Source organism: Saccoglossus kowalevskii, chromosome 21, assembly GCF_978046115.1.
Source record: "Saccoglossus kowalevskii chromosome 21, keSacKowa6.1, whole genome shotgun sequence".
Taxonomy (NCBI): domain Eukaryota; kingdom Metazoa; phylum Hemichordata; class Enteropneusta; family Harrimaniidae; genus Saccoglossus; species Saccoglossus kowalevskii.
In genome coordinates, this window is record NC_140661.1 from 5109738 (window position 1) to 5181826 (window position 72089).

The following is a 72089-nucleotide window of genomic DNA, read 5'->3' on the forward strand; positions in this document are numbered from 1 at the left end:
TATGTGAAGACACTATATAACTACGCAAGACGGTACTGTGATGAGAAAATTGATGAGAAGGAAGCGCTAATCCAAATTAACGCTACTGTAATGAGTAAATCAATTGTAGCACTTGGATGGTAGCTGTGGAATGCCATTACACTCTGTGGGGGTGTGCCTTTTCAGAAAAGTGAATTGGTGATGGACAAGAACCATACTGATTCACGTTGACCGAATCAAGTTGACCCCGTGTTTCCAGTCCTGTTATCATTATCCCATACACGCAGGTATAGGGGTAATGCTTTCAACTTGAAACCCTATCCCTCAGGCTGTTTGCGAGTGTTCATGTTTTAGATAACATAAATATACAAATACACCAACATCTGTTGTTTATCATCTACGTGGGAGGTCTATTTCACATTAGGAACATTTATGACGAACGATTTATAAATAATCCTATGCACTCACACTTAATCTTGTGATTGAGTTCAAACTGGCATTCACGGACAGTGCTTCGGAATAATACACATCGCTCGTATCAAACACCGTTGATATTCGCGGGTGGAACGCATTGGGCCACTTTCTGTCTGAAATACCTTACCACGAAGACTATTTTGACTCGTACGGTAGTCATGTCACAGAATTTAAGAGATTTCTCGTACGTGGATCTACAATCATCAAATACTTTGATTTCAAGCAATGTGTAGCCAATACGTCGTGTATGACTCGTTGTGTAGATATCCATGAGATGACCTTTCACAGAAGGTCAAACTTGGTTTACCGCCTTTGAATCTTCGGCAAGAAGGCGAGGACATATCTTCTTCGCCAAGGGAAAAACGAAAATCGCTACGTTACACCGTAAACTCATTCCGTGTGATGATTATGTATGTCAAAAGTTATTCTGTGAAACGATCAGGTAATTATATATTTTAACTCATCGTACCGTAGTCCACCATTTTTGAAAAAACAAACTGTACGTCGACCAACCGATTTTGCATACTTTGCATTTTAGCGGGGTTTATTACCGCAGTTTTACGGAGTGACTATTGGTTTTTAATATTATTCTCTCTCTCTCTTTTTTCTTCTACGACAGATGAGCGATTCTGATTGGAGCGATGGAATAAAAAAAATGTACAGACTGCTTGACTCATTGAAAGGATGTAAGAAATGTAAAAATGAACATGTATATATAGAATGAATTATTATTTATTGTTCACTGTTTACTATTATTGACGTTTCCGTTTTCTGTGTTTTTAATCGAATCGTTTATGTACTCGTATTTTTTCGTGTCGTTAAAAATAATTTACTCAAACAAAACAAAGCAAATATGAGGTAAGAAAATATAAACGATGAACAACATATGTATATGTAGAATGAATTATTTTTATTGTTCACTGTTTACTGTATAATTATTGACTTTTCACTCTTCCGTGTATTTAATCGAATCGTTTATGTACTCGTATTTCTCGTGACGTGAAAAATGAATTTAACCACGCCGCACATTTACATGTATGTACGTATTTTTCGAGGTGTTAAGAAATATTTAATCATGCTAAACATTTATACGCTACGCAACTATTTTCCTTACTCACATCGTATGTTTGTTTCGTGGCGTTAAAAAAAATACTCAACCACGCCATGAATGTATACTCCATGTCAATATTTCATTCTTGTTTACTTTTTTTGTGCAATAAACTCCCTGCTGATCTGCACTGGCTCGGAAGATGAATTCTGATTGGCTAAAAAAACAAAAGACTTGTGGCGTTGAATGCACGTTCATTCTCAGTAATGTTATGCAAATTAGAAATTCAAACTAGCTAATCATTTACAACCTTCCGAGCCAGTGCAGATTAGCCCTAAACTCCGTTAGTTTTCAAAAATGCCGTGTATTTATTAGTGTGTGTGTGTGTGTGAGAGAGAGCGCCCTCTGTGACACATTCTGAAAAATCTTTCGTCCACGCCTGTCCAATTAAAAATAATTAAAAATAATTAAAAATAATTAAAAATAATTAAAAAAAAATAATTAAAAAAATGATGGTAATTTATGCAAATGTATTCACGATGACCTCGACACGACCTCGTATTCACATCAATTTTATGTATGCAAATGTATTCACAATATCCCATTGTGACGTCATCCTCATGAAAAATCTTTCGTCCACGCCTGTCCAATTAAAAAATAATTAAAAAATAATTAAAAATAATTAAAAAAAATAATTAAAAAAAAATTGATGGTAATTTATGCAAATGTATTAAAATATCCCATTGTGACGTCATCCTCATTCAAATTATCCCCTTTACGGCCATGGACGCTCATTTATGCTAATTTATGCACGAATTCCCATTGTGACGTCATTATTTATGCTAAGCTATGCACGGCCTCCCATTGTGACGTCATCCTTCCCCGTATGACGTCATCGCATCCGAGTATGAACAGCGCCCTCATGGTCGTCCCTATAATACGACCTTAACTACTGAAATGTGTGATGCTTTCACACACTAAAGGAACCCGCTGGTGAAACAAAAGACACTAAAAAATACATTTATTAATGTCCTCTACTCTACATTGTGTATTCAAATTATCAAATAACGACAATGATAATTGGTTTACATTGTTTGTAAATGTCGCTGTCTGAAATAAACATGATATCGGCGAAAATATCATCGCTAGCATTTCGTTGTTCTGGTGTTCATTGTTAGATACGAGATGACCTATAATGAGTACTGTCAGCGGCCTCTACCGGTGGAATACGGAAATACTTATTTCAATGTTGAGTGTTGTACTCTTCTACGCATAACGTTTTTGAAATTTGCTAGCTGAGTGACATAAATTCGGTTAAAATAATGGCAAAAGATTGTATCCGGTTTTGACCGTAACTAACGCAAATCTTTGCTGAGTGTGCTTTCTTCTAAGGATCTTAGATTATGTGATTTCATTTCCATCAAATTCAAAATTATTAAATTATTTTTTCAAAAAGCTGGAATCATTCGTGAAAATTTGTATTCCTAAAAAACGCGGTCGTCTATGGAGCTTTGGAGAGGCGGTGGAGGGACTGAGTGTGAAATATCATACTTGATAAAACTTATTTATGCATGAGCTTGTGCTATTTAGAAAATATTATTCTATTCATGTGATTGTTTTCATAGCCGGGGCACTGGTTCCATGTGATAAGATAAACTGAAATACAAGCGTTGATAAAACATTATACTACACCGACCAAGAAAACACTATTTTTCCTGAGGAATGTAATGCAAGAACACATAAGATCGAGTTGTTGAAAAAAAATGTTTTATTAATAGCGTAATAATAACAAAATTAAAAATAGCACTCAAGACTAGAACTATAATTTTTCATATGATTTTCTGAAGGGAGATCTGATTACTCGACATTTCCTTGCTATTTTTTTCCATACTGACAATTTCTTTTTACGAGTAGTTTTACAAGGAAGCTGATCGTCGTTATTGTCTTCCTGAACTGTCGATAATTTACTCGTAATCGATGGATCTTCGTCTTGTTCTTGCTCCGCGGACACATTATTATTAGCATCATTCGCCATTGCTTGTTTTGTTTTGTCGTTGTCACTATATACGTCTTCGTCGTCACTGTCTGGAAGTGGTTGAAAACTTGCCAGTAAAGTATCTAAATAAATGTCATATCTCTGTTTCGGTGTCAGCCCGTCATTTATGACTGGACAGGTACGATGTACTGCATTCAACATCGAAACAAACGAATTGCCAGGAGAATTCATTGCGCCGTTCCGTAATTTGTAATCTTTGTCACCATCTCCAAGTTTACGGAATGGGTTTAATGACGTAATAGGTATTTCGATATCGGAGCTATTGTAATCATGAACCCAGCAACATTCTTCGAAGTTGTCATCTGTGAGTGTTACATTATCATCTGATCTATCTGTATATTTCTCCTCCTCATCACCACTTTCTGGCAAAGGTAGAAAACTTGCCAGTAATGTGTTCAAATAAATGTCATATCGCTGTTTCGATGTTTCTGTTGTGCTTCGTGCTACATTCAGAATCGAATCAAACGGATTGCCCGGAGATTTTAACACTCTGTCCTCAAATCGAACATCTGTCTCTCCGTCTTCCAGCTTACGGAATGGGTTTAATGACGTCATTGTTACTTCGATATCGGAACCATGGATACAACATTCTTCAATGTTATCATGTACGAGTTCTACCTCAATATCTAATCCATTTGTATTCTCATTCCTTTCCCCATCATCATCATCATCATCATTGTCATCACTTTCTGGCAAAGGTAGAAAACTTGCCTGCAATGTATTCAAATAAATGTCATATCGCTGTTTCGGTGTCAGTTCTTCATTTGTATCTGATAGTGAACATGAACTTTGGGCGACATTCAGCATCGAATCAAACGGATTTCCCGGTGATTGTATCACTCTGTAATCTAATTGGCCAACTACCCCTCCGTCTTCCAGCTTACGGAATGGATTTAATGATGTCATAGGTACATCGATGTCAGAGCTACCGCCAATGTTTTCATCTAATATTTCTACATCATCGCCTGACTCGTTTGGATCCTTCTCAATGTCATTGTTATAACTTTCTGGTTTAGGCAAACCCTGTGACAGGTCATCTGCATAATTATCACATATCTGTTTTTGTGAGAGTTCTGTAATTTCACCTGAATTGGATGAATGTAAAATATCCCCTTCAAGTTCTCTGAAGTGGTTCACTGAATGCGTGGTCTTCGTTATAGCAGTGTCGTCATTGATTCCAACAATATGAGGACAACTTTTGTTCGAACTTGAGACATTTTGATTGTGTTTCAACGTTGCTATAGTGATTGACTTCCTGTCTTCGAAAACTGTACTGGATGCAGTTCTGTGTTGATCGTGTTGAATTTCAGTGCCCGTATGACATGCATTAATGCCAACATTATCACCGGCAGCCGAGCGATGTTGAACTTTCCGAATCTTCATTTGTTCGTAGTCATGGCTACTACCTGAAAATATCATCTCCTTGTCTTGCATCTCAATACACTGCTGCATTCTTTGGAAAATATAAAACAAAACAATGAAAAGAAAGAACTTTTGTTGTTAAAAATGCAATATTAACGAACACATGTATGCTTTAATATTGTTGTTTGACACTGCATGTTAATGTTCGAATGTGATTATGGTTATTAAAACTATAACTATTTTTTAAACAGTATTTGTTGGACGGAAATGGAAAAGTAAAAATACGCATAATCATTAATTATTATTATGTATTCCAAAATAACAAATGTACAAGTGTAATAAAGAATTGATTTGTTTCAACAACATTTTCAGTTCATGTTAAAGTATAGTCTAATCAACATACAATATTAAATGATATTACAAACTGACACACTGTCGTCCTTATTGATTGGTCCAATAGTATTTCTACAATTAGCCCGACATATTTTTGCGCAGATACCATTTTTACAAGCGATGTGTTCACTCCCAAACTAATAAAACACGTTCGCACATGCGTGGATTTTACTTGCAATGCTACTTACCGAGCCATGTCACGATTGACCACTGAATCAACTGGGTAGCTCGTTCCTCGACGATATCTACGGTACATAACACGACTCGCAAAAATCAAACTCAGGGCAAACATTGTGATAATTCACTTAAAGTGGTCAAATAATGATGGGACGATCGGCAAAACGATGCGTTCTCTTCGACTTGAGAGTAAATAGTGAAATGTTCTGCACCGAGGTTCCGCGGTTGTCAAGCGCTGAACAATGAAATGTGTTCGATTGAGTCACGTGACTGGGCCGCGTCAACTTTGCGCCACTCACAGTCGGCCGATCATTTACACTGCGTCGCCGTTAACCAGCGAACTAAAACAAACGAGTTTCAGTCACACTCATGATGAATACAATTTGTAAAAATCAATAAAAATTGTTGTGCCTGATTGCGCTTCGGTTGACAGTGTCATTCTTTGACTTTTGCGGAGAATATCGGCTTGATTTCGTAATAAATTTTACCTCTAATATGTGAAAATGCTGGTAGTACGCCAAGACAAGTGTACAACATTTTGTAAATTCCAGTGAGTCAACACATCGTCACATGTTTGATTTAGTCTGGGTTAACTTTTCCATGTTTCTGTTATGTTCGGAATGCTTAAATTTGTAAAACTCGCGAATAGTCGTGGAAGGGTGCACTGTCTGTGCAAGGAAGATGTAGAACATTCTGTAACCACCGCAGTTTTATGTAACGCTCAAACAAAAATATCAGTATAGATACTGCAGAATGAAACTTTAACGTATAACGTTCCAGCAAAATGCAACCATATATAGAGATCATATTTCTGAACCAATACGAAACCGTGCAAGTGGACGACGAATTTCTGTAAAGGAAAAAACATTGACTGGAATTATGCCGAAATAAAAGAATGCTTGTTGTAAACAGTGAGCATCATTTCTCTTGAAGTAGATTGAAGGTGACCATTTAAAATCAGGGTGTCTTTTTTGATTTTTTGTTTCACTAAAACGGTACATGCATTTCTATGCCACGACTCCCTGACTTTAATTATAAATAATAAATAACAGCTGACTATTCCACCCAACACATTTATTTTAAAGTGTGAACCCTTATCAGTTTCTAGAGGAGATTGTACAAACTGTTGACGACACAAAATGCCCACGTGATGCGGTGAGCAAACTTCTACTCCATTTATCTACTCACGTCACGTGTTAAGTAACGCATGTTCGTAAGCGGCATGTATTTGTTTATTCAAGTAATATACAGTATACACATTGCCGTGCGTGTATATTTCTAAAATGATCACATAATTGACACTACGCATGACTGTGATGCATAGCAACACATTCCAATACTGTATCTTCTCGTACTTTGTGTTTTACATCATCCGGCATATTCACATAGAATCAAAAAAAAGTAAATTCATGTTCACGACTTGCTATCGGAGAACGTTATAAAAACCGCAAGGGATGCTGGGAAAATTAATTTGTAGTAAGTATACCTATTACATTGACTAATGAATACATAGCCAAATAACATGTTAATTATCTAATTTGTATATTATTTATAACATATTCAACAGTTTTGACTACTCCAAGATCTGATAATTAAATTAATTTTAATGTAGCTGAGTACACACATGTATGCACAATCTCAACCGTATTATGTATCAACAAAAAGGGAAAGGCAAACGTTATCTTAGCAGGTTCATGCTTAAAGGGCGGGGGTCGTCGTGCTGAGCATGTGCGACATTTCTGTCGATAAACATTTATTTTTCCACAATCCAATGCGCCCGTTTAATGGGAATCACAAGTATGAGGTTTGACCTGGGCGCGACTTGCACTGATTACAGCCAGTTAATACTTCGATACCTTCCAATCACCTAAAATATAGCTAACTAACTCTTGGTGACGTCTCTGTTTGTACTCATTGATCTGTATAACAGTCAAAGTCGCCATCTTTGTTGATATGAGACCCATATATCTTGCGCATGCGTGGCGCGACGACTACCGCCCTTTAACATCATTAGCTTGTTTCTTTTTAGGACGTGAATTCGGTCGAGCAGATAGATTCATTATTTATTAGATAGGGAACAATTATTTTAGGTGCAAACCACTCTGGCGACGAGTGCACTATATTTTAATAACATATTTCATATATAGGGTATATAAAATAAAGTAATCAGTTGAATATTTTTTGCAATCAACGGTCAGCAAACAAATATATAATCTATACGACATTTTTTTTTAGATATTGATAAACATTTTCAAATCCGATCGGAAAAACTGAAATATCAGGGTAGGTATGTAAAGACAATTTTGAGTAACTCTGATAAAATAATAATGCACCATTTGAAATCCCGTCAACATTCTCCAGCATTCAATTGGCACTTTTATTAGCGAATCGCAAATCAACTGGTGCATGATGGGTAATTGGGACAAGTGTGACGTGTCGCACATGAACGACAACTTGGAAGGTAAACATTATATGTCAATGGTAAACGTATGACACGGAGAGATAAACGAAAAATAGTGGTTACCGGACGACTGAAAATACATTGACATTACCAAACCGATAGATCAACGCCACGTAAACTTGCACGGATCTGCTATATGCCGGGTACCTGTTAAGAAAATCTTTTTCTATAGTTTCAGAAATATCATTATCCACAACACCAGATATGAAAGTGAGACGACTTAGAGGCGAATAGATTTAGTCACTTAAATGTTTGTGAAGCCGTACATTCCTTGAAGCTTACATTGTTATAGCGCCACCTAGTGTCAACTATTATTGATACGTGTTTATCATTCGCCACAATTAACCCTGTTGTCCCAATACTAGCATATTTCTATTGTTTAATAAAGATTACGTATTAACCAAATTACTATTTATCATATTACTACTAATGAATATCTAATTTCCAAAAATAAAATATCAATAATGAAACACGGCTATTTTATATATATGCTTTCGAGAATTACTAAATAAGTGTAAGTATTTCTAAACAGAGTGTACTCAGTCAAAGTAATATTGTAGAATATGGATACAATTTGATTCTCAGCAAGCGTTAAAATAAGGGTTACTTATGTATGTGACCGTATCCCAAAATGTCAAGCGATTCAATAAAATAAGAGATTAGCGGAGAATTCCATTCTGTAAATAGGTGGCGAAGGTGGGAAGAGGGGGGGGGGGGTAAATTGTGCGCATTTGGTGAGGAAACAAGTCTTGCAGTGGGACAGCAAAGCTGTATGCATATACGTGCATTCAGATTTTGTGTCTTTTTGAAATATATTGTGCGTTGAATGGTTTGTTTTTTTGGGATTAATATTTTTTTTTACAAAAGCAGGATATGTGTTTCACACTACAATTAGAATGTGTCGCACCTTGGACGTAGTCACCCACCAATGATATCACCTTTATCTAGACTTACATGAAGAAGTTCTCAGGGCACGCTTCTGTAGAGTTGTGTGCATCCCGATGCATTATGGGATATGTGTTACGATCATGAAAATAAATATGTTTTACATACGGGTCATTAACTATGTATACATAAATTTCGTGAATAAGGACGGACAGGGTAAAACCGCTTCTGTAATTATAGCTGGTTATATAATTTGACAGCAAAAATGGCCGTACTATAACTGAAAATAATGACATCGAAGTGTTCGCTAATGAGACAAATTCAAAATTATTAAATTTATTCACAAAAAAAAGCATGCCAAGACATTTCTAGATCAGATATTCTCCAAAATCATCTGACCGAAATACTTCATCATCACGGGTTTTTGAAAATTCGAAACTTATTTATGCATAGGCCTAGACGAATTTATAAATTATATTATTTTTATTATTATATTATATTATTATATTTATATTATGAGTATTATTTTACAGGCCGAAACTTTGCTTCTGTGCGATGACAGAATCCGAAATATAGGCGGGAAATCACCACATCGACCTAAAATTTACGGTGGCCGAAGGGAAGACGTGTAGTGGCGTGAAGCTAGGCGATTTGGTGCCGTACGCGAGCGCCGGTTCGAGTCACGCACGCAGTACGTATTTACTATAATTAGACATAGTCTTTACCTTGCCGTTTATTCGGTGTTATTTGCTTAAAATTTACTGCGTTTGCTAAGACTAAATTTAGTACACGACATGACATAAAAAAAACTTAAGATCGAGTTGTTGAAAAAAAAACTGTTTTATTAATAGCGTAATAATAACGAAAATAACAATAGCACTCAAGACTAGCACTATAATTTTTCATATGATTTTCTGAAGGGAGATCTGACTACTCGACATTTCCTTGCTATTTTTTTCCATACTGACAATTTCTTTTTACGAGTAGTTTTACAAGGAAGCTGATCGTCGATATCGTCTTCCTGAACTGTCGGTAATTTACACGTAATCGATGGATTTTCGTCTTGTTCTTGCTCCGCGGTCGAATTGTTGTTAGGATCAATCGCCATTGCTTGTTTTGTTTTGTCGTCGTCACTATATACATATTCGTCGTCACTGACCGGAAGTGGTTGAAAACTTGCCAGTAAAGTATCTAAATAAATGTCATATCTCTGTTTCGGTGTCAACCCGTCATTTATGACTGGACAGTTACGATGTACGTCACTCAACATCGAAACAAACGGATTGCCAGGAGATTTTACCACTCTGTCATCTATTTGGCCACTTTTTTCAACGTCTCCAAGTTTACGGAATGGGTTTAATGACGTAATAGGTATTTCGATATCGGAGCTATTGTAATCATGGACCCAGCAACATTCCTCGAAGTTGTCATCTGCGAGTGTTACATTATCATTTGATCTATCTGTATATTTCTCCTCATCATCACTTTCTGGCAGAGGTAGAAAACTTGCCTGTAACGTGTTCAAATAAATGTCATATCGCTGTTTCGATGTTTCTTTTGTGCTTCGTGCTACATTCAGAATCGAATCAAACGGATTGCCCGGAGATTTTAACACTCTGTCCTCAAATCGAACATCTGTCTCTCCGTCTTCCAGCTTACGGAATGGGTTTAATGACGTCATTGTTACTTCGATATCGGAACCATGGATACAACATTCTTCAATGTTATCATGTACGAGTTCTACCTCAATATCTAATTCATTTGTTTTCTCCTTCCTTTCCCCATCCTCCTCATCATCATTATCATCACTTTCTGGCAAAGGTAGAAAACTTGCCTGCAATGTATTCAAATAAATGTCATATCGCTGTTTCGGTGTCAGTTCTTCATTTGTCACTGGTACCGAACATGAACTTTGGGCGACATTCAGCATGGAATCAAACGGATTGCCCGGTGATTTTATCACTCTGTAATCTAATTGGCCAACTACCCCTCCGTCTTCCAGCTTACGGAATGGGTTTAATGACGTCATAGGTACATCAATGTCAGAGCTACCGCCAATGTTTTTATATAATATTTCTACCTCATCGCCTGACTCGTTTGGATCCTTCTCAATGTCATGGTTATAACTTTCTGGTTTAGGCAAACCACGTGACAGATCATCTGCATAATTATCACATATCTGTTTTGGTGAGAGTTCTGTAATTTCATCTGAATTGGATGAATGTAAAATATCCCCTTCAAGTTCACTAAAGTGGTTCACTGAATGCGTGGTCTTCGTTATAGCAGTGTCGTCCTTGGTTCCAACAATATGAAGACAACTTTTGTTCGAACTTGAGACATTTTGGTTGTGTTTCAACGTTGCTATAGTGATTGACCTCCTGGCTTCGAAAACTGTACTGGACGCAGCTCTGTGTTGATCGTGTTGAATTTCAGTGCCCGTATGACATGCATTAATGTCAACATTATCACCGGCAGCCGAGCGATGTTGAACTTTCCGAATCTTCATTTGTTCGTAGTCATGACTACTACCTGAAAATATCATCTCCTTGTCTTGCATCTCAATACACTGCTGCATTCTGTGGAAAATATAAAACGAAACAATGAAAAGAAAGAACTTTTGTGGTTAAAAATGCAATATTAACGAACACATGCATGCTTTAATATTGTTGTTTGATACTGCATGTTAATGTTCGAATGTGATTATGGTTATTAAAACTATAAATATTTTTTAAACAGTATTTGTTGGACGGAAATGGAAAAGTAAAAATACGCATAATCACAAATTATTATTGTGCATTCCAAAGTAACAAATGTACAAGTGTAATAACATTTTCAGTTCATGTTAAAGTATAGTCTAGAAAACATACAATATTAAACAATATTACAAACTGACACACTGTCGTCCTTATTGATTGGTCCAATAGTATTTCTACAATTAGCCCGACATATTTTTGCGCAGATACCATTTTTACAAGTGATGTGTTCACTCACAAACTAATAAAACACGTTCGCATATGCGTGGATTTTACTTGCAATGCTACTTACCGAGCCATGTCACGATTGACCACTGAATCAACTGGGTAGCTCGTTCCTCGACGATATCTACGGTACATAACACGACTTGCAAAAATCAAACTCAAGGCAAACATTGTGATAATTCACTTAAAGTGGTCAAATAATTATGGGACGATCGGCAAAACGATGCGTTCTCTTCGACTTGAGAGTAAATATTGAAATGTTCTGCACCGAGGTTCCGCGGTTGTCAAGCGCTGAACAATGAAATGTGTTCGATTGAGTCCCGTGACTGGGCCGCGTCAACTTTGTGCCACTCACAGTCGGCCGATCGTTTACACTGCGTCGCCGTTAACCAGCGAACTAAAACAAACGAGTTTCAGTCACACTCATGATGAATGCAATTTGTAAAAATCAATAAAAATTGTTGTGCCTGATTGTGCTTCGGTTGACAGTGTCATTCTTTGACTTTTGCGGAGAATATCGGCTTGATTTCGTAATAAATTTTACCTCTAATAATGTGAAAATGCTGGTAGTACGCCAAGACAAGTGTACATCATTTTGTAAATTCCAGTGAGTCAACACATCATCACATGTTTGATTTAGTCTGGGTTAACTTTTCCATGTTTGTGTTATGTTCGGAATGCTTAAATTTGTAAAACTCGCGAATAGTCGTGGAAGGGTGCACTGTCTGTGCAAGGAAGATGTAGAACATTCTGTAACCAACGCAGTTTTATGTAACGCTCAAACAAAAGTATCAGTATAGATACTGCAGAATGAAACTTTAACGGATAACGTTCCAGCAAAATGCAACCATATATAGAGATCATATTTCTGAACCAATACGAAACCGTGCGACGAATTTCTGTAAAGGAAAAAACATTGACTGGAATTATGTCGAAATAAAAGAATGCTTGTTGTAAACAGTGAGCATCATTTCTCTTGAAGTAGATTGAAGGTGACCATTTAAAATTTTTTTTGATTTTTTTTTCACTAAAGCGGTACATGCATTTCTATGCTAATAACAGCTGACTATTCTAACCCAACACATTTATTTTAAAGTGTGAACCCTTATCAGTTTCTAAAAAAAATTGTACAAACTGTTGACGACACAAAATGCCCACGTGATGCGGTGAGCAAACTTCTACTCCATTTACCTACTCACATCACGTGTTAAGTAATGCATGTTTGTAAGCGGCATGTATTTGTTTATTCAAGAAATATACAGTATACACATTACCGGGCGTGTATATTTCTAAAATGAACACATAATCGATACTAAACTACGCATGACTGTGATGCATAGCGACATATTCCAATACTGTATCTTCTCGTACTTTGTGTTTTGCATCATCCCGCATATACTTATAGAATCAAATAAAAGTAAACTCATGTTCACGGCTTGCTATCGGAGAACGTTATAAAAACCGCAAGGGATGCTGGGAAAATTAATTTGTTGTAAGTATACCTATTACATTGACTAATGAATACATAGCCAAATAATATGTTAATTATCTAATTTGTATATTATTTATAACATATTCAACAGTTTTGACTACTCCAAGATCTGATAATTAAATTATTTTTAATGAAGCTGAGTACACACATGTATGCACAATCTCAACCGTATTATGTATCAACAAAAAGGAAAGGCAAACGTTATCTTAGCAGGTTCATGCTTAAAGGGCGGGGGTCGTCGTGCTGAGCATGTGCGACATTTCTGTCGATAAACATTTATTTTTCCACAATCCAATGCGCCCGTTTAATGGGAATGACAAGTATGAGGTTTGACCTGGGCGCGACTTGCAGTTAATCCTTCGATACCTTCCAATCACTTAAAATATAGCTAATTAACGCTTGGTGACGTCTCTGTTTGTACTCATTGATCTGTATAACAGTCAAAGTCGCCATCTTTGTTTATATGAGACCCATATATCTTGCGCATGCGTGGCGCGACGACTACCGCCCTTTAACATCTTTAGCTTGTTTCTTCTCTAAGTTTTAGAACGTGAATTCGGTCGAGCAGATAGATTGGATACTTATTAGATAGGGAACAAATATTTTAGGTGCAAACCACTCTGGCGACGAGTGCACTATATTTTAATAACATCTTTCATATATAGGGTATATAAAATAAAGTAATCAGTTGAATATTTTTTGCAATCAACGGTCAGTAAAAAAATATATAATCTATACGACATTTTTTAAAAATATTGATAAACATTTTCAAATCCGATCTGAATTACTGAAATATCAGGGTAGGTATGTAAAGATAATTTTGAGTAACTCTGATAAAATAATAATGCACCATTTGAAATCCCGTCAACATTCTCCAGCATTCAATTGGCACTTGTATTAGCGAATCGCAAATCAACTGGTGCATGATGGGTAATTGGGACAAGTGCGACGTGTCGCACGTGAACTACAACTTGGAAGGTAAACTTTATATGTCGATGGCAAACGTATGACACAGAGAGATAAATGAAAAATAGTGGTTACCGGACGACTGAAAATACATTGACATTACCAAACCGATAGATCAACGCCACGTAAACTTGCACGAATCTGCTATTTGTCGGGTACCTGTCAAGAAAATCTTTTTCCATAGTTTCAGAAATATCATTATCCACAACACCAGATATGAAAGTGAGACGACTTAGAGGCGAATAGATTTAGTCACTTAAATGTTGGTGAAGCCGTACATTCCTTGAAGCTTACATTGTTATAGCGCCACCTAGTGTCAACTATTATTGATACGTTTTTATCATTCGCCACAATTAACCCTGTTGTCCCAATACTAGCATATTTCTATTGTTTAATAAAGATTACGTATTAACCAAATTACTAATTATCAAATTACTACTAATGAATATCTAATTTTCAAAAATAAAATATCAACTTTATATAACTGCTTTCGAGAATTACTAAATAAGTGTAAGTATTTCTAAACAGAGTGTACTCGGTCAAAGTAATATTGTAGAATATGGATACAATTTGATTCTCAGCAAGCGTTGAAATAAGGATTCCTTATGTATGTGACCGTATCTTAGTTGATTTTATGATTCAATAAAATGAGAGATTAGCGGAGAATTCCATTCTGTAAATAGGTGGTGAAGGTGGGAGGAGGGGGGAGATTTTTTTTTAAATTGGGCGCATTTGGTGAAGAAACAAGTTTTGCAGTGGGACAGCAAATATACGTGCATTCAGATTTTGTGGCTTTTTAGAATATATAGTGCGTTGAATGTTTTTTTTTTTTTTTTTCATGGAATTAATATTTTTTTTTTTTTTTTTACAAAAGCAGGTTATCTGTTTCACACTACAATTAGAATGTGTCGCACCTTAGACGTAGGTTCACTTAGTCACCCACCAATGATATCACCTTTATTTAGACTTACATGGAGAACTTGAAGTTCTCAGGGTACGCTTCTGTAGAGTGGTGTACATCCCGATGCATTTTGGGATAGTTGGTACGATCATGAAAACAAACATGTTTTACATACGGATCATTAACTATGTATACATAAATTTCGTGAATAAGGACGGACAGGGTAAAACCGCTTCTGTAATGATAGCTGGTTATATAATTTGGCCGCACAAATGGCCGTACTATAACTGAAAATAATGACATCGAATTGTTCGCTAATGAGATAAATTCAAAATTATTAAATTTATTCACAAAAAAAAGCATGCCAAGACATTTCTAGATCAGATATTCTCCAAAACCATTTGACGGAAATAATTCATCATCACGGGTTTTGAAAATTCGAAACTTATTTATGCGTAGGCCTAGGCGAATTTATAAATTATATTATTTTTATTATTATATTATATTATTATATTTATATTATGAGTATTATTTTACAGGCCGAAACTTCTGCTTCTGTGCGATGACAGAATCCGAAATATAGGCGGGAAAACATCACATCGACCTAAAATTTACTGCGTTTGCTAAGAGTAAATTTAGTACACGACATGACATAATAAAAATTAAGATCGAGTTGTTGAAAAAAAAATGTTTTATTAATTGCGTAATAATAACGAGATTAAAAATAGCACTCAAGACTAGAACTATAATTTTTCATATGATTTTCTGAAGGGAGATCTGATTACTCGACATTTCCTTGCTATTTTTTTCCATACTGACAATTTCTTTTTACGAGTAGTTTTACAAGGAAGCTGATCGTCGTTATCGTCTCCCTGAACTGTCGGTAATTTACTCGTAATCGATGTATCTTCGTCTTGTTCTTGCTCCGCGGTCACATTATTATTAGGATTAATCGCCATTGCTTGTTTTGTTTTGTCGTCATCACTATATTCATCTTCGTCGTCACTGTCCGGAAGTGGTTGAAAACTTGCCAGTAAAGTATCTAAATAAATGTCATATCTCTGTTTCGGTGTTAGCCCGTCATTTATGACTGGACAGTTACGATGTACGTCACTCAACATCGAAACAAACGGATTGCCAGGAGAATTCATTCCTCCGTTCCGTAATTTGTATTCTTTGTCACCATCTCCAAGTTTATGGAATGGGTTTAATGACGTAATAGGTATTTCGATATCGGAGCTAATGTAACCATGGACCAAGCAACATTCCTCGAAGTTGTCATCTGCGAGTGTTACATTATCATCTGATCTATCTGTATATTTCTCCTCCTCATCATCATCACTTTCTGGCAGAGGTAGAAAACTTGCCAGTAACGTGTTCAAATAAATGTCATATCGCTGTTTCGATGTTTCTTTTGTGCTTCGTGCTACATTCAGAATCGAATCAAACGGATTGCCCGGAGATTTTAACACTCTGTCCTCAAATCGAACATCTGTCTCTCCGTCTTCCAGCTTACGGAATGGGTTTAATGACGTCATTGTTACTTCGATATCAGAACCATGGATACAACATTCTTCAATGTTATCATGTACGAGTTCTCCCTCAATATCTAATCCATTTGTATTCTCCTTCCTTTCCCCACCCTCCTCATCCTCATCATCATTGTCATCACTTTCTGGCAAAGGTAGAAAACTTGCCCGCAATGTATTCAAATAAATGTCATATCGCTGTTTCGGTGTCAGTTCTCCATTTGTCTCTGATACTGAACATGAACTTTGGGCGACATCCAGCATCGAATCAAACGGATTTCCTGGTGATTTTATCACTCTGTCATCTAATTGGCCAACTGTCCCTCCGTCTTCCAGCTTACGGAATGGATTTAATGATGTCATAGGTACATCAATGTCAGAGCTACCGCCAATGTTTTCATCTAATATTTCTACCTCATCGTCTGACTCATTTGGATCCTTCTCAGTGTCATTGTTATAACTTTCTGGTTTAGGCAAACCACGTGACAGGTCATCTGCATAATTATCACATATCTGTTTTTGTGAGAGTTCTGTAATTTCACCTGAATTGGATGAATGTAAAATATCCCCTTCAAGTTCACTGAAGTGGTTCACTGAATGCGTGGTCTTCGTTATAGCAGTGTCCTCATTGGTTCCAACAATATGAGGACAACTTTTGTTCGAACTTGAAACATTTTGCTTGTGTACTGATGTTGCTATGGTGACTGACTTCATATCATCGAAAACTGTACTGGATGCAGCTCTGTGTTGATCGTGTTGAATTTCAGTGCCCGTATGACATGCATTAATGTCAACATTATCACCGTCAGCTGAACGATGTTGGACTTTCCGAACCTTCACTTGTTTGTAGTCATGACAACCACCTGAAAATGTCATCTCCTTGTCTTCCATCTCAATACACTGCTGCATTCTGTGGAAAAATATAAAACAAAAAAATGAAAATAATAAACTTTTTTGTAAAGACATATATCACACAACTTGTTGAAAATACAAATATGTTTTTATATTCGACATTGCATGTTAATGGTCGAATGTGATTATGGTTATTAAAACTATAAATATTTTTTAAACATGAATTTGTTGGACGGAAATGGAAAACTGAAAATACGCATAATCACCAAATATTATTGTGCATTCCAAAATAACAAATGTACAAGTGTAATAAAGAATTGATTTGTTTCAACAACATTTTCAGTTCATGTTAAAGTATAGTCTAGTCAACATTACAAACTGACACTCTGTCGTCCTTATTGATTGGTCAAACAGTATTTCTGCCATTAGCCCGACATATTTTTGCGCAGATACCATTTTTTACAATTGACGTGTTCATTCTAATAAAACGCGTTCGCATATGCGTGGATTTTACTTGCAATGCTACTTACCGAGCCATGTCACGACTGACCACTGAATCTACTGGGTAGGTCGTTCCTCGACGATATCTACGGTACATAACACGACTCGCAAAAATCAAACTCAGGGCAAACATTGTGATAATTCACTTAAAGTAGTCAAATGTTGATGTGACGATTGCAAAAACGATGCGTTCTCTTCGACTTGAGAGTAAATAGTGAAATGTTCGGCACCGAGGTTCCGCGGTTGGCAGGCGCTGAACAATGAAATGTGTTCGATTGAATCACGTGATCGGGCCGCGTCAACTTTACGCCATTCACAGCCGGCCGATCGTTCACGCTGTGTCGTCGGCAGATCAACGCAATAGAACAACCGAGTTTCGATCACATTCATAATGAACACATTTTGTAAAAATAGACAAACATAGAGATGTCTGACTGTGCTTGGGCTGATTTCGTAATAAATTTAATGTAATATGTTTGTGAAAATGCTGGATGTAAGCCAAGCAAAGTAAACAAAATTTTATGACGTCCAGTGAATCCACACATCATCACATTTTTGTTTCAGTCTGGGTTAACTTTCCTCGTGTTCCCGTTCTAGTCCCTGTTTGTTCAAACTTGTAAAACTAGCGTACGGCCGTGGATGGGTTCCACGGTCTCTGCAAGGAAGATGTATAATATTCTGTAACCACCGCAGTTTTAAGTAACACTCACGTAAAAATATCAGTATAGATACTGCAGATTGAAACTTTAACGTATAAGGTTCCAGCAAAATGCAACCATATATAGAGGTTTCATGAGATATTTCTAAACGAATACGACACCATGCAGTGGACGACGAATTTCTGTAAAGATAAACATTTACTGAAATTATGCCCAAATAAAGGAATGCTTGCTGTAAACAGTGAGCAGCATTTCTCTTGAAGTGAATTAAAACCACTAAAGCGGTACATGCATTTCTATGCCACGACTCCCTGACTTTAAATATAAATAATAAATAACAGCTGACTATTCTACCCAACACATTTATTTTGAAGTGTGAACCCTTATCAGTTTCTAGAGGAGATTGTTGACCACGTGATCCAGTGAGCAAACTTCTACTCCCAATTACCTACCCACGTCACGTGTTAAATAATGCATGTTCGTAAGCGGCATGTATTTGTTCATTCAAGAAATATACAGTATACACATTGCCGGGCGTGTATATTTCTAAAATGATCACATAATTGACACTACGCATGACTGTGATGCATAGCAACACATTCCAATACTGTATCTTCTCGTAATTGATGTTTTATTCATTATCCGGCATATACATATAGAATCAAATAAAAGTAAATTCATGTTCACGGCTTGCTACTGGAAAACGTTATAAGGACCGCAAGGGATGTTGGGAAAATTAATTTATAGTAAGAATACCTATTACATTGACTAAAAAATACATAGCCAAATAATATGTTAATTATCTAATTTGTACATTATTAAACAGTTTTGCACAATGCACAATCTCAACCGTATTATGTATCAACAAAAAAGAAAGGCAAACGTTATCTTAGCACAATCCAATGCGCCTGTTTAATGGGAATCACAAGTATGAGGTTTGACCTGGACGCGACTTGCACTGATTACAGCCAGTTACTCCGATACTTTCCAATCACCTATATATAGCTAATTAACGCTTGGTGACGTCTCTGTTTGTGATCATTGATCTGCACAACAGTCAAAGTCGCCGTCTTTGTTTATATGAGACCCATATATCTTGCTCATGCGTGGCGCGACGACTACCGCCCTTTAACATCTTTAGCTTGTTTCTTCTCTAAGTTTTAGAACGTGAATTCGGTCGAGCAGATAGATTCATTATTTATTAGATAGGGAACAAATATTTTAGGTGCAAACCACTCTGGCGACGAGTGCACTATATTTTAATAACATATTTCATATATAGGGTATATAAAATAAAGTAATCAGTTGAATATTTTTTGCAATCAACGGTCAGCAAAAAAAATGTATAATCTATACGACATTTTTTTTAATTTTTGATAAACATTTTCAAATCCGATCTGAATTACTGAAATATCAGGGTTGGTATGTGAAGACAATTTTGATTAACTCTGATAAAATAATAATGTACCATTTGAAATCCCGCCAACATTGTCCCGCATTCAATTGGCACTTTTATTAACGAATCGCAAATCAACTGGTGTATGATGGGTAATTGGGACAAGTGTGACGTGTCGCACATGAACGACAACTTGGAAGGTAAACTTTATATGTCAATGGTAAACGTATGACACGGAGAGATAAACGAAAAATAGTGGTTACCGAACGACTGAAAATACATTGACATTACCAAACCGATAGATCAACGCCACGTAAATTTGCACGAATCTGCTATTTGTCGGGTACCTGTTGAGAAAATCTTTTTCTATAGTTTCAGAAATATCATTATCCACAACACCAGATATGAAAGTGAGACGACTTAGAGGCGAATAGATTTAGTCACTTAAATGTTGGTGAAGCCGTACATTCCTTGAAGCTTACATTGTTATAGCGCCACCTTGTGTCAACTATTATTGATACGTTTTTATCATTCGCCACAATCATTAACCCTGTTGTCCCAATACTAGTATATTTCTATTGTTTAATAAAGATTACGTATTAACCAAATTACTAATTATCATATTACTACTAATGAATATCTAATTTCCAAAAATAAAATATCAATAATGAAACACGGCTATTTTATATATATGCTTTCGAGAATTACTAAATAAGTGTAAGTATTTCTAAACAGAGTGTACTCAGTCAAAGTAATATTGTAGAATATGGATACAATTTGATTCTCAGCAAACGTTAAAATAAGGGTTACTTATGTATGTGACCGTATCCCAAAATGTCAAGCGATTCAATAAAATAAGAGATTAGCGGGGAATTCCATTCTGTAAATAGGTGGTGAAGGTGGGAAGGGGGGGGGGGGGTTAAATTGTGCGCATTTGGTGAGGAAACAAGTCTTGCAGTGGGACAGCAAAGCTGTATGCATATACGTGCATTCAGATTTTGTGTCTTTTTGAAATATATTGTGCGTTGAATGGTTTGTTTTTTTGGGATTAATATTTTTTTTACAAAAGCAGGATATGTGTTTCACACTACAATTAGAATGTGTCGCACCTTGGACGTAGTCACCCACCAATGATATCACCTTTATCTAGACTTACATGAAGAAGTTCTCAGGGCACGCTTCTGTAGAGTTGTGTGCATCCCGATGCATTATGGGATATGTGTTACGATCATGAAAATAAATATGTTTTACATACGGGTCATTAACTATGTATACATAAATTTCGTGAATAAGGACGGACAGGGTAAAACCGCTTCTGTAATTATAGCTGGTTATATAATTTCACAGCAAAAATAACCGTACTATAACTGAAAATAATGACATCGAAGTGTTCGCTAATGAGACAAATTCAAAATTATTAAATTTATTCACAAAAAAAAGCATGCCAAGACATTTCTAGATCAGATATTCTCCAAAATCATCTGACCGAAATACTTCATCATCACGGGTTTTTGAAAATTCGAAACTTATTTATGCATAGGCCTAGGCGAATTTATAAATTATATTATTTTTATTATTATATTATATTATTATATTTATATTATGAGTATTATTTTACAGGCCGAAACTTTGCTTCTGTGCGATGACAGAATCCGAAATATAGGCGGGAAATCACCACATCGACCTAAAATTTACTGCGTTTGCTAAGACTAAATTTAGTACACGACATGACATAAAAAAACTTAAGATCGAGTTGTTGAAAAAAAAAACTGTTTTATTAATAGCGTAATAATAACGAAAATAACAATAGCACTCAAGACTAGCACTATAATTTTTCATATGATTTTCTGAAGGGAGATCTGATTACTCGACATTTCCTTGCTATTTTTTTCCATACTGACAATTTCTTTTTACGAGTAGTTTTACAAGGAAGCTGATCGTCGATATCGTCTTCCTGAACTGTCGGTAATTTACACGTAATCGATGGATTTTCGTCTTGTTCTTGCTCCGCGGTCGAATTGTTGTTAGGATCAATCGCCATTGCTTGTTTTGTTTTGTCGTCGTCACTATATACATATTCGTCGTCACTGACCGGAAGTGGTTGAAAACTTGCCAGTAAAGTATCTAAATAAATGTCATATCTCTGTTTCGGTGTCAACCCGTCATTTATGACTGGACAGGTACGATGTACGTCACTCAACATCGAAACAAACGGATTGCCAGGAGATTTTACCACTCTGTCATCTATTTGGCCACTTTTTTCAACGTCTCCAAGTTTACGGAATGGGTTTAATGACGTAATAGGTATTTCGATATCGGAGCTATTGTAATCATGGACCCAGCAACATTCCTCGAAGTTGTCATCTGCGAGTGTTACATTATCATCTGATCTATCTGTATATTTCTCCTCATCATCACTTTCTGGCAGAGGTAGAAAACTTGCCAGTAACGTGTTCAAATAAATGTCATATCGCTGTTTCGATGTTTCTTTTGTGCTTCGTGCTACATTCAGAATCGAATCAAACGGATTGCCCGGAGATTTTAACACTCTGTCCTCAAATCGAACATCTGTATCTCCGTCTTCCAGCTTACGGAATGGGTTTAATGACGTCATTGTTACTTCGATATCAGAACCATGGATACAACATTCTTCAATGTTATCATGTACGAGTTCTCCCTCAATATCTAATCCATTTGTATTCTCCTTCCTTTCCCCACCCTCCTCATCCTCATCATCATTGTCATCACTTTCTGGCAAAGGTAGAAAACTTGCCTGCAATGTATTCAAATAAATGTCATATCGCTGTTTCGGTGTCAGTTCTCCATTTGTCTCTGATACTGAACATGAACTTTGGGCAACATTCAGCATCGAATCAAACGGATTTCCTGGTGATTTTATCACTCTGTCATCTAATTGGCCAACTGTCCCTCCGTCTTCCAGCTTACGGAATGGATTTAATGATGTCATAGGTACATCAATGTCAGAGCTACCGCCAATGTTTTCATCTAATATTTCTACCTCATCGTGTGACTCATTTGGATCCTTCTCAGTGTCATTGTTATAACTTTCTGGTTTAGGCAAACCACGTGACAGGTCATCTGCATAATTATCACATATCTGTTTTTGTGAGAGTTCTGTAATTTCACCTGAATTGGATGAATGTAAAATATCCCCTTCAAGTTCACTAAAGTGGTTCATTGAATGCGTGGTCTTCGTTATAGCAGTGTCATCATTGATTCCAACAATATGAGGACAACTTTTGTTCGAACTTGAAACATTTTGCTTGTGTACTGATGTTGCTATGGTGACTGACTTCATATCATCGAAAACTGTACTGGATGCAGCTCTGTGTTGATCGTGTTGAATTTCAGTGCCCGTATGACATGCATTAATGTCAACATTATCACCGTCAGCCGAACGATGTTGGACTTTCCGAACCTTCACTTGTTTGTAGTCATGACAACCACCTGAAAATGTCATCTCTTTGTCTTCCATCTCAATACACTGCTGCATTCTGTGGAAAAATATAAAACAAAAAAATGAAAATAATAAACTTTTTTGTAAAGACATATATCACACAACTTGTTGAAAATACAAATATGTTTTTATTTTCGACACTGCATGTTAATGGTCGAATGTGATTATGGTTATTAAAACTATAAATATTTTTTAAACATGAATTTGTTGGACGGAAATGGAAAACTGAAAATACGCATAATCACCAAATATTATTGTGCGTTCCAAAATAACCAATGTACAAGTGTAATAAAGAATTGATTTGTTTCAACAACATTTTCAGTTCATGTTAAAGTATAGTCTAATCAACATTACAAACTGACACTCTGTCGTCCTTATTGATTGGTCAAACAGTATTTCTGCCATTAGCCCGACATATTTTTGCGCAGATACCATTTTTTACAATTGACGTGTTCATTCCCAAACTAATAAAACGCGTTCGCATATGCGTGGATTTTACTTGCAATGCTACTTACCGAGCCATGTCACGACTGACCACTGAATCTACTGGGTAGGTCGTTCCTCGACGATATCTACGGTACATAACACGACTCGCAAAAATCAAACTCAGGGCAAACATTGTGATAATTCACTTAAAGTAGTCAAATGTTGATGTGACGATTGCAAAAACGATGCGTTCTCTTCGACTTGAGAGTAAATAGTGAAATGTTCGGCACCGAGGTTCCGCGGTTGTCAGGCGCTGAACAATGAAATGTGTTCGATTGAATCACGTGATCGGGCCGCGTCAACTTTACGCCATTCACAGCCGGCCGATCGTTCACGCTGTGTCGTCGGCAGATCAACGCAATAGAACAACCGAGTTTCGATCACATTCATAATGAACACATTTTGTAAAAATAGACTAACATAGAGATGTCTGACTGTGCTTGGGCTGATTTCGTAATAAATTTAATGTAATATGTTTGTGAAAATGCTGGATGTAAGCCAAGGAAAGTAAACAAAATTTTATGACGTCCAGTGAATCCACACATCATCACATTTTTGTTTCAGTCTGGGTTAACTTTCCTCGTGTTCCCGTTCTAGTCCCTGTTTGTTCAAACTTGTAAAACTAGCGTACAGCCGTGGATGGGTTCCACGGTCTCTGCAAGGAAGATGTATAATATTCTGTAACCACCGCAGTTTTAAGTAACACTCACATAAAAATATCAGTATAGATACTGCAGATTGAAACTTTAACGTATAAGGTTCCAGCAAAATTCAACCATATATAGAGGTTTCATGAGATATTTCTAAACGAGTACGACACCATGCAGTGGACGACGAATTTCTGTAAAGATAAACATTTACTGAACTTATGCCAAAATAAAGGAATGCTTGCTGTAAACAGTGAGCAGCATCTCTCTTGAAGTGAATTAAAACCACTAAAGCGGTACATGCATTTCTATGCCACGACTCCCTGACTTTAAATATAAATAATAAATAACAGCTGACTATTCTACCCAACACATTTATTTTGAAGTGTGAACCCTTATCAGTTTCTAGAGGAGATTGTTGACCACGTGATCCAGTGAGCAAACTTCTACTCCCAATTACCTACCCACGTCACGTGTTAAGTAATGTATGTTCGTAAGCGGCATGTATTTGTTCATTCAAGAAATATACAGCATACACATTGCCGGGCGTGCATATTTCTAAAATGATCACATAATTGACACTACGCATGACTGTGATGCATAGCAACACATTCCAATACTGTATCTTCTCGTAATTGATGTTTTATTCATTATCCGGCATATACATATAGAATCAAATAAAAGTAAATTCATGTTCACGGCTTGCTACTGGAAAACGTTATAAGGACCGCAAGGGATGTTGGGAAAATTAATTTATAGTAAGAATACCTATTACATTGACTAAAAAATACATAGCCAAATAATATGTTAATTATCTAATTTGTACATTATTAAACAGTTTTGACTACTCCAAGATCTGATAATTAAACTAATTTTAATGAAGCTGAGTACACACATGTATGCACAATCTCAACCGTATTATGTATCAACAAAAAAGAAAGGCAAACGTTATCTTAGCACAATCCAATGCGCCTGTTTAATGGGAATCACAAGTATGAGGTTTGACCTGGACGCGACTTGCACTGATTACAGCCAGTTACTCCGATACTTTCCAATCACCTATATATAGCTAATTAACGCTTGGTGACGTCTCTGTTTGTTTGTGATCATTGATCTGCAAAACAGTCAAAGTCGCCGTCTTTGTTTATATGAGACCCATATATCTTGCTCATGCGTGGCGCGACGACTACCGCCCTTTAACATCTTTAGCTTGTTTCTTCTCTAAGTTTTAGAACGTGAATTCGGTCGAGCCGATAGATTCATTATTTATTAGATAGGGAACAAATATTTTAGGTGCAAACCACTCTGGCGACGAGTGCACTATATTTTAATAACATATTTCATATATAGGGTATATAAAATAAAGTAGTCAGTTGAATATTTTTTGCAATCAACGGTCAGCAAAAAAAATGTATAATCTATACGACATTTTTTTTAATTTTTGATAAACATTTTCAAATCCGATCTGAATTACTGAAATATCAGGGTTGGTATGTGAAGACAATTTTGATTAACTCTGATAAAATAATAATGTACCATTTGAAATCCCGCCAACATTGTCCCGCATTCAATTGGCACTTTTATTAACGAATCGCAAATCAACTGGTGCATGATGGGTAATTGGGACAAGTGCGACGTGTCGCACATGAACGACAACTTGGAAGGTAAACTTTATATGTCAATGGCAAACGTATGACACGGAGAGATAAACGAAAAATAGTGGTTACCGGACGACTGAAAATACATTGACATTACCAAACCGATAGATCAACGCCACGTAAATTTGCACGAATCTGCTATTTGTCGGGTACCTGTTAAGAAAATCTTTTTCTATAGTTTCAGAAATATCATTATCCACAACACCAGATATGAAAGTGAGACGACTTAGAGGCGAATAGATTTAGTCACTTAAATGTTGGTGAAGCCGTACATTCCTTGAAGCTTACATTGTTATAGCGCCACCTTGTGTCAACTATTATTGATACGTTTTTATCATTCGCCACAATCATTAACCCTGTTGTCCCAATACTAGTATATTTCTATTGTTTAATAAAGATTACGTATTAACCAAATTACTAATTATCATATTACTACTAATGAATATCAAATTTCCAAAAATAAAATATCAATAATGAAACACGGCTATTTTATATATATGCTTTCGAGAATTACTAAATAAGTGTAAGTATTTCTAAACAGAGTGTACTCAGTCAAAGTAATATTGTAGAATATGGATACAATTTGATTCTCAGCAAGCGTTAAAATAAGGGTTACTTATGTATGTGACCGTATCCCAAAATGTCAAGCGATTCAATAAAATAAGAGATTAGCGGAGAATTCCATTCTGTAAATAGGTGGCGAAGGTGGGAAGAGGGGGGGGGGTTAAATTGTGCGCATTTGGTGAGGAAACAAGTCTTGCAGTGGGACAGCAAAGCTGTATGCATATACGTGCATTCAGATTTTGTGTCTTTTTGAAATATATTGTGCGTTGAATGGTTTGTTTTTTTGGGATTAATATTTTTTTTACAAAAGCAGGATATGTGTTTCACACTACAATTAGAATGTGTCGCACCTTGGACGTAGTCACCCACCAATGATATCACCTTTATCTAGACTTACACGGAGAAGTTCTCAGGGCACGCTTCTGTAGAGTTGTGTGCATCCCGATGCATTATGGGATATGTGTTACGATCATGAAAATAAATATGTTTTACATACGGGTCATTAACTATGTATACATAAATTTCGTGAATAAGGACGGACAGGGTAAAACCGCTTCTGTAATTATAGCTGGTTATATAATTTGACCGCAAAAATGGCCGTACTATAACTGAAAATAATGACATCGAAGTGTTCGCTAATGAGACAAATTCAAAATTATTAAATTTATTCACAAAAAAAAGTATGCCAAGACATTTCTAGATCAGATATTCTCCAAAAACATCTGACCGAAATACTTCATCATCACGGGTTTTTGAAAATTCAAAACTTATTTATGCATAGGCCTAGGCGAATTTATAAATTATATTATTTTTATTATTATATTATTTTATTATATTTATATTATGAGTATTATTTTACAGACCGAAACTTTGCCTCTGTGCGATGACAGAATCCGACATATAGGCGGGAAAACACCACATCGACCTAAAATTTACTGCGTTTGCTAAGACTAAATTTAGTACACGACATGACATAAAAAAAAACTTAAGATCGAGTTGTTGAAAAAAAACTGTTTTATTAATAGCGTAATAATAACGAAAATAACAATAGCACTCAAGAATAGCACTATAATTTTTCATATGATTTTCTGAAGGGAGATCTGATTACTCGACATTTCCTTGCTATTTTTTTCCATACTGACAATTTCTTTTTACGAGTAGTTTTACAAGGAAGCTGATCGTCGATATCGTCTTCCTGAACTGTCGGTAATTTACTCGTAATCGATGGATCTTCGTCTTGTTCTTGCTCCGCGGTCACATTATTATTAGGATTAATCGCCATTGCTTGTTTTGTTTTGTCGTCGTCACTATATATATATTCGTCGTCGCTGACCGGAAGTGGTTGAAAACTTGCCAGTAAAGTATCTAAATAATTGTCATATCTCTGTTTCGGTGTCAGTCCGTCATTTATGACTGGACAGGTACGATGTACGCCATTCAACATCGAAACAAACGGATTGCCAGGAGATTTTACCACTCTGTCATCTATTTGGCCACTTTTTTCAACGTCTCCAAGCTTACGGAATGGGTTTAATGATGTAATAGGTATTTCGATATCGGAGCTATTGTAACCATGGACCAAGCAACATTCCTCGAAGTTGTCATCTGTGAGTGTTACATTATCATCTGATCTATCAGTATATTTCTCCTCATCATCATCACTTTCTGGCAGAGGTAGAAAACTTGCCTGTAACGTGTTCAAATAAATGTCATATCGCTGTTTCGATGTTTCTTTTGTGCTTCGTGCTACATTCAGAATCGAATCAAACGGATTGCCCGGAGATTTTAACACTCTGTCCTCAAATCGAACATCTGTCTCTGCGTCTTCCAGCTTACGGAATGGGTTTAATGACGTCATTGTTACTTCGATATCGGAACCATGGATACAACATTCTTCAATGTTATCATGTACGAGTTCTACCTCAATATCTAATCCATTTGTTTTCTCCTTCCTTTCCCCATCCTCCTCATCCTCATCCTCATTGTCATCACTTTCTGGCAAAGGTAGAAAACTTGCCTGCAATGTATTCAAATAAATGTCATATCGCTGTTTCGGTGTCAGTTCTTCATTTGTATCTGATACTGAACATGAACATTGGGCGATATTCAGCATCGAATCAAACGGATTGCTCGGTGATTTTATCACTCTGTCATCTAATTGGCCAACTATACCTCCGTCTTCCAGCTTACGGAATGGATTTAATGACGTCATAGGTACATCGATGTCAGAGCTACCGCCCATATTTTCATTTAATATTTCTACCTCATCGTCTGACTCATTTGGATCCTTCTCAATGTCATTGTTATAACTTTCTGGTTTAGGCAAACCACGTGACATGTCATCTGCATAATTATCACATATCTGTTTTTTGTGAGAGTTCTGTAATTTCACCTGAATTGGATGAATGTAAAATGTCCCCTTCAAGTTCAATGAAGTGGTTCACTGAATGCATAGTCTTCGTTATAGCAGTGCCATCATTGATTCCAACAATATGAGGACAACTTTTGTTCGAACTTGAGACATTTTGGTTGTGTACCAACGTTGCTATGGTGATTGACTTCATATCATCGAAAACTGTACTGGATACAGTTCTGTGTTTATCGTGTTGAATTTCAGTGCCCGTATGACATACATTAATGCCAATATTATCACCGGCAGCAGGACGATGTTGGACTTTCCGAACCATCACTTGTTCGTAGTCATGACTACCACTTGAAAATGTCATCTCCTTGTCTTGCATCTCAGTACACTGCTGCATTCTGTGTGAAAAATATAAAACAAAAAATTGAAAAGAATACACTTTTTTTGTGAAAGTCATATATCACACAACTTGTTGAAAATACAAATATATTTTATATTCGATACTGCATGTTAATGGTCGAATGTGATTATGGTTATTAAAACTATAAATATTTTTTAAACAGTATTTGTTGGACGGAAATGGAAAAGTAAAAATACGCATAATCATTATTTATTATTGTGCGTTCCAAAATAACCAATGTACAAGTGTAATAACATTTTCAGTTCATGTTAAAGTATAGTCTAGTCAACATACAATATTAAATGATATTACAAAGTGACACACGTCGTCCTTATTGATTGGTTCAATAGTATTTCTACCATTAGCCCGACATACTTTTGCGCAGATATCATTTTACAAGTGATGTGTTCACTCCTAAACTAATAAAACGCGTTCGCATATGCGTGGATTTTACTTGCAATGCTACTTACCGAGCCATGTCACGATTGACCACTGAATCAACTGGGTAGATCGTTCCTCGACGATATCTACGGTACATAACACGACTCGCAATAATCAAACTCAGGGCAAACATTGTGATAATTCACTAAAAGTGGTCAAATAATGATGGGATGATCGGCAAAACGATGCGTTCTCTTCGACTTCAGAGTAAATAGTGAAATATTCTACGCCGAGGTTCCGCGGTTGCCAAGAGATGAACAATGAAATATGTTCGATTAAGTCACGTGACTCGGCCGCGTCAACTTTGTGCCACTCACAGCTGGCCAATTGTTCACGCTGCGTCGCCGACAGGTCCACGCAATAGAACAACCAAGTTTCAGTAACACTCAACATGGGTGGGGGTCAGAGAGGGTGGTCGTCCCCCTCGAAAAAAATGTTGGAGGGGCGTCGCCCCTTCGAAAATCTATCTGAAATATTTTGTGTTAGCAAAATTTGCCCCTCAAAATGCAGGAAAGGGCGTTTCAGAGGGTCTATATTTCAAAAGTGTCAATAGGGAGTATGCCCCTGGACCCCCCAAGTAAGCTCGCGCCCCTCTGCATAATAAACACATTTTGTAAAAACAGACAAAAATAGTGGTGTCTGATTGTACCTAGGTTCACAATTGAACCGATTTATTTGTCTTTCGCAGAAAATATCTGATTTTGTATTTTAAATTTTAACTGAAATGTATTTGTGAAAATGGTGTATTTGTACCTGTGCCGAGTGTACAACATATTGTGATATTAAGAGTTTACACATCATATTTCGTCATAGGCCCAGTTCACATTTCCATTGGGTTCTACTAATTCCTGCCCGGGGCTAAAATACTGTTATAAAGATATATTAAAATAGCAAGGACCATGAATTTCACTAACAACAAAAACAAGCCAGTAGTCTGGCTGGAGATCCGCTCCGCTCAAAAACAAGCAACATGTTTTCGGCTGTTGCTATGGTAGGACATGAACGTGTAGCTAACTTCGGTTTATAACTAAAATTGGGCCCCGTATACAAAGTTCGCAAAACACATTCAGTCTTTAGAAGTCATTATACTTTAGTGCTTTAGTACGTATTCTGCTGTTATATTTATTATTCCAACAGTTTTGCGATAGTATTTTCTAGATTGAATGCAGCATTTACAGTTCATTCACGTGCGGCAGCACGAAATTTTACGTGGAGGGGCGAGATTTGCTCACCAACCTTACTAGGAAGTCCGGGCATACTGCCCCTTAACAATTAGGAAATCCACTATTTCCTGCATTTTAAGGGACAAATTTTGCTGACACAAAGGGTTGCAGCTTGATTTTGGAAGTGCGATTTGTATCTGGTCAATGCGCATCAATTAAAGAAATGCCTCACGAATTTGTAATCCCCGTCGGATTACGTCCTCCATGCGTGTGTCTATCGTCATATACTAGTATATCTCGGGCATGCATGGAGCAATTTTGTTCAAAATTGGTACAAAGACAAGATGGGATACATGGTTTTTCTTTTGGTTGAATTTTGACCGACTGGCGCCCCCCCAAAAAAACATACACCAAAAATAATTATTTTAACATGCCATAAACCATTTCTCAGACATACTTTGACCAATCTCATTCAAACTAGGTAAGGACATTACTCACTTGGGTTACTGAATCACGTTATTTTGTTTCTTAGTTTGATTCAAAATAGCTGATGACCATTTTTTTTCGAGGCCTGAAATATATTCACGTCTATTTTATTGAATTTTTGACTGATTTGTGGCCATTTTTTGGAAAAAAAACCCCACAGAAAATAAATATTTGAACATGTGATAAACTGTTTATCATGCATGCCTCAAATGATCTCATTCAAACATGGCATTGACATCACTTGTGGCAGGTTACTGATGCAAGTCATCTTTTTCTTGTATTCAGAATTTTTTGACAATTTTGCTGAATGTACTATAGATACAAAAACAATATTACCGGTGTATTAATTGGTTTCAATGACCTTTGACAGACTGGTAGCTACTATTATTGTCTCCCAGAACACCAAACAAAAATTCAGTTTTCTCAGGCACGCCAGGGCCAATTTCATTCAAGCTTTATATGAACATCAAAACAAGCAGCCTCTCGTCTGAGATATCATTAGAAAATGAACAAATCTGAGAGCTCTATCTGAGGTACCTACATGTATAACATCCAAGCAATCAGACTTTTAACAAGAATTCGAAAATATCACTTTCTGGTATTACCAAAAATGACATTATTCATCAAAACTAGATAATTGAAGATATCATCACAAAAGGAACAAATCTGAGAGAGGTGTACCGGAGGTACTTGTATGTATAGTATCAAAAGCAATCAGACTTGCAGTTTTTAGCAAGAAATTGAAAATATCACTTTTGGGCAAAAATATTCACCAAAATTGAAGAAATGAAGATATCACCACGAAATGAACAAATCTAAAAAAGGTCTCCACCAAGTATCAAAGCAATAGGAATCATAGTTTTCATGAAGAAATCGAAAAAGTAAAAACGGACACTGACGATGATGGACAATCACTCGTATGATAAGCTCCGCTCGACAAATTCCAAATTCGACAGCAAAAAAGGGAGGAATATGAATGAATGCACACACGTTTTTTTTTTTATTTGATTAAAACTGGTCACCCGGTTTTGTGTGATATGAGAATGATCTTATTCCAGGGAGTCACTTTGACCTAACAAAACTGAACAGCGACTTTGTCATTGATAATGACTTGTTTTATTTGGTTTGTGCCAAACAGCATTGTTGTGGTAAATTTCACGACTAGAAACAAATTTGTTTTTTTAAGTATAGCTCCATTTGTTGGTAATATATGTGCTTATTGAAGTAAATGATAGAAGTGTGTAAAAGTAAGTCATATTTTAATGATAATGAAAAATAACGTAATACAATTGGTGTACTGTGTACATGTTTTTAATTTCATGACTTATAAAAGAAACAGAAGCCCACATACATTGTGTTTTGTCCAACACATGCAAGTAAATATTCTGTGATGTGTGAGTTTTTGTAATGTCACTTTAAAATACAAAATATAATTCCTGTGAAATTACACTACATGCAAATCACAATAAAATACTTGTTAAAATAAAATGTAGACGTTTTTTTTTCCACAAAAACAAAGATTACATTTAATGTCACAGAGCATCAAGATATTACTCGTAAAAAAATTCAGGATTTTAATCAATGATTTGGTAAAAATGAAAGGATGGTGGTCGTCGCACCGCCCATGTGCAACGTTTTTGTTGATTAATATTATGTTTCCCACAATTCAATGTGCTCTTCAAATAGAAAGTTTTGACCATCGGGCGACATGTACTAATTATCATTGATGACTTTTTCAATACCTTCCAATCAGCAAAGAAATTAGCAAGTTAATACTTTGTAACGTTCTAGTTTGTATTCTTTGGTCTTTGCATCAGTCAAAGTCGCCATCTTTATTCATACGAGTCCCAAATCTCACACATGCATGGCGTGACGACCACCAATCTTTAAAATGAATCTGCTCTAGTAAAAACTACAAATGAGACAATTTGCTACTGTAGAAAGCTTAATTTTCATTTTGAGAAAATTTTGAAAGTATTTTGTTTTCAGTGGATTATATATTTGCTTACTGTTTTATAAAACTTTAATTTCACAAGAAACAAATTTTTGCAAATCATTGAAAATCATGAAAATTTTTTAGCAGTAAAAATCTGGGGTTGTCAGACAGCGACTTTGACAAAATTTTTTATTAAAGGGGAACCGCTCAATCCCATGGATTGCACCATGTGCTCATGGGTAATATACTCCGCCTCTGTCCACTAAGCAAATGAATTAATAATGCTTATTATGCTCACTTACTTAAATTGTAATTGACAGGCATTTTGCATACATTAGCCACCATTTTAAAAATCAGGATTTTTAATTGTTGTGGCACGTTTCGACCGAAAACAACAACATTTATACATTGAAAGCCCAACCAGATGAGTGTAATCGCTAGCGTACATATTCATGTCCCTGTAGAAAAGTATTTGGAATCATAGCTTGATCTCTAAACATCGTAAATGGCACATTTCCCGGAGCTCCCGCCACAATGTGAGCGGCTTGGTTCGGATTAACATACTAATAGCGGTGGCCATCTTGCCCCTATTTATAGTATCGGTTCCCCTTTAACAAATGACATAAAATCATCAAATCATGAAAATTTGTATCAGCGAAAATAAAGCAGTTTATAGTATTTGCTCATTAAGTCAGGCATGATTATGAAATTAACAAATATTTGTACACATGTTAACGTGTTTTGGTTCTGTAGACATCCGTATTTCAGTAGTCACTGACATTGTAATATACAAAAGTTTTTTAATTTTTGTCAGATTCATTTTCTGACTTGCTTTATAAAAAAAGATAAATAATAAGTTGTTTATCCTTCTTGTTGTATAAATGGATTGGCTATTGCTTCCATACCATCCGCTGGGCATATAAGAACTACTGATGTACCACGACATACTACTAAACCCAACTGTCTGGTTTCTTCTAATAATTTATATGGGTCATCTGGATCTGGAGAAAAATAGAACAATATTTTTATTATTAATACATGGTCTTACATTTCCTTAATTTCACACTCAGCGTGCTCTCAAAATTGTTTGTGTGCACGTGCAAGGAAATGTAATTACGAACAGAATACTAGAAATGGCGAACATTCCCCAAACATGTACATCATAATATGGCTTCTGTAAAAGTCCAAATATGAACCACGGTTTATATTACAATGTATCAATTCCAAAATTTGGGTCAAAAGCTCAAGTTTAGGGTGTGGTTTATAATACGTATATATTACAATCACTAAATAGGCGTGGTCATTTTTTTCCACAACACATGCACAAAATAAACAATATGCCAGTACATAGTGGCATACGATATATCTCTTTTTGGAGGATGTGGTGGCACTGAAAAGGGCCTTTATGTTATGATTTTAGAAAAACCAACTCAGTCTTCATCGCTGTCACTGTCAAATAATATGGTGATTTCCTCGACAAGTGCTTTGTAGTATTTTTCATCAGTATCCAATTCTTCGTAAACAGCGTCTTGAAAGATGCAGCTATCTGGATATAATATCATTCTTCTATAAACATAAACAATACTCACCTCTAACAAATTCTGTTGTTCCATCTATCACAAGATTTAACAATGGATCATATCCTTTCAGTATACCACTTGCTAAGACACAAAGATGATTAAAATTCGTATTACCGTACTCTATGAGAAGTGCATAATGATAAGGTACTGCAACTATTGATGATAATTGATTTTTTCAAAAAAAATCTGAAGTTTGTCAATAGCTTTGATAAGCTCACAGAAGATACATTAGTGGTAGGAAATAACTTTCCACCAAAACAAATTCAACCTAATGTAAATGGTTATGAAAACCATGCATACTATGCAATTCAACTAAATGCATTGTAAAATCAACCGATGCCATATAATTGCATGCACCATACTTGTACTGAATTTCTCTCCCACAATGCATTACCATACTTGTCTGATTTAGTGCTCAGGGTACTCAGCTCAAAAGAATCATGTTTTTTTTTCTCGAAAAATTGGCCAAATTGTGCCATAGTTGAGAAAATAATACGACTTTCATTGGGGGGGGGGGTAAATAAAATGCAAAATGAGTTGCACCTTCATTGATTTGTACAACACAATGACGAAACAGAAATTGTCACAAAAAATATGCACATTTTATCACAATGTTATTTACAATCCATCAGAATTTACGTTGTATAAATTATTAGGGACCTTGAGAAAACAGTCAAAAGACAAAATCTTCATCAGTATTTTTGATCATCTGCAAACTTGCTGCAAAACAATTTCTAGCATTAGGTTTTTCTGCATGATTTGACCTTGTGACAACGCCCTTTGACTTGACAGGTCAAGTCTGTTATTAATCAATCAGAATGCTGTCTGTTACGGACACGATTTTCTGGCAATTTCCACATATTGGTGATGATATTTTGTGCAATGCAATGCGGAAGTAAATTACTGATGATTAAAATACAATTTCAGTGGCAGTGGTTTACAATTTCTGAAAGGTAATCTTACGAGTGGAAGAAGTAGTTAACACCTTGCGTGACTATAAACAGGTCACATTCAGTTCTTTCATTTAATTCCGATTATAATGGTAAACTTATTTTTAAAGTATTTTGAAAACTTTCATTTTTTTCTAACAGTTAATTTTTCTTTGAATGTGATTTGTATTCATGTTTTGTACAGTGATGTGTGATGCAGTGAACATCATTTAAGAAAATTTGTATTATTATTATGTTGAATTGTAGTTTAGAGACCATTCGTAGTAGTTACAATGTACACTAATTATTCAGAAAATTAAAACGATATTCAATGACTAGATTCTGTGACGTGACGATTTAATTTGGGACATTTAGAAAGGAGTGGGTGCTTAGTCGAACATGACCCCCAAACGGCAGAAAAGTGGGGGGGGGGGCACTTAGTCGAATATGAGCGCTAAATCGGACGAGTACAGTAGTATCATAACTATGAAGCCTGATGTATGAATCAAGCTAATAAATTGTATGATTTCTATTCTTTATACTATTATAATCTTACCTTCTCTCCCACCTTGGAATTTTACTCTGATTGGTTTATCAATAAACTTTGACAGATCTAAAATGCTTTCTTTTTTCTTCTTTTCTTTGTCCTGGATAAAACAAAAATGATTTAAAATTTTTATAAACAGATGAGATCTCATGAGTGAACCTACAATAGAAAATATATCACCTCTTTGACTGCCAGATATTTTTCTTACCCAAAATTGAGTGCAAATATTTTCAGTTTTTGTAAAATTTTCACTGAATTTCATCATCATTGTGGACCACACAGACGGTTTCAGACATTGCTTTTAGTTTTTGACCCAAAAAGTTTGTCATGTGGGGAGAAGTGTACACAATCATTTTGTTGTTGCTGCCAAAAGTTGGCACTCAACATACCAGTAAAGTGAGAGGGTCGTCACTTGCGCAAGCACGGGAATTGAGTCCCAAGCAACGATAACACACACTAATATCGCAAAGGCTCATGGGTAGACGCTTGTTTGTAAACAATGACACGCTATGACCATCTGATGCATGCGCAGGTGACAACTCCCCCTGCTTTAACCTTTTCCCCACCAGACTTTCTTTCCCAAATCTTTTCACACTTTTTCTATGCATGCATGCTCAATATTTCTGGAAATGAACTCTAATTTTGAAGCAAACAGACAAAATTTGAGTAAATTTTTGGTTTTTACTCAAAAAAATTGGCTATTTTTGTCCTAATCTTTTGACTGGAAGTACAGACTTTAAACAGGACTATTTTGTGACGAAAAGAGGGAATTGGTTGTAAAATGACAGTCTCTGTTGGTAATTATTCAAAGTGATCTCTCACATTGTATGAGCTAAATACCAGACATCCCCCCAAAAAAGAGTTGAATATTTGCATTTGCAGAAGAAAGCAATGACATATTTAAATGTGTCAATTAAAGTTGGTTAGTTTGATGATAGATTACAGTAGAGTGGTGTTCTTGCTGGTTGTATGATGGCTGATACAAGACATTCATGTTTAAAATCCATTATGACTGACACTCATATGACATTATACAAACTTGAATCGGCTTATTTTTGAATTACATATTGATATACAGCCCTGGAACAGTATTCATTTAAACCAAACCTGGTTCTAGAACTGCGGAAACACTTGATTTTAATGAGTTTTTAGAACTAAAATGGTCGTATATACACATATATGCTAAACTAAATTGAAAATATCATTGTGGAATCTAGTGTGCATCACTAAAAAATTTAGGTTCTGGCAGTTACAGTATGAGTTGGTTTATATTTTTTTTATTCAAAACAGTGCATACCAATTTGTTGGGCATCCACCTTATAAAGCAGGATCCAAGGCGGTGTTGAGTGGATAGCCGATGACTGAATAACGTTCACTCTGACAACGACGGCCATCCAAAGTAATATTCAAGTTATAACAGACAAGCGCTACGCCTATTTAGGCCCGACCGACTTAATTTTATGGATGACATCCGCGCGCATTAGTTTTCGCCTGTTCGTAAAAAAAAAAAAAAAAAAAAAATCTCCGACGATGAGTCTCCACAGATCGGTTGTCTGCCCGCGAAATATGCCTCCTCATATTGTCCCAAAGCGCGACTTGTTGTAAAACTTGTTTTGAACTACCTCACAACGTGCCAATTTTGTCGTAAATGATTCCAACATGGCGACCTCGCCACCAAAATACGTGAGCATAAAAGTTCAGAAGAAAAACGGAGGGATTGTTGTAGACTGGTACGCAATTGACGTCGGCCACGGAGATGTGACGTTTACACAGCTATATGAGAGATTGATAGCGACAAGTGTGTTTCGTCCAGACAACTTTAAGGACATATAGTCCAGAGTGGCTGTCCCGCGTTTCTTCTGCAACGATGAGAGAAATTGGAGAGGAGTGGAGGTGTATGGTGGCCTTAAAGTTGGTCAGGCGACAAGGCAGTTCGGTTGCTTTGTTCGCATTAAAGTCGACAAAACTGCAACAAAAGTAGAGGAAGCTCCTCGGCCGAAGTCCGCGTTCGAGGTGAAGAAAATGTTCTTCTTATATTTTTTTTTTTCATTTTCTGATTCCGATAATTTGCTTGCACACACAGTGCAATGTTTTGTTAGTTATTGTCATAAAGTAGTGATATCTACATTCTGCCTTGACTTGTACTGAAAATGGTGTTCATGCTGTACCTTGAATGCAGTGTTTCTGACTGAAGGTACTTCATCATGACTACATGTACTTGGGATTGTCTGAAATGGTTATACCTGTGACAATAATACAGTACGAGATGTGTACATCAACATGTGCCTCCTACAAATAAAGACTTCTTGTTTTGTTTTTTATACACTCTGTTCTGTGGTTCAATTCGTAATACCAGCTTTGTAGTCCCGTGGTTTTAGCAGGATTTTTTTTTTTTTTGGCAGGTTTTTTTTTTTTTTTTTCGCCCTCTCGCATTAGTTTTGGGGTCTCCAGGGGATGTCATCCATACAATTAAATCAGTGTGGCCGTACGGAATGGCAAACTCTATTGTTTTCGGTGTTATATGTATATTAACCACGTGACTGGGTTTTTACAATAGACGAGGACACAGGAAGGGTGTTGTGTGTTGTGTGTGTGTGTGTGTGTGCGTGGGATGAGGTGGTGTGGTGTGGGGAAAGAGACAATACCCCTCCCGCGCCATTAACACAGCATTCATGCAGATAATACAGATTGCTAACGCAATTCATAAGGGACTGTAAAAGGTCGCTTTACTTAATTGGTAATACAGACCAAGAACAATACATTAATAAATTAAGAAGCTTTTGAGCAATTAATAATAAAAACATTCAAGCTACATTTAACACTTACCGCCATCTTGTCTTTGAAGTACCCTCTATCTTACTAAAGATGATTAAAACAAATACAGTACATTTAAAGATTACAACTAAGACTGATGTTTATTAGTTCAACAGTTAACCTAAACTTAAATATCCGCTTCATTAATTTTATTGAAAGCTAATTCAATAAATGAGGGCACAAATTTATATCTATCTTACAAAATGTTGCGTGAGATAGGCAGTCTGACTATTTATTACCCAGCAGTCTTTACTCAAAATGGCAGACCAAAGAGTTGCGGGAAATAAATTATCGCTGTTCTTGATAATTTTCACGATATCCCAGGTAAGTGTAAATCTTCTTTATATTGTCATTATGTTTCTATTCAAAAAGAGTTTAGATGTGTTTGAAATATTTTTTAGTGTTCGTTGGCATTAATGGAATACAGATTCTAAGATTTAAAACATGGCCCTGGGTCACGAGTCAGTGGTAAGGTATTACACTTATTGATGTGCGTGTCGTATTGAAGTCGGTAACTATTCATGGTCTCAATGCGTTGCTGTGTCACTATTTTGCCACGTAGTATCGGTGTGTTGTCTAGACCAAGGAGCTGTGAACCTGTCTAAACAGAGCTGAGTGAGTCTGTGGCTACTCGGGATTAGTATCACTGGACAAATCGGCAATAATATTTATCACTATCATTACAATTTTCTGATCGATTCCTATACCTACTTGTAAGTTGTAGTGATTTACAACAAATTTGGGATTAATATACATCTTTCATTATTATTTTTTCCCCATTAATATTAGTTTATTTTTTTTATTACTTCCTTATTAGTGTATTAATACTGTATACTTTTACTATTATCTGTAACCATTGCCACTCTCTGGTGAGTGAGTAAGTGTTAATAAGTAAAATAAAAATAAAATACAACGACCAGCCATATATTCCACATGTCATGTTTGCGGTCTAACAAACATTGAAAATAAATTAATATAACAACTAGTGTTTTTTCTTTTCTTTCTTTAGTTTTATTCATGTTATTGGCACGTCTATAATTGTAGTTGCATCAGTGCGTCATTTGATTCTGCACAGTCGGTCACCTGACAACTCAGTGGTAACAGATGTTGTTAATCTGTCACCATGAGTGATGTATATGGCTATGTTTATTGTGTTGGTTGTAGAGTAGACAGTATAGTAGACTATAATGTCTACGGTTGTAGTTGAATATTGTTAGTTGGAATATAGAGAAATTATACACCAGCATTGCAAGCAAAGATAATATGTTATTCTGTAAAATGTTTTTAATTTTCACTGCTAAATATTTGTCAGATTTGGAGATTTTATAGCATTCATGAAGACAAAATCTTGCAAAAATATCTGACACTACATGTATATCTGAGAACCCCAGAGAAATTTTCATGACTACAAAATTCATGATTTTCACTCGCGTGTTTCTTTTGAAAAATTAAAGCTGTTTACAGCAATATGGATGTGCAACTATTTAATAATACAAAAATTATTAGTATTGCAGCATGTATTCATACTAGGTTTTTGAAAATACAATAAAGAAAAACAATCACTGAACTAAAAACAGAACAATTTTAAATTGTTTTCCTCATACATGTACATGCACTAAAGCATTCATAAATGAACCTTTGTCTTCTGTTGCAAGTGTAAATGAAGGTTGTGTTTATTTATTAAATTAATTAATCTCTCACGGAATTGTAGTGGTTACAATATAATAAGTTCTGTATGCCACAATTTATATGTCTTCATGTATCAAAGTGTAATAGGTGTACATGTAATTTACTATAATTCCCTACTACCTCAACCCCCATAGTGACATTAAATTAGTCTACTGGTATGATTGGTACATGTATAACGTAAGGAACCACATCATTTTTCAAGTTAATTGAGGTCATATACTTTAAAATTGAATGAATAAAACAGGAGTGTTGACATCTCAGACAACAGAGATTATAGGGCTGCAAGACATCAGTTCTTACACTATTTTTAATATAATTGTTAGTGTGTTATAGAAAAGAGCTTTATTGCCTTTGGCTGCATGCATAAAATATTGAAATAAAAGGGGATTATTGGAGGTTAAAGGTTATGAATGTTAAGCTGTCCTTCCAGCATTAGTATACAATATAACATTATGTGTCACTCTTTTCTTGAGGTAAATATTCACTATGGTCGTATTTATTTATTTATTTATTTATTTATTTATTTATTTATTTATTTATTTATTTATTTATTTATTTATTTATTTATTTATTTATTTATTTATTTATTTATTTATTTATTTATTTATTTATTTATTTATTTATTTATTTATTTATTTATTTATTTATTTATTTATTTATTTATTTATTTATTTATTTATTTATTTATTTATTTATTTATTTATTTATTTATTTATTTATTTATTTATTTATTTATTTATTTATTTATTTATTTATTTATTTATTTATTTATTTATTTATTTATTTATTTATTTATTTATTTATTTATTTATTTATTTATTTATTTATTTATTTATTTATTTATTTATTTATTTATTTATTTATTTATTTATTTATTTATTTATTTATTTATTTATTTATTTATTTATTTATTTATTTATTTATTTATTTATTTATTTATTTATTTATTTATTTATTTATTTATTTATTTATTTATTTATTTATTTATTTATTTATTTATTTATTTATTTATTTATTTATTTATTTATTTATTTATTTATTTATTTATTTATTTATTTATTTATTTATTTATTTATTTATTTATTTATTTATTTATTTATTTATTTATTTATTTATTTATTTATTTATTTATTTATTTATTTATTTATTTATTTATTTATTTATTTATTTATTTATTTATTTATTTATTTATTTATTTATTTATTTATTTATTTATTTATTTATTTATTTTATTTATTTATTTATTTATTTATAGTTGTTCTGTTTACCCAGTAAAAATCATTTAAACTCTGCTCAAGCATCATCCATGTACATAACAAAAAAACAAGAGCTGTCTTTGCCCTGCAGGTAGCTGAATGCACTGAGCTCGTATTTCAAGTGTTGAAAAGTTGAGGAGATGGTGTCTCATAATTTCCATACTTATGTGTTTTCTTCATTTACATTTCAGACTACTGCTGAATTTGGTCTGCTAAATGTCCGTAATAGTAATGATCCAAATGTTCTTCCCAAAGATTATTGCCTTACATACAACCCCCTTTATCAAGACTTACCAAAAACCATTGAAGAATCAGTAAGTATGAAATAAAATATTGCAAAATTTTAAAATGTTGATCACATTTTCCCCCTAGATTATACATGTATGAAAACGCACATCCAAAATTCAGCACTCATAAAATTAATAAGGAAGATGCTCAACTGTAGCCTTGTTTATGAAACGATTTTGTACTTTTCTTTCAGAAATATTATTCTTATTTGAGCTTGCTCCCTGATTTTCTCTGCCATGAACCTGAAAGTCCAGAAAGGTTGGCAGATAAAATAGTCGTGGTCATGAGAGGTAATTGTACTTTCACTGAGAAAGCCACATTAGTTCAGGCTAGTAATGGAAATGCAGTTGTTGTAGCCAGCAAAGATGCTTTGGTAAGTAGTCTTTCCTCTTGCACTATATGTGACTTAATAATTGTTTTTATTTGCAATGCAATTACCACAAACCATTCTCTGGATTTTTTTATGAATATTTATAATTGCCAATAAGTGCAGTGTGTAAGGACATTGTTTCAAAATGTTCCAATGTTATTCTATTGGCCAATAGAAACCCCTCGTTTCAGTTTGAATAATGAAATTTATAAATATTCATTAATATCATGGAAATGGGTTTGTGTGCATTGTAGTATTTGCACGCTGTCAGACTTATAGATCGACCTCTGTGTGTATGTGTGTGCGTCTATGCGCGTGTCCCGACCTATATCTTAGACATGCCTGAGCAGATTACATTCAAACTTCACACAAACACTTGTACATCATACATAATATCATACATATGCACATCAATTTGTTGACGATCTGATTCAAGATGGACGAATGGCGGCCATTTTTGTGCTGACAAATCTTCAAAATCAAGCATTTATGAATGAATTTTGTTCAAACTTGGTACATACATTGCACATTATTGGGACATTATCGGATTCAAAATGGCTGACTAGCGGCCATTTTGGTTCTCTAGCCGTATCTCTGACATGATTTGACTGATTATGTTCAAATTTTATATAATCATTATACATCATGTTATAGATATACAGATGTATTCAAAATGACTGACCAGTGGCCATTTTGTTTTAATTCTGTTCCAGAGCAATATCTCTCAATATGAACAAGTATTTGTTTGACGATCAGATACAAGATGACTTAATGACAATCATTTTAATGTTAAAATATTACATAATTAGATGTCTTCTAGATCCATACTTTTGACATGTTTATGTTCTAACTATATTACTTATAAACAAAACTATATATCTTAAATAATAACTAACTGTGCCACACATGGCTTGTTATTTGATTCAAACTTTTTGTAATCAGGCGGCTCACTATTTAAACAATTAACTATATAACTTGTATCAGTGGATAATTGACAAGATAAAAATTCAAAATCTGACTGGCAAAGTTTTCAAAACACTGTTGATTGTAATATTGTTGTAACTAAGCATTCTTTCAATACATCATTACAATGTGTTATATTTCAGGTAACACCTCATGGAAATGAAAGTGCTGGTGACTATGACAACATTAACATACCTGTTGCACTAATAAGATATGATGATGCTGAAGAAATACAGGTAAATATTGTCGTCACAGACTCATCTTATTACATTGATAAATGTACTGTATGAGTTGAAGTAGGCTGAGGTTAACATGTGTAACATGTGCGTCCATGTGTCCATTCATTCATGTGTGCGTCAAGATCTATATCTTAGACATGCTTGAACTGATTACATTCAAACATCACACATAATTTTCTCAATATGGACAATTACTTGTCTTACAGATACAAAATAACTGAATGTTTCATGAATCATTTTGATGTTGAAAAATCATCATAAACTAGCATCAGCTACTGGATCCATATCACTGACATGTTTATGTTCCAACTATATTACTATAAACAAAACTATATATCTTAACGATGATTGTGCCATGCATGCCATGGCTTGTTAGTCCCCGTTCGAACGTAGTCCGAAAATGGGGACTTGTGTTTTGCCCTGTGTGCGTCCGTGCATCCGTGCGTCCGTGATCACCTGTATCTCGAACATGCATGGACCGAATAAGTTCAAACTTCACTCATACATCACACATTATATGGGACATATGCACATGCATTTTTTTCATGATCCGATTAACGATAGCCGAATAGCGACCATTTTAAGGCCAAAAATGCATCAAAATCGCACATTTTCACCATTCCGGACCCGGATCTCAGTTATGCATGGACGGATTTTGTTCAAATTTGGTACATACATTAAACATCAGTGTTCTCCACAATCCAAAATAGCTGGTGTGCGGCCTAATTAGCATAAATTTGCATATTAATTTGCATGTCATTTACATACATCTTTCTAGCATTTATGTCATGAAATGCAATACACACTAAGTTATTTACTATTCTCTTTTTAATTTAATTGAAACATGTTACAATTTTTTGAAATACAAACAGATTGGTCACTATTAATATTTACGAAATGCAAAAAGTTTGAAATCGGTGATTTATACGTTCGCAAATTATTCTGCGTTCAAGAGATGCAATTCGAGTAACCAAGAGCAAGTACGAGTTATAATGTAGAAAATATACGAGGTGATTTGTTCCCGACGCCAAAACGGACGATTTGTCAAAATAAAACTCATAACATTTTTTATTTGTGGCATCAGTACTCACCCGTGCCGACGGACGGTAAGATGCATTTACGCATGTACGGTCACGATACGTTGCGTTTTCACACGTTGTTTTGGGATTCAAGAAAAATGCTAGCAATCGGCAAAATAAAAGAATCTGCTATGTTCTCGAAAGATTAGACATAAAAAATGGATAAATGAAAAAAAGTACGTGGAAAAGATAACTAAAATATTACTCAATTACAAATACTCGCGGTAAACTAATCCGGCAGCCATGTTTGATGTTTATTACCGCTTTCCGAATTCAGTACACGAACACCCAGAATGCGCTGCTCCCCTATGCAACTTAGATACTAAATCGTTACAGCGCCAACACCGGTGGGTGGCCGACGGTCGTTGAATGGGGTAGGCCAAAAGGTCACCAGTTTGCCTTCTCTATGCTGTTTTCACGATGAAAATCGAGCGAACGTTGTAAATACGGCTAGAATTTTAATTTTTGTTGGAGTTTACATGCAACATGCTAATATATTTGTTTATTTTCTGTGCATATACATTTTGTTCGTATTTAATTCTTTCTTTCGTGATTGGAAGACGATTATTAAAAATACAGCTGTAAATTGAAACCACTGTAGTTGCGTATCGTGAGCAATAAGTGGCAACAATGTCGGGTGACGATGAATTCAGGCGATTGACACATTGCCATGAATACACTGGATAACTGCTTGCAGACTTCCAGTGGTCATTGTTTATGTTTGGACTCTTTAAACAATAGCAAAATAAAGGGTTGGGCAACTACTCTTTTGTTTAGGCTTGGGAAGAACAATGCAAGCTTTTTACAAATAATTTCAGCTGGATGTACGTTAGTGGGCGGGTGTTGAGAGTTACTAGGCCGCCGTACAACTTGATGGGCGGGCCGGGCCGCCCACCTAAAACCCCTTGTGGAGAACACTGAACATAATGGGACCTTGATGCACGTCATTTTTTTTTTAATCTGGTTTGAAATGGCCGACTGGCGGCCATTTTGTTTTAAAGAATTCAGTTCTGGATCCGTATCTGAGACAGGCCTGGATTGATCGAGTTTAAACTTCACACACACAAGGTACATCATGTCACAAATATGTATGTGCATTTGTTTCATGATCTCATTAACGATAGCCAAATGGCGGCCGCTTTAAGGTCGAAAATGCATTGAAATCGCACATTTTCACCATTCCGGACCCGGATCTCAGTTATGCATGAACGGATTTTGTTCAAATTTGGTACATACATTAAACATAATAGGACCTTGATGCACGTCATTTTTTTTTCCCGGATCAAGTTCGAAATGGCCGACTGGCGGCCATTTTGTTTTAAAGAATTCAGTTCTGGATCCGTATCAGAGACATGTCTGGATTGATCAAGTTCAAACTTCACACACATGGTACATCATGTCACAAATAAATAATTATGTGCATTTGTTTCATGATCCGCTTAACAATAGCTGAATGATGGCCATTTTAAGGCCGAAAATGCATCAAAATCATGTATTTTCACAATTCCGGAACCGGATCTCAGTCATGGATGGATTTTGTTCAGATTTAGTACAATGTGTTGTACATATGCAGGTGCATTTCGGATCAGACCACTGAAAGTGGTCTGAGATTTCGGTCATGATCTGCTTTGAATGTATATGTCACTCAAATATGAACGGAACGGGATGTGTCATTGACAATGACTTGTTTGTTGTTGTTACAGGGGAAAGGGGATGGTATAGTTGCTGCACTGTATGCTCCTGCGGAAACCACTAGAGTTGACTATAATCTGATATTAATATGGTTGATAGCTGTCGGTACTGTGGTTATTGGGGCTTATTGGTCAGGACTAACAGCTCATAGAATGTGAGTACAATTAACGATAATACAATTAACTACCTCAAAACATCAATGCTGAAGTACATTGGTATTTTAGAAATATTTCCATGCTTAAACACATTTGATGATGGTCAATTTTAATGAAGTAAATGTAAGGATATTTTAACGCTTTATTCTATCCTATCTGAAAGGTTGGTATTTTGACATAAAAATTATATAAAAAAGAGAAATTAAAGTTCAAAATCTCATCAGTTGATTTGATCCGCATCTTTCATACATTACTGAAGAATTTGCACCTATCACCTACTGTAAAATCTGAATTAGAAGCTGCATCCCTAATAGAAGCCACACAATTGAACAATTGAAACCCCAAAATTCAGGGTCTCTCGTATGTACAGATGCTCTAATAGAAGCCACATCCCCTCTGTTGCATTGTACCATTTTAATAGAAGTCGCGGTTTCTAATGCAGATTTACCGATATTAACTGTAATTGATAAAAATAACATGAGCAGGAAGTAAATCATCTGTCTCTCTCTACTGGAAGTGACAAATTATTGGTCACTTTAATAACTACATTAAGTATGTTTTGAAATAAGCTGTCATAGGATGCTTATTGAATAAAAACATTTTTTTTCTTTGATAGAAAATATTAATATATACCTTATCTCTTGCTTGATTATGTAGTGATAAAAAACGAATGTTGCGCCGTAAACGTGGTGATGCTGAGAGTGCTAAAGATGAAGAAGACGAAGATGAAGCACAATCAATAGATGTGAGCGCTGTCATGGTGATAATATTTGTTGTCATGATAGTCAGTATGCTTTTATTACTCTACTTCTTCTATGACTATATAGGTAAGTTTCATTTTTATTGGAATTTCAGAGCTAATAAGACAATGAAATGTCTGAAATTCATTGACATGTTTGCACATTAGTATTCATTGATTTTTACATGTGCTGTATTTGCTCCACAACTAGTGTATGAACTTTTGTAAATCACATACATGTAGGCGATTCTATGGTAAAAATAAATGTTTTAATGATTCAGTATACAACAAAAGTGATATTGGGTTTATATGCACTTTTAATAGAACAAGTACTGTAAAAGCATTTATATTCACTGACGTTTAATCTCACTATTTTGATACTGTAAAAGGATTTATTATTCACTGGGTTTTAATTTTGCTTATTTCGCTGACTGGAAAATGCGCTAAATTAAAACTCAATGAATATGTAAAATTTAGCATAGAACACATTATATAAATGATAAAACCTTGAATTTAAAACCCACTGAATATGCCTGAAATGGTAAATCAGCGAAATTTAAACCCAGTGAAAATTAGTCATTTTACAGTATTCACTTTTAATTTCATGAATTTGCCAAGGAAACAATGAGTTTTATTGTTATTTTACATGTTCACATTGATTTAATTTAGCGAATTTTACTTATCAGCAAAACTAGCAAAATGAATAATTAATGCATTACAGTAACATTTTTGTATTTCTTTTCTTTTCACAGTGTATGTGATCATACTGTTTTTCTGTGTTGCTGCTGCAGCTGGAATACATGCCTGTCTACTTCCCTTTATCAGAATGATACCACTGGGCAGTTACAAGTAAGTTTTTAGCTCCGCTGTCGACTTTGTCGAGCGGAGCTTATCATACGAGTGATCGTCCGTCGTCGTCCGTGTCAATGTTTTACTTTTTCGACTTCTTCTTGAAAACTACAATTGCTTTGATATATTATACATATAGGTACTACATGTGGACCTCTCTCAGATTTGTTCATTTTCTAATGATATCTTCTGTTCTTTAATTGCCATGTGCATTGCTAACAGCGGAGCTATCTCAGCCGAGAGGCTGCTTGTTACATGTTACTATAATGAACTTGTATTGTGAATAAAGCAAGAAAGCTAGCAAACCAGTCCTTGGACAGACTTACTTATTTGCATACTTTTTCTTTAAATGTAGGGTTTACTGATCATCTCACAATTCACCTCAATATTACACCCTGATCTTATATATCTTTGGGGGTATCACTCACATCTGTTTTTGTCACGTTGAGGTTTTCTGTGACTCGTGAATTATTCTTTGAAATACTAGAAACAATATCTGAAACTGTCTGTGTGGACCAACATGGTGAAATTTACTGAAAATTTAACAAAACTTGAAAGTATCTGCACTGAATTTTTGGAATATCTGTCAACCAAAGGGTGAAAACATCAAATTGTAAAAATGTAATTACAGCTTACAGTAATAGTTTTAGCAAAACTATGGTTATTTTTACTACATACAAAGTCAACTTGTCACTTTATTAAACATTAATATGATATGTTCATGATTGTAGGTGGATGTTTCATTTAATAATGTCAAATATAAATGTACTGCACATATGCTGTGAACCATTGAAGTTTTGTCATATGATAAATGATAGCACCCATAACGACAAAATTGTCCTGCCATATGTGGCTCAATGTTTTAAAGATCCCAATGAAATCACTGCTACAAGATTTCTTGTTTTTTGTTGTGAAAATAAAGTGATTCACAGTAAGTTGGATGCCTGTTAAGAGCAGTTAGAGTGGTTAGAAAGTGATATCAAGGACTTTTATAAGGCTGTACAACTTAATTTTGATATCTGTATACAGTGATACATGTATTTGATAAAGATCTTATTCTACATGCATGTAAAACTTATTATCAAATAGATTCTGAGAATGGTTGAGAGTGAGAAAGCAACACAACTTGTTTTTTCCTGTCCAATATTGTTCTCTGCCATTATCACGTCCATGTTCCACTAACCTATGCAACCATGGTATTTGGAGCAGTGGACGCTATGGCAACAGAGAATGAATGAGATCTTGGCAGCCATTTGCAAATAAGTTCTTTTGAATGCATTTCTAACCAATGACATTACAGAACACAGTGGATGGTGAATCATTCCTGCAATGAAAATAGTGAAAATGAAGATTTACAGTATACAAGGCTACTAGAAAAACAAACCACTATGAACACTAATCAGTTCTTTCACGTACAGACTTACTTATTTGTATTAATGCATGTTTCTAAGAAATGTATTTTGTCACACACTTTTTTTGATTATTTCTCAATTTGCACAACTTTTTTAATTAATATGACATCCTCATTGAAAACTGTAAAATACTTTATTTTTAATAGCTGGAATTAATTTTCGCTGAAAAGACTTTCTGGATGTTTTGTATACAATTTATCTTCACTGATTTTTGACAAGCTGAATGTAAAACATAGTAAAAAAGGTTTCTTCACTAGATTTTATATTCACTGAGTCATTCCTTCAGCTCAAATAGCGAAAATTAATTCAAAGCAAAAAAATAAAGTATTTAATAGTATCCCACCACTCGCATACTATACGTACTCTCCTAATTGGTGTAACCTGATATCAAGATTATTCTATATTTTTAATACTGCTGATACATTACCTATCTTTTTTGTTTTTCTTTTAGACTACCTCCAAGAGATCCAATCTGTGGTTTTCAGTCAGAAGTCAGAAGTATAGTATTAGGATTACTATCAATAGGACTATGTGTAGTATGGTTTGTGTTTCGTCATGAAGACTGGGCATGGATGCTACAAGATGCTATGGGTATTACATTCAGTATAAATCTATTGAAGACAATACGATTGCCAAATTTTAAGGTGAGAATAAGTCGAGTATTCTATGAGCTTTAGTCATTTAAATGCTAATGTCAACTTTTGTTACATTTCAGAAAATAAACTGCTACAATTTTGTCTACATACATAGACAATATTTTACCAAGACAAAAGATATAGATATAGTATACATATCAAATCCTTAAATGCAATACCTTTCAAGACCAAAAAATGTTCAAACATATTAAATTATATTTGATTGTCAATATTGGATGTTTGCATAGGAAGAAAATGAATAGGATACAATTTTCTAGTGCTTGCAGGTCTTAATACATATTTTGCAAAACATTTGGACATCATGTAATGACATCGCTTTATATCATCTGATGATAGCATGTTAATCCATCGTGTTACATTATTTCTGTACTTGCATAGTTTTGTCGAAAAAATATAAGGTACAACAAGACGAGTCATATTACTCCTTTTGTATTAGTTGTTACTGTAAAATATATTTTAGCTAGATTTAATTGTTGCTGAGAAGACATTTTGGTTCTGTTGTATGGAGTTTATTTTCATTTATTTTTGATGAATTGAATGTAAAATTCAAATATAGGACGAAAGGTATATTCATTGTATTTTATTTTCACTGAATCATTCAGCAAAAATAAATTCTGAGTGGAAATAATGTACTTTACAGTAGTCATGGTTACAGTTTTGTTTATAGTTAATGATATTGTTTTTAACCTAATTTATTTTCTAATTTTTCTTTGCTTTATTTTTCAGATATGTTTCATTCTGCTGTGTGTATTGTTTCTGTATGATATTTTCTTTGTATTTATTACTCCATATTTTACTAAGGTGGGTTAATACATTAATTATTATTATTATTATATCATTATATAACCATTAGTTAAATGCTTTAATTTTGTAGTATTCCACAGGGTATCTGCATCATACCTCATTAGGAAATTTGCATTCCAAATGTGGATTATGCAATATTTTCAGGATTGTGATTATGATTAAAAAGTGTTTATAATATTGAGAAAGTTCCACTAATTTCAACCTTGGCTATATACACCAAATGAGTTAATATGGATGGTACATGTATGTACCATGGAGATTATTATGAAGATTCTACAGAGTATGTACTCCTATGGTATACCTCTGCCACAAGTTGGTTGATACTTACAATGAGATATATTCATGTATACTTGCAATATTCTTGCAAATAATAGATGTAATTTTGTATTGATAAAGCAAAACAAGTGACATCATTATTTGTGTCTTGTTACCCATTTCCTGACAGTTTGTGTTATTTTGAGATAATTTGTTTCTATTTACAAGTAAATGTGAGATTTTATGTTTGATGTCCATAACTGATATTTTCTTTTTTTGACAGAGTGGTGAAAGTGTGATGGTGCAAGTTGCCACTGGAGGAGGTGGTGCCAAGGAACAGGTAAGAAAAACAAAATTTTAAACTTCAAATTCAATTTCACCTCTTTCATTTATAAATTATCAACACTTAAACTATTTGGTGGAAGGTTACTGCATAGAGTTGCATTCACATGTCTCTCTCCAGCATGTATGTAGTGAAATGTTATATTGGAATTCAACTATAACTGTCAACATCTGAGTGAGAGTGAATATTGCATTAAATTTTACAATGTTTGCTCAGACTTGGTGGATACCGTACTTGAATAAAAGAGTCGTAATATAAATTGAGAAATGAGGAGACTATCAGCCATTGAAGAAATAAATAAATTTCAGGTTTTAAAATACATCACAGACTAATCTCTAAGTTAATTTTTCCATGTTTTATTCTCGTTTTCTGATAACGTTGTATGTATGCGATTTGGTAGCTTGATTCCTGAATATAGTGAATATTCTACCATTATGGTAATACTAGGTGTAACATATGCTGTGTTTTTGCACCACCAGATTCCAATAGTTGTGAAGGTACCAAGGTTTTCTAATTCACCGTACAAGATATGTGAAGGTGTGCAATATTCACTGTTAGGATTTGGTGATATCTTAGTACCAGGTAAGCTACCTTATTTAATTTCATGATATCAAATCCAGTCAAAATATGTGAAGTGAAATATTATATATCTTTGTATAATTTGTATTTTTGTATTTTCTTCGTTGCTACTAAAAAATTATTTCCATGAATTTCACTGGTTTTGGAGAAAAATGCTGAATAAATGTCTCATGACACTAGTTTCCATTATGACTAAATCTAATTTTGAGACAGCTGAGCTCCTGTATGTGTGTGGGTGAGGCGGGCAGAGGTGTTTGTTTGCAGTGCTTTTTGCTAAATGTCCTGAAATTGTTAAATCATCAAACTTTCTTGTTACAAAAATGTTTCTAAAATTGCACACAATGCAAAACACATCATGGCATAAATAAATGGTAGCCATATAAATAGTAGCAGTCAAAATAGCATTTTTGCTGTTTTAAAAGCACACAAAAAATGCAAACATTTACTAAAATGTATTAACATTTTATAATGTTTTTCTGTATAGGTATGCTGGTAGCATATGCTTGCCGATTTGATTTCAAAGTACGTGCCAGGAAAATTTACTTTGTTGCTACTTCTGTGGGTAAGTTTGACATTTTTACTGCATAGACAAGGTACTCTAAAATAAATCTTTAACATAGCTTGGTTTGTTAGTGCTTTATGAATATTTATGAGACCTGCATGATTCTGTAGTGGTTTCAATATTGCAGGTGAACATGTAATACCTGTCTACTTGTCCTGAAATTTGTATACAAAGTTCTATATCATTTTTTTGTTTTCCTATGGCTGCTAATCTTCATCACAACAGATGAGTTTGAGTTATAGCGCCACCAGTGATTTTTTTTTTCCAAAAATGTGGGGTAGGATGGGGGTGGGTGGTTGATTTCTAGCTTGCACAATTTGTTTCTGGTTTTCCTTCTTTGATTAGGTATCAACTATTTTCGTCATGAAATCAATCCCCTATGCAGATAAAATTGAAATGTTTTTACAACAGATCGTGTAAACTCGAAACTTCTGGAAATTTGTAAAAAAAAAAATCCTGATTTATTTGTGAACAGTGACAAATATTGACTTTGTAAGAGATAACTTGTTGGTAAAATGAAAACACACATTGGATACTTTCAGTCACTTGAACTTGAAATTGAATTCAAATCCATATTAGATTCTTGAGGATCATGCACACTGGTTCAGATTAATGCTATTATAACTGATTTATGAACACTAACAATGTGTATATTTATCTACAGCATATGGTGTTGGACTGGTTATATGTTTTGTAGCACTGCTCTTTATGCAAACAGGACAGCCAGCTTTACTCTACTTAGTACCCTGTACAGTGCTTACAACCCTTGTAATTGCCTGGGCAAGACATGAAGTCAAACATCTATGGAATGGACATAGGGTGAATAGCCATTTTCATTAAGTAGGCTATAACTCTGCACTTCATTTATTTTCTCCATTGCATGCTTCCTTTAATTGTTTGCGCAATGTTTCACCATTTGTATATAACTTTATTATTTCATTACACATTTCAAACAGTGCATACAGTCTCTGTATGAGACCTCTTCAGGGACTGTTATCAGAATACTAATAATCAGTAAAATGCTAATTCATATTCGATACACACTTGCAAAATCTGTATTAGAAGCCCCATTTCTAATAGAAGTCATACTTATTCTTTTTGAACAATTGAGAGCCAATATTTCATCACTTCTCATATGTGTAGCTGTTCTAATAGAAACCACATCCCCTCTGTTGCATTGTACCAATTTGATAGAAGCTGTGGTTTCTAATACAGATTTTACAATGATATCAATCTTATCAATCTATGAGTGAGATACTAAACTAATCTGCGGCTTTAACAAAGCAGTGATTTTCATCATTTATCATAAGAGTTGAGATATATTTGAATAATAAAGTATTCAGGGAAATCATTCCAATATCAATTTGTTAATTTCACCTCTACCCCAGTATTCTCTGAAATAATTATTGGTATACTCTTGCCTTGCTCTCCATCCACTTATTTTTCATATCTCTGAAAAGGTGCAAGTTTGAGCAAAAATCGTTACAACTTTAATAGTGTTGGCAGTGTGCATTGCTCATTCATATCAATCTAGAAATTGTGGATTCTGATAATACTGCAGAAAATGTTTTAAAATATATCATTAAATAAATTTATTTCACAGAATGATTATTTTGATAAACTACAAATCATGAATTCAACAGTATAAGCATGTTTGAGATGGTATGAACATTTTTTTAGAAATTAATAAGCATAAATTTGTTGACCAATCATGATGCCTTGACAGATAAATACGATTGGTGTACAATTCTATGACAATCAATGCGGTCATTGATGACCTCCTCACATGGTAACCTAACAGTGACTTAAAATGGGCGTTACCAAATTGCTTCTCTAGCTGTTAAAAACTTCTTTATTGGTTTTGAATGTCTTCTGGTTCAAATGTTTTATAAACATATTAATTTCTGTGAATAAGTAAATAACTGGATATTATGTGACACCAAGGCTACACACATTAACCTTATAATTATACTCTTAAAGCTCAACAAATAAAAAAAAAATTGAACCAAAAATTCAATATTTAAGTAGCTTATTAATTCCCGCGGTAACACTATTATTTCACTGATTTTTGCTCAAACAGCACCCACAAACGTTCAAGACACACTTCCTATGATTTTGACCTAAAGATGTACAAATCTGGCTCCAATGCGGAAGGTATGTCCTGAAATTCTTAATTTGTCATCCCAAAAATGTGTTTATAGATTTGTAATAGATTTATCTCTATACAAATAAATTTTATTTTGCCAGAGATCTACAGATTAACAATATAGTACGCTAATATTAATAGAGTAAACCAGTTTTAGAATTTAATTCTATTACTGCACAAAATGCAGACACTGTATTATGCTATGATGTTGGCATACATAAAAATCTGTTTCTGTAGTTCATTTGGGTGATTATTTTAAGTTTTATGATCGGAGCACCACGATTTTGGCAAGAGTTTGCAAGAGTGTCGAAATTGTTGTTTCTCTTTTCTATATTGAAATGTGAACTAGTACCGGTATATGCAAGTCCGTTGTGCTGATACTTTTCTTAAAAAATCAGTTTGAAAATTTTTCTCTGCAAACCTTCCTAAGATTATCCATGATTCTAAATAGTCTAAATTCACAACCCACTTATTTATGTATTTATTTATGATATCGTCTACTTATCCTTTCACTATTTAATGTTCATTCACTTTTGTCCCTAACATATAGAATTGCCTTCACATCATTTTCATCAGAAAGTCCAAGAGTCTAAAAAAAGACCTGTTCTTGTATTTCATCATGTGGCAAAAGTGTATATTGTAAATCTGTAGTATATGGACCATAATAATAATTAATGTATGGGTGGTAGTAGAATTGATAGGATGGCTTAGCACATCTGAGAGTAGTCATTGAATTAGACAACAGTAAAACAAAGAGAAGGCAAACTAATCAAATATCATACATGTTATGATAGAGGGCGTACATTCCTTTTTGTCTTTCTCGTATGAAAATGATCTCAGATTTTACTCTAGATATTGTACTGCCACCCAGGTGTTAAACACAAAGAACCAATCAAAGTATGAATAATAGTTGGTTAGAAGTTGCCACTAAGTGAAGTAAATGATACAATAACTGTCTTTTTTGGTCATGAGCTCCTGGACTATGAAAAGCACTTACTACCGTAGTAAATTGATCCACATGCCATTCACTGATAACTTTAGTTACCAAAACATTGATTACTAATTTATTCAAGTATTGTCAGTGACACAAATTGTATTTCATATGTCATCAGCAGCATACTGCTTCTATGGTTGTCAGAGCAACCATGTCAAGTATATGAACTAATACATATACATGTACACATGTAGTTACACCATCCTCTATCTCCCCCTCAAAGCAGATTTTGACTCATTTAGCTTTGACTGTGCTTCTGTAGTGGATGTCTTGTTTTATTGAGTTTGGTTGCATTGCTACAAGATAGAACAATAATTAAAAAAATCCTATTGAATTAGGAAATATTATTAGTCACATATTTTCTAAATATGACCATAAACCCACCATAAATAATATACTATCATTTTTTTCACGTCTTTAATAGAAGTGCACATAACAAAAAACTGCATTCGTTTGCATATTTTATTCACGTAAGGGCATGTGCTACGGAAAAAGCAAACGTGGTACTATGGTAGTATTTGTAAAATATTTTAAGGTTAATATCCATTCCGAAAGAAAATTCTAATTGTAACAGCATGTTCATATTGCAACATGTGCTCTAAAAATTGAGGCTTAATTAGGATTAATTCTTGAAATGATATAAAAAAAACAACAACTACAACTCCTTGGCATCTGTAGGGGATGTATTCCTGTTGAATTGATATACTAATAATTTTGTTAAAATAATAAATGTTTTTCCAGGGTGGTGTTAGACGTCCGCAGAACACCAGTGATGAGAAGGATGAGTCTGTTGACAGTGATTCTGAAAACCCACCAAATACCATTCAACAACAAACTGATGTTCGATTGGATTCATCTAGTGAAAGCTTGTTGGTCAGTGAAGACAAGAAAGAAACACAGCCATTGGTAAAGGATGATTAGAGTATACATCATGTCAACAGCACTGCTTCTTTTGCTGCTTGGATATAATGTAAAAGTAAATATTATAAATCTATGATTGAATATGCTTCTGAATTTTCTGGTATATTTGGATTTCATAACTCCTACATTGCTGTGGATGTTGCAGTTGTACAGTCACACGAAAGCCACTGTCCAAGAGAGTAACAGAATTAAATTTGATTCATGTTTATACTCCCTGTACAATAGACTGATTGTAGTTACTGAAGGGTAGTAGTGATCCCCACCTATGAACTGTCTGATACATAACAGCTTTTATATAGTACTTAATTCTAGACCAAATGCTAACTTCACAGCATTAGGAGAGAAGTTGCACAACTACAGTTGGAAGGGACATGGCAAGTTGTGTTACCTCTTCATCTAGTCCTATTACAATCATGTTTTTGCTCAAGGCCTCTCTACTGTTTTTTTTGAGTTGATGTCACAGTATGAGATATGTAGATTATCTTAAGTGTTTTCACTTCAACTCAATATTGTATTCTTCCTTACCTACTTAATATATTTTGTATATATCGGATGTTATATCTATTTGTACACTCAAACAATCACAATTTAAATTGAAGTTAGATTTTAATTTTATTAATTTGGTGGTAGAATGTAAAACATTTCAAGATGTTTTGAATTAAAATGAAGTACTGTAAATACATTAATTATTCACCAAGTTTTTATTTTCGCTGATAAGTAAAATTCGCTTAATTAAATTAAATCTACATGTATGTGAACAAATTTGTGAAAATAAAACACAGTGCATAATAAGTACACAGTGCTCAATAAACCAAAATAGCGAAATTAAATATCAGTGAAAATAAATAATCTCGGGGGCGGACATTCAGGTATTTTCACCGCCTGATATGGTGAAAACAAAGGCCGAAAATTCTCTGAAACGGTACTTTGGGATGGTTGTTGAGATTCCCCTGAACAGTGTAACAAGATTACTCCTGCATGTGTAACATATATAAATTTTGTTGCTCATAGTTATATCAAAGTTGAGCGTGCCGTTTTCACGATTTTAGCTGTTTTCACTGCCTTTTCGACCAGCGTTTCATAACAGCTCGCATTGAGCCCATAGAAATACATGATACAGTGGTGTGCATCTTAGTAATGTAGAACGTCTTGTGACGTAGATCCGCTCCCGAGGATTCTCTCAATGAGATTGTTGACACTTTAGCTAAATTAAGATTCTGTTAAGATTTTTGCACTCGGTCAAATTTGCTAAAATTGCATGTGGCTATTTTAATGTGTTTTATAGTACCGTACACCGGAACCACCAGTAAATATAGTCCCACTGCAACTAAACTGTGTGATACTGTGTGTAAAACAATTCACAACATAAAAGTGCACAATGATAAAAGTGTGTGATGCATAAGCTATATTAAGTTATAAAAAAATAATATACCCGGTACATGTTTTTGATTTGCTTTGTATGGTCGAAATAAGTCGTATCTTAATGATTCAGTATACATTGTACATTGTACAACAACATCTTTTGGTTTATATTTGCTTTTATTAGAGATGTTCTTTTCTGTAAAGATTCATTATTTTGGTTTTTAAAAGTAAGTATGAGTTTGTTTTTTTTGAATTAATAAATTAAATTTGTAGCAACAACAAATTAGTCAAATTACCAAATTTTGGCTGGTACTGGTATATGTGACTTTGGATATTAAGATTTCATTTTGTTAAACACAGGCTGTCAGTGTAACTACTACCAGGTACCTATTTATTTATTTACCAGTACTATATAGCAAAGGAATAATGTGAAGAGTTTAGGATTATGATTGATGTGTACACTGAGTGGCAGGATAGCTTACATCAAATGTGCACATTCTAATTTACAGAAACTTTAAAATTACACTCGTGAAAATACTGATAATTATGTCAAAGATTGTAATTATTCTCATTTCTCTGTTCATGGTGCAATATTTGAATTTGTTAAACAATATCCTAATTTAACTAGACCCAAACAGACAATGTTTACCAATTTCAAATTTTGATTTTGATTTTTATGTTAACAAGCAATGTGATGGGACTATTTTATGTAAGGTGTTATAAGTTGACCATGGGATTAAAAGGGTTAATCTTTTGTATAGTGTATAAACATATTTTTATTAAATACACACTTACTATTTATAGACATACAGGTTATGAATTTCTATACAGAGGCTGATGTACTACACTGTATCACATCATAGACATTAGAATAGCATCTTTGTTGTAACCTTTTTTTTGTGACTTCTATCCAAGACTTTGAATGCAAGTTGTTGAACACCAACCATTTTTACACTCGCTGTTAATGAAATACATTGATGTTCATAACTTAATTTATCAAATAAATTAAAAAAAATAAGACCAAAGCTTTACATATAAGCACAAGCAGCTGTGATACTTGAGCCATGCACATGTAATTAATGTATTCACAAAGTAAGATAAAATCGAATGGCATGCTACCCAATACTATTTTGTTCCTCGACAACCCCAAACTTAAAGAGTGATAAATTTACTATTTAGAGAAAGTTGATTGAATTATATAGGGTGAAATATGACGCGCTACAATGAGAGAACATTTGAAATGTATCAGTATAAATAAAATGCACAGCATGTCTGCCGCTTTCCTTTTTTCCTACAGTTACTGTTCCTGTTTTATTATTTGTATTTGTATTATTTTCATATTTAACAGTATAATGTAAATCACTTGATATTAAAATCCCATTGCAACAACATTGGTGTTGTAGCGTATGTCTTCATTTTGTTTATGCTTTGTTTTATCCGTTTTATCACTAGTTCCTCTTTTTATCACAAATTCACAAAATAGTCCTGTTTATATTGTAGGTTCCTTCAGAAGATTGGGACAAAAATAGCAACATTTTTTGAGTAAAAACTGAAATTTGACTCATTTTTTGTCCAAAATTAGGGATCAGCACCATTGAAAAATATAAGAAAAAAGTCACTGCCCCTCTTTTTACCAAGCGTCTTGTCTCCTTGCTGACACCTTTAGTGTCTGACATCTCGCAATTTTCCACCCACAGCTTTCGGCGAGGAGGGGCCTCATGGGCATTACAGTCTGGTATCCCATCTGAGCTCATAAAATTGTTAGGTGATTGGAAAAGTGATGCTTTCCATAAATATCTCCACCCCTCTTTTCCACTCTGTCTTGAAACATCACAGCGCTTTGCATCCAACCTCCCTACTCACTAATGGTGTTTGGGTATTTTGGGGAATTTCATTCGTAGTGTTTTCGGTTTGTAGTACATACAACAGTTACCAGTGGTCTCCCCTGGATCAGCCTTACAAGTGATTTATATATCACCTTTGAACTGTCACCTTTGACATTTCCAACGCTAGTTGTTAAAGGGGCAGATCACTGATCTCATCAGTAGTAGTAATGCGAGTTTTTAGATTAGTAATAAATACCCCCTACTGTACCCAAACACCGTCTCTGTGTGTACTATTGTGCTGCCCCCCTCCTTAACAAACCCAGATTTAAATTATCATTGAAAAGACTTTTTGGGTGTTTTGTATGGAATTATTTTCACTGATTCTGACTAGTTGAGTGTAAAATATAGGAAAAATAGAAAATTAATTCTGAGCGAAAATTAAGTATTTTATTGCATTTCAAGTATACAAATTGTATTCACTCCCAAACTTGCATGTTCCATGATTTACAATGTAAATTTGTTTTGCTAAATCTATTAAAACATATTTACTATGTGTACAAACTTGTTAAAAACTATAATATATTCATTACGTTTTGAATTTTGTTCAGAAATAATTTTACAAACAAATTGTGTATTGTCCGGATTTGATCCCTGAAACAAAAGTATTTGTATGAAGTATATGAGGCTGCAGGTATGTGGTTTTTATCAACTGCCAATTTCAAGACATTTGTGGGAAGTGTGGATTTGTTAAGGAATCAGGAAAGGCTTGACAGTCCTGCACGAATGATTCTGGGGGAGGGTAGTCTTGCCCTTCTTTAAAAATGAAATGTGTCTAATGAGTCTATTAGATCCAAGTCAATCATGGGACAGCATGTGAAACAGACGGCTATCATCGTCAGTCTGGGTTGCATCTTTGCCTGTAGCCTTTTAATACTTCTAATTTTGGTTAGAATGTTTTTTAGTACACAATTGATACAAATACTTTAGTGCCAGAAAATACTGCATTTGCTCTATTAGTAGTGTATGTGCACAATTCTTGTGTGTTTATATAGTCAAAATCAGTCGTATTTCAATAATCATACATTTGTTTGTGCGTTTATTAGAAAAGCTTTTAATACAGTATATAGGATCAGCTTAGGTGTGTATTCTGATGTAAGCAGACTTAGTATATGAATAGATGGCATGTCTAGTAATGGAAAATGTACTTTAAATTATTACTTCTAATGAGATCTTTGAAGCTTAGATACATTTTTTACATGTATTGCATTTTTTTTGTATATATGTACTTCAATTAAAGAGCAAATATGGTAATCACATTTATAAGTCTTAGAATTTTAAAAAGCAGACACACATTTGAATTACAAACATTACAACTATTAAACCATATCTGCACTATCAGAAGTGCATATAAACATATTGAATCATTAAAATAATGTTTAATTTCACAATACACGCCAGCGCATGTGCTGATAATAGAGCACATATGGTGCATTAAAAATAAATGTAATTTGTAAGTTTTCTTAATGCATGATTTTTGTTACCAATATGTTGTACTTTGAAATATCTTTTTTCAGATCAACCTCAGATTACAATTTTTTTTCTGACTTAGTTAAGTTTTGAATTTGAAAATATTTGAATCAGATAAAACGTGTAAAATGAAACTCATAAAATTGGGATTAGCAGTTTCAACAGTCTCTGTTTTATGATTCGGTATCATATTATTTTCATTTCATTGTATTATAAGTTTATATACGGTAGTTATTGTAATATAGTTTATTTATATCAATGTGCTGTATATATTGAACAATAATAACCAGTACTGGGTAATCCTATGATTTCTGTTTGAGAGCTTTGTATCCAGTATGTTATAATGCTAATACCTAACTTAGTAATATCTATGAATCATTTGGCTTCTGCCACTTGTGATAATGACGTATATCATTTTTTTGAAATGGCTATATTGCAAGAAAGTAAACATAGATGATTAGGATTCATATCACTCTATATCTGAAATGGATAGTATCCTGATATAAAACATGTCTTGTTACATGCAGTGTATCTTTATTGCCTGAAATTGATTAATCTAGGAATGACTATATCAATGCTTAGTTGGAATATTCATGAACTTAGGATTAGATTGATATAATAATGTGTGAATGACACTTGGCAAATGCTGTTTAGTTAAGTAATAACTTAAAAATTGCAGCATGTATAGCCAGTACCTGCATTGGAATAATGTTTGCTTTGATCTAGTATGTAGTATGAACACAGCCCACACCTGTCACCATTTGATGTCGTATGGAGCTATGTATGTATGTTTGGAGGAGCTGACGGCGCAATTAGCACGAGCTCAAAATAGTACTAGATCTTGAAGTGAAATGGTACTATAGTGCCGAAATATTCTACTTGGATGTATGCAACTGTATGCAAATTAAACATCATACTGTATCAAACATAGTAGTACAGGATATTTATCATTCGCTAAATTCAGCCAATAAAATTGTGTTACATGCTGGATATTAATCCCCACACCAAATATACATGCAGTTCACAACAAATGTGTATGCAGCCTATGACATAGCACACAATGTTCTCTGCAGTTGCTGCAGATGTAAACTGTTTTTTTACACTTGTCTGCTTCTTGTGGTTTGTTGTGTTTTCTGTTTTGTAATCCCCGTTCGGATGTAGTTCTAAAACAGGGATTTATAAATTGATCGCTGTTTTCGTGCACCTGTGCATCCATGCGTCCATGCATGAATGCATGTGTTTGAACCTATATCATAGAAATACCTGGACCGATTACATTCAAACTTTACACATACATTATATATAATATGCATATGCACATAAATTTGTTTCTAAATCTTGTTCAAGATGGCCCAATGGCGACCACTTTTGTACTTAATAATCATACAATCTCGACTGTTTACAGATCGGTTTTGTTCAAACATTGAATTTTTGGCATTTCTGGCATTCCAGAACTGGATCTTGGTCATTTATGGATGGATTTTGTTCAAATTTGGTACATACATTAGACACTATAGTTCCCTGATAAAAATCATTTTGTTTTCAAGGTCGGATTCAAAATGTCTGACTGGTGGCCATTTTGTTTTAATGGATGGGGTTCCAGAGCCATATCTCTAATATGCTTTGATGGATGTACAAATTTTATATATTCATTATACATTATGTCATAGATATACAGATGTATTAGTTTGACGATCCGATTCAAAACTACTGACTGGTGGCCATTTTGTTTCAATTAATGCTGTTCCAGAGCAATAACTCCCATTCTCACTATATTACTATAACCAAAACTATATTAACTTAGATTTGATAAATAACGGGACTATGCCATGCATGACTTCTTCTTACTGGCACAGTTGCACATATGCTAATGAGGTCATTCTTGCCAGATAATGGTATTTCTTGAAGCAGTACTGATATTTGTTCTTCTATGCACTGCTTCTCAAAATACCACACATTATCATGGGTATTACGCAATAACTATTAACTACAACTTTTCTCTGTAATAGTGTTATACTGGTACTACTGAAAGAGGTTGGACAAAAAAGATACAATCAAAATGGATGACGATCTGTCCTATTAAATGTAGGTAGGATTTTTCTGAGCAATGTGCTTTCACAGTTTTTCAGGCAATTTTCTCTCCTTTCAAAGCGACTTTTCATACTTTGCAGACAACACTCACGATACTTAACGCAACTTTCCATCAATCCGAATCAATTTTTCAAACTTTGTAGATGACTTTTCAGGAGCGACTTCAAGCTTTGTAGATGACGATCGTGGTTTATCAGGCAAAATGTCCGCACCCCAAATCAACATTTTTGTCTTGCAAATCAACTTTTTCGAACTTTGTACAACTTTTCAGACAACTTGCATGCATTTCGATGTTACTTTTCAAGTTTTATAGACGACCCTTGCGACTTTTCACACAAATTTTCCGCCCTCCAAATCAATTTTTACAACTTTGTGCACAACTTTCACTATTTTTCAGACAACTTATCGCATTTGAATGCGACGTTTTATACTTTATACATGACACTCAAATCGACTTTACAAACTTTGTAGACAACATTTACATTCTTTCATGCAACTTTCTCACATTTCAAATCGACTTTTTGAACTTTGCTGGCGACTTTCCCAACGTTTTAGGCATCTTTTTCGCATTTCAATGCGACTATTCATACCTTTCAGACGACACTCGTTCGAGCATTGCAGACAATTTTAACATCGTTTTAGACAACTTTATCGCATTTTTGTCACTTTTCATAGCTTGGACACAACGCTTGAGATTTTTCAGGTTACTTTCCCGCACTCCAAATCGACTTTCCGAAATGTGTACATATTGTTTACGTCTTTTACGCAATTTCCCCACATTTCAAATTGACTTTTTGAATTTTGTAGATGACTTTCACAACTTTTCAGACAACTTTATCACATTTCAATACGACCATGCAGACGTCGCCCACGACTCTACATGCAACTTACTGTCATCCAAATCAAATGTTCTAACTTTGTAGACAACTTTAACAACTTTGCAGGTATCTTTATCCTAATTCAATGCAACTTTATATGCTTGGACACAACAATCGTGATATTTCAGGCTAATTTCCAACACTGCAAATCGACTTTCTGAACATTGTAGACAACATTAAGGTTTTTTACGCAACTTCCCACATTTCAAATCAACATTTCAAACTTTGCAGGCGACCTTTTCAACTTTTCAGGCATCCTTCTTTCATTTCAAAGCAACAGACGACGCTCGCAAATTTTTAGGCGACTTTTCCATCCTCCAAATCAATTGTTCAAACTTTTTCAGAATTATTCAGACAACTTTATTGCATTTCAAGGCAACTTTTCATACTTTGAACGCGACACTCGGGATTTTTCAGGCTACTTTATAACTTTCTTGCATTTCAAGGCAACTTTTCATACACAACACCTGAGATTTTTCAGGCTACTTTCCTGCACTCTAAATCGACTTTCCAAACTTTGTAGATAACATTTACGTTCTTTTATGCAACTTACTTATAACTTACAAATCTACCTCTTGAACTTTGCAGAAGACTTTCACATCTTTTCAGTCATCTTTCCCGCATTTTAAAGCTACTTTTCGTATCTTGCAGACGACACTCGTGACCCTTGAGGCAAATTTTCCGCCCTCCGAATCAACGTTTTTGTCTTCCAAACCAACTTTTCATAGAGCAGAGTGAAAAACTAGAGTGCAAAATTTGAATCTGGAGAGCAAAGTAGTGGAAAAGTGATACGAAATGTGCTGTACTTTGCCACTACTTTGTTGTACTTTGCCGTACTTTACCACTACTTTACCATACTTTGCTACTACTTGCCGTACTTTGCCACTACTTTGCTGTACTTTTCAAATACTTTGCCTTTCTTTGCCACAATTTTGAAATACTTTGCCACTACTTTGCCACTACTTTGCCACTACTTTGCAGTACTTTGCAGTACTTTCCCACTACTTTACCAATACTTTGCAGTATTTTGCCGTACTTTGCCGTACTTTGCCACTACTTTGCTGTACATTGCCACTGCTTTACAGTACTTTTCCACTACTTTGCCGTACTTTTCCACTACTTTGTTGTACTTTGCCGTACTTTACCACTACTTTACCGTACTTTTCCACTATATTGCCGTACATTGCCACTTCTTTGCTGTACTTTTCCAATACTTTGCCGTACTTTGTCACAATTTTGTCATACTTTGCCACTACTTTGCCACTACTTTGCACGACTTTGCCATACTTTGCCACTACTTTGCATTACTTTCCCGTACTTTCCACTACTTTGCACTACTTTGCCTCTACTTTGCCACTATATTGCCGTACTTTGCTACTATTTTGCCGGACTTTTCTACTTCTTTGCAGTACTTTGCCATACTTTGCCACTACTTTGCATTGCTTTGCCGCACTTTGCCTCTACTTTGCAGTACTTTGCCACTACTTTGCCGTACATTGTCACTACTTTGCCGTAATTTGCCAATACTTTGCAGTTCTTTGCCCTTACTTTGCCATACTTTGCCACTACTTTGCAGTACTTTTCCACTATATTGCCGTACTTTGCCACTACTTTGCCGTACTTTTCCACTACTTTGCCGTACTTTGTCACAATTTGCCATAATTTGCCACTACTTTGCCACGACTTGGCAGTACTTTTTCGTTATTGCCGATCTTTGCCACTACTTTGCCACTACTTTGCAGTACTTTGCAGTACTTTCCCACTACTTTACCAATACTTTGCAGTATTTTGCCGTACTTTGCCGTACTTTGCCACTACTTTGCTGTACATTGCCACTGCTTTACAGTACTTTTCCACTACTTTGCCGTACTTTTCCACTACTTTGTTGTACTTTGCCGTACTTTACCACTACTTTGCCGTACTTTTCCACTACTTTGCCGTACTTTGTCACAATTTGCCATAATTTGCCACTACTTTGCCACGACTTGGCAGTACTTTTTCGTTATTGCCGATCTTTGCCACTACTTTGCCACTACTTTGCAGTACTTTGCAGTACTTTCCCACTACTTTACCAATACTTTGCAGTATTTTGCCGTACTTTGCCGTACTTTGCCACTACTTTGCTGTACATTGCCACTGCTTTACAGTACTTTTCCACTACTTTGCCGTACTTTTCCACTACTTTGTTGTACTTTGCCGTACTTTACCACTACTTTACCGTACTTTTCCACTATATTGCCGTACATTGCCACTTCTTTGCTGTACTTTTCCAATACTTTGCCGTACTTTGTCACAATTTTGTCATACTTTGCCACTACTTTGCCACTACTTTGCACGACTTTGCCATACTTTGCCACTACTTTGCATTACTTTCCCGTACTTTCCACTACTTTGCACTACTTTGCCTCTACTTTGCCACTATATTGCCGTACTTTGCTACTATTTTGCCGGACTTTTCTACTTCTTTGCAGTACTTTGCCATACTTTGCCACTACTTTGCATTGCTTTGCCACACTTTGCCTCTACTTTGCAGTACTTTGCCACTACTTTGCCGTACATTGTCACTACTTTGCCGTACTTTGCCAATACTTTGCAGTTCTTTGCCCTTACTTTGCCATACTTTGCCACTACTTTGCAGTACTTTTCCACTATATTGCCGTACTTTGCCACTACTTTGCCGTACTTTTCCACTACTTTGCCGTACTTTGTCACAATTTGCCATAATTTGCCACTACTTTGCCACGACTTGGCAGTACTTCTTCGTTATTGCCGATCTTTGCCACTACTTTGCCGTACTTTTCCACTACTTTGCCGTACTTATATACTACTTTGCAGTACTTTGCCACTACTTTGCCACTGCTTTGCAGTATTTTGCCACTAATTTACCGTACTCTGCCACTACTTTGAACTATTTTGCCTTTATTTTGCAGTACTTGCCACTACTTTCCCGTACTTTGCCACTAATTTGCCGTACTTTGCCACTACTTTGCCATACTTTGCCACTACTTTGCAGTGCTTTGCCACTATATTGCAGTACTTTGCTACTACTTTGCCGGACTTTTCTACTACTTTGCACTACTTTACCTCTACTTTGCCACCACTTTGCCGTACTGTGCCACTACTATGTACTACTTTGCCGTACTTTGCCACTACTTTGCAGTACTTTGCCACTACTTTGCAGTGCTTTGCCACTACTTTGCAGTGCTTTGCCACTATATTGCCGTACTTTGCTACTACTTTGCCGTACTTTTCTACTACTTTGCAGTATTTTGCCACAACTTTGCCATACTTTGCCACTACTTTGCAGTGCTGTGCCGCACTTTGCCTCTACTTTGCAGTACATTACCACTACTTTGCCGTACTTTGCCAGTACTTTGTGGTACTTTGCCAATACTTTGCAGTACTTTGCCTTTACTTTGCCAAACTTTGCCACTACTTTGCAGTACTTTTCCACTATATTGCCGTACTTTGCCACTACTTTGCCGTACCTTTCCACTACTTTGCCGTACTTTGCCACAACTTGACATACTTTGCCACTACGTTGCAGTACTTTGTCGTACTTTACCACTACTTTGCCACTACTTTGCAATACTTTGCCACTACTTTGCAATACTTTGCTGTACTTTGCCACTACTTTGTATACATTGCCGTATTTTGCCACTACTTTGCAGTACTTTGCCGTACTTTGCCATTACTTTGAAGTAATTTGCCACCACTTCACGATACTTTGCCGTACTGTGCCACTACTTTGTACTACTTTGCCGTACTTTGCTACTACCTTGCAGTACTTTGCCACTATTTTGCCGTACTTTGCCACTACTTCGCAGTACCTTGCCACTACTTTGCAGTACTTTGCCATTACGTTGAAGTACTTTGCCGCTGCTTTGCAGTACTTTGCCGTACTTTGCCACTACTTTGTTGTACTTTGCCGTACTTAACCACTGCTTTGCCCTAATTTGCCACTACTTTGCCATACTTTGCTACTACTTTGCAGTACTTTTCCACTATATTGCCGTACTTTGCCACTTCTTTGCCGTACTTTTCCATTACTTTGCCGTACTTTTCCACAACGTGCCATACTTTGCCACTACTTTGCCACTGCTTTGCAGTACTTTTCCACTATATTGCCGTAATTTGCCACTACTTTGCCGTACTTTTCCACTATTTTGCCATACTTTGCCACAACTTGCCATACTTTGCCACTACTTTGCTACTACTTTGCAGTACTTTGTCGTACATTACCACTACTTTGCAGTACTTTGCCACTACTTTGCAGTACTTTGCCGTACTTTGCCAATATTTTGCCGTACTTTGCCACTACTTTGCCGTACTTTGCCACTACTTTGCAGTACTTTGCTCTTACTTTGCAGTACTTTGCCACTACTTTGCAGTACTTTGCCACTATTTTGCCGTACTTTGCCACTACTTTGCCGTACTTTGCCACTACTTTGCAGTACTTTGCTCTTACTTTGCAGTACTTTGCCACAACTTTACCGTACTTTGCCACTACTTTGCAGTACTTTGCCGTACTTTACCACTAATTTGTTGTACTTTGCCGTGCTTTGCCACTACTTTGCATTACTTTGCCTCTACTTTGCCACTACTTTGCCGTACTGTGCCACTACTTTGTACTACTTTGCCGTACTTTGCCACTACTTTTCAGTACTTTGCCACTAATTTACCGTACTTTACCACTACTTTGCCGTACTTTGCCACTTCTTTGCAGTACTTTGTCACTACTTTGCAGTGCTTTGCCACTATATTGCCGTACTTTGCTACTACTTTGCCGTACTTTTCTACTACTTTGCAGTATTTTGCCACAACTTTGCCATACTTTGCCACTACTTTGCAGTGCTGTGCCGCACTTTGCCTCTACTTTGCAGTACATTACCACTACTTTGCGTACTTTGCCAGTACTTTGTGGTACTTTGCCAATACTTTGCAGTACTTTGCCTTTACTTTGCCAAACTTTGCCACTACTTTGCAGTACTTTTCCACTATATTGCCGTACTTTGCCACTACTTTGCCGTACCTTTCCACTACTTTGCCGTACTTTGCCACAACTTGCCATACTTTGCCACTACGTTGCAGTACTTTGTCGTACTTTACCACTACTTTGCCACTACTTTGCAATACTTTGCCACTACTTTGCAATACTTTGCAGTACTTTGCCACTACTTTGTATACATTGCCGTATTTTGCCACTACTTTGCAGTACTTTGCCGTACTTTGCCATTACTTTGAAGTAATTTGCCACCACTTCACGATACTTTGCCGTGCTGTGCCACTACTTTGTACTACTTTGCCGTACTTTGCTACTACCTTGCAGTACTTTGCCACTATTTTGCCGTACTTTGCCACTACTTCGCAGTACCTTGCCACTACTTTGCAGTACTTTGCCACTACGTTGAAGTACTTTGCCGCTGCTTTGCAGTACTTTGCCGTACTTTGCCACTACTTTGTTGTACTTTGCCGTACTTAACCACTGCTTTGCCCTAATTTGCCACTACTTTGCCATACTTTGCTACTACTTTGCAGTACTTTTCCACTATATTACCGTACTTTGTCACTTCTTTGCCGTACTTTTCCACTACTTTGCCGTACTTTTCCACAACGTGCCATACTTTGCCACTACTTTGCCACTGCTTTGCAGTACTTTTCCACTATATTGCCGTAATTTGCCACTACTTTGCCGTACTTTTCCACTATTTTGCCATACTTTGCCACAACTTGCCATACTTTGCCACTACTTTACTACTACTTTGCAGTACTTTGTCGTACATTACCACTACTTTGCAGTACTTTGCCACTACTTTGCAGTACTTTGCCGTACTTTGCCAATATTTTGCCGTACTTTGCCACTACTTTGCCGTACTTTGCCACTACTTTGCAGTACTTTGCTCTTACTTTGCAGTACTTTGCCACTACTTTGCAGTACTTTGCCACTATTTTGCCGTACTTTGCCACTACTTTGCCGTACTTTGCCACTACTTTGCAGTACTTTGCTCTTACTTTGCAGTACTTTGCCACAACTTTACCGTACTTTGCCACTACTTTGCAGTACTTTGCCGTACTTTACCACTAATTTGTTGTACTTTGCCGTGCTTTGCCACTACTTTGCATTACTTTGCCTCTACTTTGCCACTACTTTGCCGTACTGTGCCACTACTTTGTACTACTTTGCCGTACTTTGCCACTACTTTTCAGTACTTTGCCACTAATTTACCGTACTTTACCACTACTTTGCCGTACTTTGCCACTTCTTTGCAGTACTTTGTCACTACTTTGCAGTGCTTTGCTCTTACTTTGCAGTACTTTGCCACTATTTTGCCGTACTTTGCCACTACTTTGCCGTACTTTGCCACTACTTTGCAGTACTTTGCTCTTACTTTGCAGTACTTTGCCACAACTTTACCGTACTTTGCCACTACTTTGCAGTACTTTGCCGTACTTTACCACTAATTTGTTGTACTTTGCCGTGCTTTGCCACTACTTTGCATTACTTTGCCTCTACTTTGCCACTACTTTGCCGTACTGTGCCACTACTTTGTACTACTTTGCCGTACTTTGCCACTACTTTTCAGTACTTTGCCACTAATTTACCGTACTTTACCACTACTTTGCCGTACTTTGCCACTTCTTTGCAGTACTTTGTCACTACTTTGCAGTGCTTTGCCACTATATTGCCGTACTTTGCTACTACTTTGCCGTACTTTTCTACTACTTTGCAGTATTTTGCCACAACTTTGCCATACTTTGCCACTACTTTGCAGTGCTTTACCATTACTTTGCCGTACTTTGCCAGTACTTTGTA

The 72089-nt window shown here is 35.2% G+C and overlaps 2 protein-coding genes and 1 long non-coding RNA gene across 5 annotated transcripts; 2 read left to right on the plus strand and 1 right to left on the minus strand.

Moving 5' to 3' along the window:
• The first annotated feature begins 462 nt into the window (after positions 1–462).
• Positions 463–1859, plus strand: LOC146729585 (uncharacterized). Its single transcript, XR_014928029.1, has 2 exons — positions 463–895; positions 1073–1859. It is a non-coding gene; the product is annotated as an uncharacterized LOC146729585 (long non-coding RNA).
• Positions 1860–33089: 31230 nt separating this feature from the next.
• Positions 33090–39845, minus strand: LOC100374873 (U6 snRNA-associated Sm-like protein LSm7). The gene is made up of 4 exons (XM_006815813.3): positions 39613–39845; positions 36796–36886; positions 35320–35391; positions 33090–34731 (listed from the first exon to the last, which is right to left on the minus strand). Exons 1-4 carry the CDS (start codon positions 39616–39618, stop codon positions 34592–34594), a joined length of 309 nt encoding a protein of 102 aa, XP_006815876.1. The 5' UTR covers positions 39619–39845; the 3' UTR covers positions 33090–34591.
• LOC102805507 (signal peptide peptidase-like 2B) lies at positions 39818–60344 on the plus strand. Of its 3 annotated transcripts, XM_085495249.1 has the most exons (15): positions 39818–39924; positions 42737–42859; positions 43027–43206; positions 44310–44402; positions 47188–47330; positions 47989–48158; positions 48823–48919; positions 50783–50975; positions 51714–51788; positions 52330–52386; positions 52869–52971; positions 53453–53530; positions 54195–54349; positions 55611–55684; positions 57412–57552. In XM_085495249.1, exons 1-14 carry the CDS (start codon positions 39859–39861, stop codon positions 55641–55643), a joined length of 1566 nt encoding a protein of 521 aa, XP_085351375.1. In that variant the 5' UTR covers positions 39818–39858; the 3' UTR covers positions 55644–55684; positions 57412–57552. The 3 variants fall into 3 exon arrangements, with proteins under 3 accessions (XP_085351375.1, XP_085351373.1, XP_085351376.1); XM_085495247.1 differs by lacking the exon at positions 55611–55684 and having other exon boundaries at positions 57412–60344; XM_085495250.1 differs by lacking the exon at positions 55611–55684 and having other exon boundaries at positions 54195–54370; positions 57412–57548.
• Positions 60345–72089: the final 11745 nt, after the last annotated feature.

Excerpts from the sequence above, each read along its gene's own strand:
- LOC100374873 (XM_006815813.3), bottom strand. Across the intron at positions 35,392-36,795 it reads ATTCCAAGGTGGGAGAGAAG|CAAGTGGTATACTGAAAGGA; the intron begins GTAAGATTATAA and ends TTTGTGTCTTAG. Across the intron at positions 34,732-35,319 it reads AACAACAGAATTTGTTAGAG|ATCCAGATGACCCATATAAA; the intron begins GTGAGTATTGTT and ends ATTTTTCTCCAG.
- LOC102805507 (XM_085495247.1), top strand. The coding sequence starts at position 39,859 with ATGGCAGACCAAAGAGTTGCGGGAAATAAATTATCGCTGTTCTTGATA. Across the intron at positions 43,207-44,309 it reads TAGCCAGCAAAGATGCTTTG|GTAACACCTCATGGAAATGA; the intron begins GTAAGTAGTCTT and ends GTTATATTTCAG. Across the intron at positions 52,387-52,868 it reads GAGGTGGTGCCAAGGAACAG|ATTCCAATAGTTGTGAAGGT; the intron begins GTAAGAAAAACA and ends TTGCACCACCAG.